At 38.7% G+C, this 72,089-nt stretch overlaps 1 protein-coding gene across 4 annotated transcripts; it reads left to right on the top strand.

Annotated features, from left to right (window-relative positions):
- Positions 1-7,423: 7,423 nt before the first annotated feature.
- MYSM1 (Myb like, SWIRM and MPN domains 1) lies at positions 7,424-55,740 on the top strand. 4 transcript variants are annotated; one of them, XM_070468105.1, is made up of 20 exons: positions 7,424-7,577; positions 16,172-16,247; positions 17,879-17,949; positions 19,922-19,999; positions 20,088-20,111; positions 21,221-21,299; positions 24,172-24,270; positions 26,579-27,345; positions 31,442-31,572; positions 32,887-32,990; positions 34,404-34,481; positions 36,092-36,180; positions 38,639-38,693; positions 39,034-39,084; positions 39,802-39,876; positions 40,671-40,859; positions 41,500-41,632; positions 49,474-49,579; positions 49,757-49,814; positions 50,805-55,740. In XM_070468105.1, exons 3-20 carry the CDS (start codon positions 17,933-17,935, stop codon positions 50,970-50,972), a joined length of 2,301 nt encoding a protein of 766 aa, XP_070324206.1. In that variant the 5' UTR covers positions 7,424-7,577; positions 16,172-16,247; positions 17,879-17,932; the 3' UTR covers positions 50,973-55,740. The 4 variants fall into 4 exon arrangements, with proteins under 4 accessions (XP_070324206.1, XP_020761311.2, XP_070324205.1 ...); XM_020905652.2 differs by lacking the exon at positions 7,424-7,577 and adding an exon at positions 11,098-11,202; XM_070468104.1 differs by lacking the exon at positions 7,424-7,577 and adding an exon at positions 11,098-11,202 and having other exon boundaries at positions 49,760-49,814.
- The last annotated feature ends 16,349 nt before the right edge of the window (positions 55,741-72,089 follow it).

Consider the following 72,089-nt stretch of genomic DNA (forward strand, 5'->3'; position numbering starts at 1 on the left):
CCTTTAGGATCAACGCATGTAAACTATATCCCTCAGTTTAATTATCTTCTGCCTCCCCTCATTTCCCCCTAAAAGTATAAACTATAAAATAAATAGTCAGGCAGTAGAACTTCGTGTGTTTCTCCCTCAGTAATGAAAAGGGACTTTGGGAATCTGTTTAGGTTTATAGTTTTCCCCGTCTCTACTGGGTCTTGTACTTTTGGTTAGAATCATAACTCAATTACTACATGTATTTCTCATTTAAAATATCCATTGATTATGTGTTCATAAAGTTTTTTGTTTCCAATTAAAACAAAACTCTGGCCTTATTCTTTCCACTTGATTCACCCATCCATTCAATGATTTTTAAGTGCCTACTATGTACAGGCATTGTGATAGATGTCAGGGAGAAGAAGACCAGAAGCATTTTCCCTTCCCTTAAGAAGACTTTAATAGCAGGACAGGCAAATGTGAAGCAAAGAGAAAGAACACTGAAGCTTCACATGTTGTGTGAGAGAAGGATTTAGGGCAATCATCATAGACTGCAGGTCAGATGTAGCCCACCCAAGTGTTTGTTTGCTTCAACAGTGTTGATTTTTTGTTCTGTTTTTAAAATAAATAAATAAATAAAATAAAACCTGAATTGCTTTTCACAAATTAATCTTGATTTCTGGCTGGTCTTAAAAGAAAAATCAGATCTGGCAATTCCAAGCCAGATCTTCAAAAGGGCAACGGAAGACCAGAGTTCAGAGAGGGCCAGCCCCTTCAGAGGGAGTGGTGAAGCGAGGGTGGGAGGGAGAGAGGCAGAGCGCCCTTGAGAATGTGGATGAGCTGGGAAAGGGGAAGAGATGCAGATTTAATATGCAGGTCATATTTTGTCTATGGTCCAGTGAACTACGTATAAACCTATGTGAACTCCAACACTGCCCATGACAATGTTTAATAAATGTCTCTGAGATGAGTAAGAACATGATCAAAGAATTTTATCCTATAAGAGATTATTTCATAGGTCATTTTACAAATGAAGAAGCAGGAGTCTGGAGAGGCTGAATCATTTGCCAGAGGCCGTGTTAACATGAGCCTGTAGTGGTTCACAGATTGTATCAAAGGTTGGAGGAAACAGAGGGGAAGTGCAACATGGAACGTACAGAGGGCATCTGCTGTTTTACCTATCCAGCATCCATTTCTCCTCTCTCTGGAAATGGGACCCTTATTTTGCTTGGGGAGCCACCATTTCTCCTATTCCATGTGATGCTGGTGGAACTGAGTCTCCCTGGCTTCTGGAATGGCACGTGAGTCAAGCCTGGCCAGCCACACTGGAGTTGCTGAGAAAAAGGCATGGTTCTTCCATAGGGAACTGCTGAGAAGAAAAGATGCAGTTCTGAAAGATGCCATTAGTACCCAATGTGAGATAGAAAATGAAGAAGAACTAAAGAGACTCTTGAGGAAAGTGAAAGAGGAGAGTGAAAAAGTTGGCTTAAAGCTCAACATTCAGAAAACTAAGATCATGGCGTGCAGATGGTGACTGCAGCCATGAAATTAAAAGACATTTACTCCTTGGAAGGAAAGTTATGACCAACCTAGATAGCATATTAAAAAGCAGAGACATTACTTTGTCAATAAAGGTCCGTCTAGTCAAGGCTATGGTTTTTCCAGTAGTCAGGTATAGATGTAAGAGTTGGACTATAAAGAAAACTGAGCGCCAAAGAATTGATGCTTTTGAACTGTGGTGTTGGAGAAGACTCTGAGAGTCCCTTGGGCTGCAAGGAGATCCAACCAGTCCATCCTAAAGGAGATCAGTCCTGGATGTCCATTGGAAGGACTGATGTTGAGGCAGAAACTCCAATACTTTGGCCACCTGATGGGAAGAGCTGACTCATTTGAAAAGACCCTGATGTTGGCAAAGATTGAAGGCAGGAGGAGAAGGGGATGACAGAGGATGAGATGGTTAGATGGCATCACCGACTCAGTGGACATGAGTTTGGGTGAATTCCGGGAGTTGATGATGGACAGGGAGGCCTGGCGTGCTGCAGTTCATAGGGTAGCAAAGAGTTGGACACGACTGAGTGACTGAACTGAACTGAACTGAGATAGCTTCCTTGGTGGCTCAGATGGTAAAGAATCTGCCTGCAATACAAGAGACCCGGGTTCGATCCCTGGGTCAGAAAGATCCCCTGGAGGAGGGAAAGGCAACCCACTCCAGTATCCTTCCCCGGGAAATCCCTTGGACAGAGAAGCATGATGGGCTTCAGTCCATGGGGTCGAAAAGAGTTGGACACGACTGAGCAACTAACATTTTGAGACAGCATGATACGATGAAAAGATGATAAGCTATATTTCCTGGATAAATCGCTTAACTATTCTGAACCTTAGTTACCACATCTGTACATGGAAATAACCATTTCCTTACCTCAAAGGGCTGTAAAGGAAGATGCATGTAAAATGCCTGGCACACAGTAGGAGCTCATTAGTGTTGGCATCTTTTCTTTTCCTTCCAAATAATGTCAGATGGATGTAACACTACTGTAATTAAAGTGGAAGAAGTGCATTGGCAGACTTTCCTTACAACATATTGGGAACAGCTTTTTCAGTAGCTATCTTATGTGATTTCAGGGAATTGGGGAGGGAAAATAAAATGCAGCCTGCTTTCCTGGAATAATTCAAGCCATATCTAATGCTTGCCAAGTGTAGCCTATAATTCTATGTCTGCATTCATCTATTATCTCACCTCTATTTAGATAAAATGGTTTTCCTCCCCACTAACTGCCCATTTTATTTTTAAAATGGGAGCTCTTTTGAATCCCTGGCAATCATTTAGCTGACAGTTTGGATCATAATGTAATAATAACATTAGTGAGCAGTTGTATGACACTTCCCGCTTTTAAAGCACTTTACAAATCTGAGCTAATTAGCATGGATATTAACATGCCAGCTTTTTTTATGGCTTAATATTACCATTATGCTCTGCTTTTTCAATAAAAAATGCAGTAATCTTTTTTCAGCAGAAATGAGGGAAAAGGAAATGAATAAGCTGCCTCTTCAATGGACTCAAACACAATGTAGTGGAGATATGAGACAGACAGTTAATTGACTGAAAGTTCAGGAGGATTTACAATTATGGTACCTCCTGCTAATTCTGTTTTAGGATCAACAAAGGGAATAGAGTGTATTAATGGGGGACAGAAAATTTGTAAACCCAAGACAAGTTTCCAGCCTTCAGAATACACTTTCTACTCATTTCTAGGCCTAAACACCTAAAAGAAGAACCTGATTGCGATTTATTCTTAAACCAAATGAGGAAAATATCAATTCACATAATATTGAAAAATACCCTATTCTTTCTGTTGTAAATGGGAATGTAACAAAGTAAGTGTAGAGTGAGAAAGACTTGGCTTGGAATCCCAGCTCTGGTACTCAGCTATGTAACTGCATCTGAATATTGGTTTCCTCATCTCTAAAATGAAAGTGATTGTACTTATTTTGCAGGATTCCTATGAGGTCTAAAAAAGATCCTGCCTTACTGACTCTTCGGGGATAATAGGTTGTCATGTTAGCTTTGATTCACTGTCTGTCTGTAACTCATCTTCCTCCCTTTCCCTATCTAAAATTACTTTGACATTCATTCAGTTTATAGGAAAGCAGAGAGTCATGATAAATTAAAATGTTCTTTCCTATATTCATGTTACGTATTTTTAAACAAATAATTAAAATTTAAAGGGACCAGGAATAAATGAGTTCATTTTGATGGGAAAAATCTAAACATGATTACTTGAAAGCTTTTCTTTTAACATACTATGAAAATGTAGAAATATCTCAGTTAAATTTGGTCATTTCATCCTGTGTTCTTTTCTCTCTCTTTCTCTCTCTCTCTCTCTTTTTTGGCCATGCTGCGAGGCCTCTGGGACATTAATTCCCTGACCAGGGATCAAACCTAGACCCTCCTCATTGAAAGAGCAGAGTCCTAACCACTGGATCACCAGGGCATTCCCCCAGAGTGTGTTCTTTGTATGAAATTAATAAAAAGTGATGCAAAGAGGTGCGAGAGTGGGAAGGCTGCTTGGGACAGTTTTACCTGTCAAAGCTTCCTTGAGCCCACTTCAATGTCTGGCTTATCTTCTCAATGTGCAGAGTGGTCAGGCCCGAGAAGCTTGCTCACACTACTAGGAAGGCTTGCAAGACTGATGTGGCCACCAGTCTGGGTAATTGTTCCTTCCGTTGAACAATTTATAGACTGTTGCACGTCTATAAATCTCACGTCAGCATAATCAATCCAATCTATTGTTTCTGTGGGAAGATCATTCACAAAAGCTGAAGGTTGCTATCTGAGAGGAGAGTTAAGTATGTTTTCAATGTAATGGTTTTGTACTATTAGTCATGGCCTTGTGTGACCATTTAGTCAACAGAAAATAAGTGCCTGTAAACCTTTTCCTTTTATTGCTTAAGAAAATGATACAAATAACAAATAGACAAATTTTCATTGTTAATGTTCAAACTTCATTTTGTTATTATAGTGATTATTTTAGGGTTTATGCTATACAACCTTAATATGTAACAATGACAGAATATTCAAGTGATATTATATCTTATAAAATAACTTCACAATAATATACAGACAGACTTCATTCTATTGCACTTCACAAGCATTGTATTTTTTACAAATTGAGGGTTTGTGTCAAGGCTGTGTCAAGCAAATCTATCTGTACCATTTTTCCAATAGCATTTGCTCACTTCATTTCTCTCTGTCACATTTTGATAATTCTCACAGTATTTCAAACTTTTCAGTATTATTATACATTTATTATAGTGATCAGTGATCTTTGATGTTACTATTGTAATAGTTTTTTGTTTTGTATTTTTTAAATTATGTATTTTTAGACATAAAGCTATCGCACACTTAATAGGCTACCATATGGTATAAGCATAACTTATGTGCACTGGAAAACCAAAAAATTTGTGTACTCGCTTCACGTAATATTCTCTTTATTGTGGTGGTCTGGTACAGAACATTCAGTATCTTTGAGGTATGCCTGCACTTGTATCTCTCCCTTTCGAGATTTTATATTATTGTTCTCATATATTTCACTCATATATATGCTATTAATCTCACATTACATTGTAATGACTTTTGTTTAAACAGTCAATTCTTTTTTAAAGAGATTTAAATACCGATAGGAACAGACTGAAAGGACAAAACAGGCAATTAAATAGTTAATCCCACTAGGAGATTATAAGTAGAAAAATACAGGAGATCCCTGTAAGTTAATAATTACTCAAGAAAGCAGATTTGCTTAACCACAAAACCAAGCAGGCTTGTGTAGCAACAAAACCTTGCAACAGAAGCACAGGACATGCCCCCAAACAATAAAACAATGGTCGCACGAGACCCACATACTGTCCAGTGAGCTCAGTACATTAGTGATGCCTAGAACATGCTCTCCACACACATAAAAAACAGTCATTTGTGGACCTAGCTTGACCACAAAGGGACAGGAAAACTCCCCTTCTCAACCTGGACGAGGAGCTGATGATGGAAACATTCAGTTCAGTACAGTTGCTCTGCTGCTGCTGCTAAGGCACGTCCGACTCTGTGCGACCCCGAAGGCGGCAGCCCACCAGGCTCCCGTCCCTGGGATTCTCCAGGCAAGAACACTGGAGTGGGCTGCCATTTCCTTCTCCAATGCATGAAAGGGAAAAGTGAAAGTGAAGTCGCTCAGTCGTGTGCAACTCTTCGCGACCCCATGGACTTTTGCACGCCAGGCCTCCCTGTCCATACCAACTCCCGGAGTTTGCTCAAACTCATGTCCGTTGAGTTGGTGATGCCATCCAATCATCTCATCCTCTGTCGTCCCCTTCTCCTCCCACCTTCAATCTTTCCTGCATCAGGGTCTTTTTCAATGAGTCAGTTCTTCACATCAGGTGGCAAAAGTATTGGAGTTTCAGCTTCAACATCATTCCTTCCAATGAATATTCTGGGTTGATCTCCTTTAGCATGGATTGGTTGAATCTCCTTGCAGCCCAAGGGACTCTCAAGAGTCTTCTCCAACACCAGAGTTCAAAAGCATCAATTCGACACTCAGCTTTCTTTATAGTCCAACTCTCACATCCATACATGACTACTGGAAAAACCATAGCCTTGACTAGACGAACCTTTGTTGGTAAAGTAATGTCTCTGCTTTTTAATATGCTGTCTAGGTTGGTCATAGCTTTTCTTCCAAGGAGTAAGCGTCTTTTAATTTCATGGCTGCAGTTGCCATATGCAATGATTTTGGAGCACCCCAAAAAAGAAAGATAAAGAAGGTCAAGAAAGACAAAGAAGGTCTTCTGCCTCTCTTTACTTTTTCTTTGATTGTAAAACTGTAGCCCAGTAAGTTCTCAGGGTGTGGCATTTCTAGCCACCCACATGTAAGCCTTACAAGCTTCCTGTTCTAGTAAATCACTTTTTATCTACCGCTTTGCTCTCACTGAATTCTTCTCTGCGCTGAGATATAAAGACTAGGGTATCAGAGCTCTTCAGAGACCCCTGAAATGACACTAATGGTTTTGATACTAAGAAAAAAATCTTATACATTTACCATGTCATTACCATTCACTGTACTCTTCCTTCTTTTACATGGATTCAGATTTCCAACTATCATTTCTTTCTGCCATATCACTTCACTTCTTTCTATCATGTCTTTCTTCAACATTTTTCATAGTAGATAGGTTGATGTGTTCTTTCAGATTTTGTATCTTGAAAAATTTCAGATTTTGTATCTTGTATCTTGAAAAGGCTTAACATTGCTTTAATTTTTAAAAGACATTTTTACTAGATATACAGTTCTCTAAGTTGCCTCTTTCAGTAATTTTAAAATGTTGGCTTACTGTCTTCCTGCTTTCATTGTTTCTGACAAGAAATTTATTGTCATTCTTATGTTTTTTCCTTCATAGGGAATGTGACTTTATTCTCTGAAGTTTGCTTTTCTATCACTTATTTTGAGGAATTTGATTACAGTGGGCCTTAGTATAGTTTCCTTATGTTTTCTAACACCTAGAATTCTTTGATTTTCTTGGATATGTGAGTTTATAGTTTTCCTGAAATTTGGAAAATTTTTCCTTTTTTTCCTTCAAATACTTTTCCTGATCCCTACCATCCATTTTTCAGAGCCTCCAACTGAGTGTGAAGTTATCCTACAGTTCACTGACTTTTCTGCTTATTTAAAAGTGCTTTCATTTCTCTGTATGCTTCATTTTGGATAGCTCTTTGATTATATGCTCAAGTTCAATAGTCCTTTATTTTGCAATGTCTAATTGTTAACCTGTTTGATATCTAGTACTGTGTGTATGCCAACCTCCTAATTTATCCCTTCCCAACCATTCTGATTTGGTAACCATAGTTTGTTTTCTGTGTTTGTCTTTTTCTGTTTTTTAAATAGGTTCATTTATATATTTTTTTTAAATTCCACATATAAGCGATATCATATGATATTTGTCTTTGTCTGGCTTACTTATTTTTGTATTCTTATAAGTACTCTTGAGCTTTTTTTGTCAGGGGAAAGGAAGATATAGTTAAATTTACCAGAAACAGTTTCATCATTTCAGATCCTGTCTTTAAGCTCTGTGTGAGTATCAATTTCTTTTAATTTTTTCCTATTGGTTCTTTCTCCACATTAGCACAGGGTCTTCTATTTTGTTGTCCCTAGAATCTAGAGCAATCCTTTCAAATTTTAACAAATCAATATCCTCAAAAATGTGGTATAGGACAGTATTTATTCTGGGATAAGTGCCACCCCCTGTGATCCTAGAAGGATGGAGAATGTATTAATAGAACTTGTTACACCATCTTGAAATTGCATGTTTGGTAAATTTTATGAGAGCAGTGAATGAGTCCATCTTGTTCAATGCCATTTCTCTAAAACTGAGTACAGTGGGAATATAAGTATTTGTGAATTCTGAATTTTTTATTCTATTTTCAAATGGGTGAGAAAATAGTTCTTTAAACGAGTTGCAGAGGTTTTTTTGTTTGCTTGTTTGTTTGCAGAACTCTAGAACAAGGAATTTTAAATAATAGACGGGGCCTCAGGAATCCACTGAGGTTATATGTGGGGTTATAGCTATATCTTTGTAGGTGCATGCATGAGTGCTAAGTTGCTTCAGTTGTGTCTGACTCTTTGCGACCCCATGGACTGTAGCCTACCAGTCTCCTCTTTGAGTGGGATTCTCTAGGCAAGAATACTGGAGTGGGTTGCCATGCCCTTCTCCAGGAGATCTTCTGGACACATGGATCAAACTCATGTCTCCTGAAGCTCCTGAATTGCAGGTGGCTTCTTTGGGGTTGGGCTAAAGCCTCACAGAGCCTGTTTCACATAAGTCAGCAAAGCAGGAGCACGGTGTGGGTTATGTGTGGGGAGGCTTCAGGCTAGTCCCCCTATTTAGGAGGCCTTTACATCTAGAGGCCTTGGGGCATATTTGCGTTCTGTGCAGGACTTCCTTTCCTTCTTTCCACATACATTTTAATGCCTACTGAGGGTGGCACTGGGCCAGAAAGCCTTCAGTTCCCTGTTGCAAGAGATGCTGTTCTCATGGTGTTCTGCGTCATGGTCTACGTCATTTGATATCATGGGTATCCAAGGTTCCCATCTGGCCTGCTATGTAAAGATGGATAAAAGCCATCTATATTCTTTTGATTATCTGGGTATGCCCATCTTTCTAACTTACCGTAAATCACATCCAACAAATACCTCAGAATGCCTATTCTGTTACAAGCATGCCAGCTACCACTAGAACTGGTCACTGGATAAGTCCTTTGACAACAGGTAAAGCATCCTTGCATGCAGATGACACCACCCTTATGGCAGAAAGTGAAGAGGAACTAAAGAACCTCTTGATGAAGGTGAAAGAGGAGAGTGGAAAAAACTGGCCTAAAACTCAGCATTCAAAAGAGAAGATCACGGCATCCGGTTCCATCACTTCATAGCAAATAGATGGGAAAATAATGGAAACAGTGACAGATTTTATTTTCTTGGGCTCCAAAATCACTGCAGATGGTGATGGCAGCCATGAAATTAAAAAACGCTTGCTCTTTGGAAGAAAAGCCATGACAAATCTACACAGCATATTAAAAAGCAGAGACATTACTTTGCTGACAAAGGTCCATCTAGTCAAAGCTGTGATTTTTCCAGTAGTCATGTATGGATGTGAGAGTTGGACATAAAGAAGACTGAGTGCCAAAAAATTGATGCTTTTGAATTGTGGTGTTGGAGAAGACTCTTGAGAGTCCCTTGGACTGCAAGGAGATCAAACCAGTCAATCCTAAAGGAAATCAACCCTGAATATTCATCGGAAGGACTGATGCTGAGCTGAAGCTCCAATACTTTGGCCACCTGAGGTGAAGAGTCAACTCATTAGAAAAGACCCTGATGCTGGGAAAGAGTGAAGGCAGGAGGAGAAGGGGACAACAGAGAACGAGATTGTTGGATGGCATCACTGACTCAATGAACATGAGTTCGTGCAAGCTCCAGGATGTAGTGAAGGACAGGGAAGCCCGGCATGCGAAAGTCCATGGGGTCACAAAGAGTTGGACATGTCTGAGCGACTAAACAACAAAAACAACAACAAAGCATCTGCAGGTTGACCTGAGGATGGGGCACTACACAGTTTCAGAGCACTGGACACCAGATCTTCCTCTTTGAAAAAATTTCCCTCCATCTTCTGTCATCACATTCATAATACAGCTCATCTATGGCTTGAGCATAAAGAAAAGTGAGATGGAAAAAACTCACGACAGTGTCGGAAGAGGATTCGTTCCATGAATTGATTGACTCATTCATCAGTATAATATTTATTGAGCATCTACTGTGTGTCAGATGCTTTGTTGAATGATGACAGGATAAGGACTAGTGCAAAGACTAGCAGATACAGTGCTATCCTTAGTGATTTCATCAACCAACAGTGGAGGCAGACAAGTAAATGAACAGCTACAATAATGGAAGTGATAGATGGTAAGGGAGAATAAAACATAAGGCCAATATCTAATTTCTTGCAAAACCATAAATTCATTGAGAGAAATGGCATTTGTCTTTCACAGTTCCCAACTAAATGATGTATAGAGGGTAAGCACTCAGGAAAGAGTCAAAAGGCCTAGATTCGGGTCCCAGCTGTCTTTGACCAGCTATCTATCCTTTCCATTAGTCACTTCAGTTTTCTGAGCCTCAGTTTCCTCATCTGTAGAACTGTGACTGACAATATCAGTCCTGATTAACTCACTGTGTAATTATGAAGATCAATGGTCATGAGAAGGATATTTTGATTAATTGTAAAGATCTCTACAAAATAAAATATGCAATCATAAGTTATATCCTTAATTTTTTTGATAAAACAGATGTTCAGCACTTTGATAAGTACTGAATAATTCCTTAAAAAAGAAGAAAAAAGAAAGGAAAGAAAACCAGCAGGTAAGGATCACTGTTGCCACCTTCACAGTTCAAAGTAGGTCTAATTTGATATTTTCAGCACTCTAGATAAAAATTTTAGGTCTTCCCTGGTGGCTCTGACGGTAAAGAAGATCCCCTGGAGGAGGGCATGGCAACCCACTCCAGTATTCTTGCCTGGAGAATCCCCACGGACTGTAGCCCACCAGGCTCCTCTGTCCATGGGGTCGCAAAAAGTCAGACATAACTGAGGGACTAAGCAGCAGCAGATTATTATTTTTACATTTTACAAATCAGAGAAGTGAGGCGCCAAAGAATTTATGCAAGAGCACAAACTCTTCAAAACCCAAGCCTGGGCTGCTTGCCAAAGCTTTTGTTGAAGCTTAGTCTTTAAGTTGTGCCTGACTATTTCCGGTAACCCCATGGACTGTAGCCTGCCAGTTTCATCTGCCTACGGGGTTTCTCAGAAAGAATACTGAAGTGGGTTGCCATTTCCTACTCCAGAGGATCCAAAGTAGGGATCGAACTGGCCTATCGCAACCGGTTTCTTTAGCACTGAGCTACTCCTCAACAAAAGCCAAAAGGATCGAACTCCAGAACTCTTTAGCATCTTTTCTCTGAAACCCCGCTTCCCCAGCGAGGAAAGAGCTGGCCTAGGCGTCGACTCCGCCCCATGACGTACATGGCCCCGCCTTCAGGCCCTCCACCTCTCGCGGGATCTCTCGGGAGGACGGCTGGGGTCAGGTCCCATCATGGCGGCTGAAGAGGCGGATGTGGATATCGAAGGGGACGTAGTGCCAGTGGCGGCACAGTCTGGGTGAGCGGTAGAGACTGGGCTTGCGGAGACCAGGAGGGGCACGGCTGTGAGGAGGTACCCTATAAAGGCCGCGGTTCCGGCAAGGGCCGGGGGAGTGGAAAACCATCCTCTGGGCCAGGGTCTCCTGCCGGCCAGAGAGGCGCGCCTCGCCCATTCCGTTTGTTGGCTCCTCTTGAACCCAGAGGGCGGGTACCGTAGACTAGCGTGGGACAGCCCTTTTAGCGGGATCCTGTGAGGGCGCTGACCGCGCCTGGCACATTGTATACTCTTAAGCAGTTAGATTGCTTCTTCCCTTACTGCCACCCCAGAACCCGCCCCCTTGCCACCGCCCAAAAAATAATTAGAACAAGGGCGGTCCCTGGACGGAATCGAGCTTAGGAATTCTTGTTCCGTCGCTTGCAGGCCGTGTGACCTTGGGCTTGTCGTTTTATCCCTACTAGCCTCTGGTTTCCTCATTTACGTAGGGATGGTTGTGAAAAACTTCCCGACAGGCAGCGTGATCTAAAAGAAAGGAGTGGGACTTAAGAGTTGGACAGCTGTGTATTGACCCTGCTAGTTACTAGCAGTGTGACTTTGGGCCTCAGACAACTCATGTGTAAGCTGACTATCACGTTATGTACCTCATACGGTTATTGTGAAGATTAAATGAAATAATTTGGGGATGTGCTCTAGTGTAAGAGGTGCTCTGTAAGTGTTGTGTTCTTTACCGTCCCACCCACGGATGGTATTTTGAGGACCCAGTGCGAGGTCACCATTTAGTACCAGTTCCTGCAGAGCAGGCCAGTGTGATTTTTAGAAAGCAGCCTCCAGCTTGAGACATCTAGCTGTTTGACTCCTTGCTTGCAGAGAAAGAAATCGATACATGCGGTTTTAAAGATGTGCTTTCAGAATTCTCTTTTAGTAATAGAAGAGGCCTACATTGGTCAGGATCAGAAGACCTCAGTTCTCAACTCAGCCAGCTATGTTGCTTATAGCTATGAATAAATTCATTAGAAGTCTCTACATTGAGCCAGGTAAAACTGTGAGGCTTAGACCGTTTTTGACCTATAAAATAACAATTTCACATGATCCAACCTAATAATAGCACCTTTGTAAATTGTGAAGAAGAGCACCAACTCTGCCCATGAGGGACTGAAATAGAGCCCTTTAAAGTTTTCCTGAACTTAAAACACTATAAAAATGAGAAGTAACGAAGTCTCCTTCAAATGTTAGGCAAAACAGTACAAGTCTATACAAATGAACAGAAAGCCTTTGATAACAATCTTTGACATTTGTGTAGATCAGGTTAATCTTGACCAAGTGCTTTTGCATGCATGGTTTGGTTTACTTTCCACAATAAGTGTATAAAATAAGTGTGAGGGATTCTTACCTGAAGTTCAAGAGAGATGAGCTGCCCTTGGAAACACTAAAGATTATCTGAGAGCACTGACTCTTCCCCTTTTTCCAAGGGTTTTTCTTTATTTTTATGATTGTGTTCTTTTTCTTTTTTCTTTCCTTTCTCTTTTTATTCTGTCTGAGCCCAAAGTCTGCTGGTGGCACTTATAGTCACATTAGTCTCATGAAACCAGTAACCAGTTGTTGGTTCCTGATGGTCATCGTCATTGTCTCACACAATTCTTTAGAGCATCGTGAACATTACAGTCTAGTGACAGTTGCTTCCTAGTGTCGGTACTCTAATCATGTGGAATTTGGTGTGACTAAACACTTAGATGCCCCTCTGAATTGTTCAGTTATAGCTGATCATGAAATCTTGAAGATTAATTGAAAGCACACTTTTAAGTCCTTGGTAAGTGCTGGCTACCAAGTTTAGAAGATGCATTGAAATGTTTTGTTTCCCTTCTACCATTCTTTCTTACCCTCTCTTTCTTCTGCTTGTTCTTTAAATCATAGTATTCCAAGGAATGTTTGTCATAAGACTCCTACTAACCACACAATCCATCTCTCAAGACTTAAATTTCTATCTGTTAAGTTGGACCATATGAAATTTTCCCAATGCTCCACCAATTTTGACCCCCACAAATGACAGTTAATCTTAAATTCCACCTAATAGCAGGCTGATGTTGCCCAAATCTGTCACCAACTCAAGTGTCTCTCCTGATCTTTAGATCCATTTATCCATTTTCCTGAATCTTTTTTCCCTTGGGTGATCCACGAGCTCCTCAATCTCACTTTATACAAACTTTCCTTACCCAGCCTGCCTCTTCAAGTTCCCTAGTTCAATAAATGGCACCATCCACCCAGTCATGCAGGGGAGAGACCTAGATTTTAACCTTTTTCCTTACCTCTCTCCTATCAGAGAGTCTGTTGATTCTGACTATCCTCAGATGTGTTCACTTCTTTCTATTCACACTGCTTGTGTTTTAGGTCTAAGTTACTGTCACTTCTCTAGTATCTATGTAATCACTCCCTCTTAACTGCTTCTTGTCTCTTTCACCCTCTTCTAGTCTTTTCTGAGGTCTTTTCTTATATCCAGATCTGGTGATGGTACTCTCAACTCCCTAGAGACCTGTGTGATCCATACCCCACCTACCTTTTCATTCAATCATTCAACAAATATTGATGATCGTTTGTATGCCTAGCTCTGGATTTATAGCACTCATCCAAACTAAGTCCTTGCTCTTATGGAACTCACATTCTTATTGGATGAAACAGACAATAAACTTTATATTATAGCAGTTTCTAAGAGGTATAGCAGTTTGTAAAAAAGTATAGACTGGGAAAAGTCACTAACTAGGAAACTTTTATAACTTCAAAACATACAGAAGCAAATTTTAAATTTAATTATATCACAGATTGGGCCTCCTCAAACTTAACTATACATATGAAGTGAACAGTGTGACTTTCAGTTCAGTTCAGTTGCTCAGTCATGTCTGACTCTTTGCGGCCCCATGGACTGTAGCATGCCAGGATTCCCTGTCCGTCACCAACTCCCGGAGCTTGCTCAAACTCAAGTCCATCGAGTCAGTGATGCCATCCAACCATCTCATCCCCTGTCATCCCCTTCTCCTCCCACCTTCAGTCTTTCCCAGCAACAGGGTCTCTTCCAATGAGTCAGGTCTTTGCATCAGGTGGCCAAAGTATTGGAGTTTCAGCTTCAGCATCAGTCCTTCCAATGAATATTCAGGACTGATTTCCTTTAGGATTGACTGGTTGGATCTCCTTGCAGTCCAAGGGACTCTCAAGAGTTTTCTCCGATACCACAGTTTAAAAGCATCAGTTCTTCAGTGCTCCGCTTTCTTCATAGTCCAACTCTCACATCCATACATGACTGCTGCAAAAATCATAGCTTTGACTAGATGGACCTTTGTTGACAAAGTAATGTCTCTGCTTTTTAATATGTTGTCTAGATTGGTCATAGCCTTTCTTCCAAGGAGCAAGGGTCTTTTAATTTCATGGCTGCGGTCACAATCTGCAGTGATTTTGGAGCCCCCCAAACTTAAGTCTCTCACTGATTCCATTGTTTCCTCATCTAAATGGTGGAAGTAACTGACTCTCTTTAAGTGTGACTTTAGAGAGTTCTAATTAGTTAAAAGGCTGAGAATTAACAAAGTTGAGTCCCTCATGGACATAGAAAAGCCCCCAGATAACTCAAGTTAATTTTTGTTATGTGAGTTAAAACATCGGATTTCTTAGCTCTCTTCACTGTACTGTCCTCCTTCAAGTATTTTCTTTTGTTTCTTCTATTTCACCTTGCTTTTTCTTCCATTTTGAGAGTGGTACTATTAATGGGTGGCTCTCATGCTTTCAGTTCAGTTCAGTTCAGTCGCTCAGTCGTATCCGACTCTTTGCAACCCCATGAATCGCAGCACACCAGGATTCCCTGTCCATCACTAGCTCCCAGAGTTTACTCAAACTCATGTCCATCGAGTCAGTGATGCCATCCAGTCATCTTATTCTCTGTCATCCCCTTCTCCTCCTGCCCCCAATCCCTCCCAGCAACAGGGTCTCTTCCAATGAGTCAGGTCTTTGCATCAGGTGGCCAAAGTATTGGAGTTTCAGCTTCAGCATCAGTCCTTCCAATGAACACCCAGGACTGATCTCCTTTAGGATGGACTGGTTGGATCTCCTTGCAGTCCAAGGGACTCTCAAGAGTCTTCTCCAACACCACAGTTCAAAAGCATCAATTTTTCAGTGCTCAGCTTTCTTCACAGTCCAACTCTCACATCCATACATGACCACTGGAAAAACCATAGCCTTTACTAGATGGATCTTTGTTGGCAAAGTAATGCCTCTGCTTTATAATATGCTATCTAGGTTGGTCATAACTTTCCTTCCAAGGAGTAAGCGTCTTTTAATTTCATGGCTGCAGTCACCATCTGCAGTGATTTTGGAGCCCCCCAAAATAAAGTCTGACACTGCTTCCACTGTTTCCCCATCTATTTCCCTTGAAGTGATGTGACCTGATGCCATGATCTTAGTTTTCTGAATTTTGAGAGCTTTAAGTCAACTTTTTCACTCTCCTCTTTCACTTTTATCAAGAGGCTTTTTAGTTCCTCTTCACTTTCTGCCATAAGGGTGGTGTCATCTGCATATCTGAGGTTATTGATATTTCTCCCGGCAATCTTGATTCCAGCTTGTGCTTCTTCCAGCCCAGCATTTCTCATGATGTACTCTGCATATAAGTTAAATAAGCAGGATGACAATATACAGCCTTGACATAACCAAAAGAGTCAGAAAGTTGAATTCCTGTATAGATGTGCATATTCATCAAAAGAAATCTGAAGTGTTGGTTCATAGCCACAGAATGTGTTGTTTCTGGTTGCTGTTTGGAGGTAGTTTTTTCCTTATGGAGTTGTTTATTCTTGAGAAACAGAAGTAAACAAACTTGATATTTAGCAATTGAAATAGGATGGAGAAAGGAACTAAATATTTGTTTAACATATGAAAGCTGTCAGTCACTGTGCTGTGTAAATTATATTCATTAACTGGTATAATTTCACTTTCATACTTATTTTCTCAATTATTACAGAAGTGATGAAAATACAGCATCTGTTTTACAAGATCATTATCTTGATTCATCATGGAGAACTGAGAATGGTCTTATTGTAAGTATTTTATGGAAATATCAGGTATATTAAGCTGTTACTCAGTGCCCAGAGTATCTCTCTCTTTTTTTTTTTTTTAACTTGGTGCTAGTTCTCAGTGGTCACAGAGGTAATATAGTGAAACCTTTTTCTTAACTTAAAAATAGAAGGGATTTATTCTTTTTTCTTTTGACTGAGAAAATGGCCTTCTGGGAAACAACTTTGGAGCCAGCTAGATTTCGGTACAAATTGGTGCTCTACCACTTTTCAGATTTGTGAACCTCAGTTTTTTCATCTAAAATACGGGGATTGTTGCCTGCTTCGTTTCTTCATTTAACAGTTATTTATCGAGTACTTGGACCTCCCTGGTAACTCGGTAAAGAACCCCCTGCCATTGTAGGAGATGCGGGTTTGATCCCTGGGCAGGAAGATCCCCTGGAGGAGGAAATGGCAACCCACTCCAGTATTCTTGCCTGGGAAAGCCCATGGACAGAGGAGCTTGGTGGGCTACAGTCCATGGGTTCACAAGGGTCAGACATGACTTAGTGACTGAACAACTATTGAGTACTTACTATATGCCAGACACCAAGCCAGGTTTTGGGGAATACGATAATCGAGATAGACATGGTGAGGGAAACTGAAAAGGTGACATTTAAGTTGAAAATAGGAGTAGGAATGTGAAGAGTAGAGGAAAAATACTACATGCAGAAAGAACAGCAGCACAAAGGCTGTTGTTGAAACCCAGTATCTAGAATATAGTAGGAAAGGGGGAGAGGTGACAGCTGTGACAAAGTTGGGGAGGCAAATGATGGTCCTGTCATACTAGTAGGAAGCAGGAAGAAAATAAAAAAGACTAGTTAGGAAACATTTCTGGGGATCTAAGCAAGATTTGTTGATGGCATGGCCTCAGGTTGTGGCAGAAGTTGACAGATTTGAATTACCTTTTGGTGGTAGAAATTCTTGTTATATTAGGTTTGGGGATTGAGGGAAAAGGAAAGAATCCAGGATGATTCCTGGGTTTCAGGCTGGAATAGCTTGGTGACTAGTCATGCTGCTTACAGAATTGGGAGGGCAGGAAAGAAGTTGGTGAAAGTTATGTTTTGGTAAATTTTGTTTTGACTGTGAAGTTTAAGCAGCCTGTTAGGTATCCAAGTGGAAATTTTGAGTGGGTAGTTAGTTATAACAGTCTAAATAGAGCTTGGAAAAGAGACTTTGCTGGAAATGTTTACTTTTTAAGAGTTAAAAAGAAGTATGGAGAGATTGTGGCTTAAGGGGAAAAAAGGAATTGTGGTGAGTTTTGGAAATATTAATAGGTGAGGTATCTAGCAAAATCTTAATAGTATTTTAATAGTTCCTCATACTGGATAGCCATTATTACTTTATCATGAGTAGGAGCCAGAGCCTAGGAATCTTAAGTTCAAGTCTCTTCTTTCCCGCTTGAAACGTTAGTGAGTGCTTCTATCAATGCATCTGTGAAATAGTGATGCCTATCTCATATCAAGTATCATGGGAGTCCAAAGATATGTCTGCGTGCTCAGTAAATGGTAGCTTTATTATTTGTAATCATATTATTGTATATTTTCATTTAACAAAACAGAAGTTGGTTTCAAAAAGCAGTAAATAAAAAAAATTATTCTTCCTTTTTTTAATAGCCTTGGACTCTGGATAGCACCATCAGTGAAGAGAACAGAGCTGTCATTGAGAAAATGTTGTTGGAAGAAGAGTATCCTTTATTGATTATGAGGAAAGTGAAGATTTCAGTGTTAAAAATCCATTAATGCAAAACTTGTCTAGCACTGTTAGTTGCTAGATACAATGCTAGTATATAATGTTACACCTACCTATTCTGTTTTACCACTAAGTCTGAGATCTGACCCAATACTTTTGAGTTTCTGTTGTCAACCAACTCTTTTTATTACCTTAATATTGAACAGATATTACAGAGTTTTGTTGTTGTTGTTGTTTTGTTTTTATTTTTTATCTTTTTGCCATGCCACATGACTTGTGGGATCTTAGTTCCCAGACCAGGGACTGAATCCATTCCCTCTTTAAGAGAGGTGTGGAGTCCTAACCGTGGAGCATCAGGGAGTTCCCATAGAGTGTTTTAAATCAGCTAGAATCCTTAGTTGGAGTCCAGATTTTCTAGTCCAGACCTCCCATTTTCAGTTATATGATATACTAATTCATCCAAAGACTCAGAATTAGAATATGTAAAAGTTATCACTTCTTATTCTACCAATTTATAGGTGTTATTGGGAGCAATCTAAGTAAAAAGCACAAAACTATAGAATGAAGATTTTTTTTCTCCTAGAAGTTGTCGGTCATTATTCACAGTTCAGCCACTGGCTTCTTGCCCTGTTTCTTTCATCTATTTGTGATATTTACAACTTAAATTTTGGGGAACTCATATATTTTTTACATGTAAAATAAAAGGATTGAATAAAAAGTTTTCTGATTTCCTGATTTATAAAGGTTATTAATACAACTCTAATGAGTGGTTTGTTTTCAACTCATCTGTGTTTCATAGATTTTTATCTCCTTTTTAAGCCAGAATTTCTGTTCCTTTTACTCCCAGTTATTGCTGTGTTGTTTTCAGGGTGTCTCTGAACCTTTAATTATCATAGGTAAACCCCTTTTAGGCTTTCTTACTCTCCAACTCTCCCCAATCATTACAGCTATAGCCTGGATCATTGCTTTTCGGTAGAAAAATAGTGCAAGTCACATATGTCATTTACAGTTTTCTAGTAGCCATGTTTAAAATGGGAAATTAATTATAATAACATTTTATTTGACCCAGTATATTTAAAATATGTTTCAACATTTAATATGTAAACATTGAGATGTTTTGCATTCTTTGTTTTATACTCTTTGAAACCCAGCGTGCATTTTATATACTTAGAGTACATCTCAGTTTGTGCTAACCACATTTCAGGTATTCAGTAGCTACACATGTGGCTGTTGGCCATGTGTTGAACAGTGTCATTCTAGATTAATGAATATTTAGGTAGTCAGTGGTTCACTTCCAGACTTGGGAACAAAATAATGATAGTAAAAGCTATGTGAGCTCTTGGATAAACAAGGGTAATGTTTTCTTCTATCCTTCAGCACCTAGTATCTACCATGGTGCCTCATGTACATGATACACAGTCAATATTTGTTAAGTGAAGAATCTAAAAGTACAACAGTATAGGCTAGGTTTAATGAGTCTGAGGTAGATTTGACCCAAACATTCATTTTATTTGTGAGGGTAGAGAACAACCCTAAACTCTTCTCTAATACCTTCAGAAAATGAAAGCAGATACTCCTGAATTATCCTGGATGACCAATCAGATTCATCTGTTAATTCTCCATATGTGGTAGGAAAAAAAGATTTAAATCAAACACTGAGGATGTATCTTTTCTTAGCCACTTCTAATAGGGAAGAAAGAGAAACTAGCATTTAGGTAGTACACATTTTGTGCAGGTACTGTGTATGTGTGACTTCACATGTAGTATTTAATCCAGATAAAAACCATATAAGATATAAACATTTTTGTTACAATTATTACATACCTGGAAAATTTTTTTGAGAAGAATTGGTTTCACTTGAATTTAAGTGTGACTTTCAGGATATGTGAGTGCCTGCTTTATACAAATTGCATAAGAATTTATAGGACTTTATTATTGTTTTAAAAGTTTCTTTAATAATTATACAGATATTACTTATCCAATAAGTCACTTCCAGGAAAATTCTGGCTTGATCAAAAGGAAGATGATAAAAAATACTTGAAGAGGTAAAATCAATTTATAATACTTTTAAGTCTGAATTGTATTTGTAAAAACTTCACAAGCTTCCTTATTTTCTTTTTTCATGTGGTGCAGTCTGCAGAAAACAGCAAAAATCATGTATGTACTTATGTTTTATACTTTAAAATCTTCTTGATTAGTTAAAAATGGGAAAAGTAAACAAGAAGTTATAGTTGGCCTGTGGAAAAATCCTCTTGACCTTGGATTTACAAAAATATAAAATCAAAATTTCTTCTACAAATGTTGGAATGTTACAAGATAATTTTGTTATATTATTTTTTTTGTCAGAATCTTTATGGCCCTACACAGGCAATTTTATTGAACTAAAGGTGGTTTTCTCAGGATTTCTTCTTTAAGCTGCCCTCTCATAAATTACTAATTGACTTGACTTCTGTTGCCCTGTCAGTTAATTTTCAGTTGTTTCAAATAAAACTTTAATTTGAATTTGTAGTTTTTAAAAATTATCTAGAGAAATTAAGTATTAACTGTTTTATAAATATCCCTTCCCTATAATTGAAGAAGGTTTGATGTTATTCAGTGTTTCTAAGCTTGTATGTTTATAATCCCTTAGAGGGTGGACTTGTAATTACTAGAGTTTGAGCACTGAACAGACTTTGGCTTTTGCATTTTGCTCAACAAGCAACAACAACTAAAAACTGAAGTTAAAGAAAAGATTAATGGTTCACGTCAATTAAATTAGTTGGCTTCATCTCAGTTTTATTTTTAATTTCTTAATGTCCTACATTTCAAAAGCAATAATTATAGTGTAATAGTACTTTTACCTCTTTTCCGGCTTGATGTTTACATAGATTTACATAGAAGAATCAGATGATATTTCTGGAGCCAGCTCTATCTCTGACAAGCCTCTCAGGTTTTGGAGATGTATTAACATTTGCTGCTTTGTGTCCAGTCTAAAGAAGCCTATCTGTTATCACATTGACTTCCTTTGATGTCTTTTAGTGTTATCTTCACTCAGAGCCAAGGATTATGTCTTTGGGGGCTCCTGTCCTGAGCTAGAGAAGTAATATAAGACAGGGTAAATCTGGTCCCCCAGGTGGAGGCTGCGGCCTGCTTTTTCTTCTCTTCTCTTTAATTCTTAGACTCAAAAAGTATTAAGTTTAGCCCATGGCTATCTATAACCTTTAGCTGCATAAATATGGAATGTTCCATTTCAGAAATTTTTTTGCAATTCCTCTTTTTCCCCTCAGGGTACACTCTCCTACAAAACCAGCCAGTTACTCAGTAAAGTGGACGATAGAAGAAAAAGAGCTGTTTGAACAAGGGCTGGTAAATAGAGCAATTTTTAATTTATAGTGAAATAATTCTAGAAGCAAATATTGATAGAATTATAAGGTTAAATTAATTTATAGAGACCGAAAATTTCATTTTAATTACAGTAATCACGTTTATAGTTTTTCTGTAGTTAAATGATATAGTTAGAATGATTATGTTTGTAGTATAGTATGAGAGAATTCCTTTTAACTCATACTTAAGTTACTAAAATATTAAAATATTGATAGACTTGACTCAATATTTTAGATAGTTTTTCACCCCTTTTTTGGTACTAATAAAACCCAAGAAATTGTACTGTATCTTTATACGTTTTACCAACCACCTGGATTGAAAGGCAAACTTATTTAATTACCTGATCTTTTCTCTTGGGGAAAAAACTTGTGTATTTGGAACAGTCTGGGTGATCAGCTGATTTTTTTTCAATTCCAATTTTGGCATTTGTGCACACAATCTAAATATTTTAGTGGATATAGTTAAAGACCAGAAACATTCCTTTTGCATGAATGTTTCACTGAGATCTATTTAAATGTCCACAGTTGCATAATGGAAAAAAAAAGGTACACAAGTTTCTAATTATGAGAAAGTGCCTTAATATAATGAAACTTAACAAAATATGCAGGAATTTTTTAAACTGTCTTTAGTAGATTATATTTTTTTCTTTAAGGTACATATTACCCAATATTAATTAATTTTGAAATTATATATATTTATATATTATATATGTAGAATATTTATGTAATATTATGTAGTATTCATGGATGCAAATTGAAACATAGTTTAAAAACTACAGAAACTATTTTGAGGGTTAAATCTCCTGAGATTTTTCTCCTTTACTTTTGATGCTTTCTATACTGATATTTTAGTCTGTCATGTGATTATCATTTATATAATCTAATAAACCAGTCATATGTTTAAGATTGCTGACAACTTTGGTGTTTGGTCCATTACCAAAGATCAGAATGTACACACAAATGGATTGTGAATTTTGGGGTTGTTATTGTTGACATTGGTGGTAGTTATAGAGGCTTAGCTCCATGGTTCAAAACTCAAATGGCACCTAAAGTTGTAGGCTGTTAAGTCTCCTTCTGACTCCTATTTCACCTTTAGTTTTCTTTGCCTATCACCTGTTCTTGTGAATCCTTCCACAAATAATTTGTCCCTATAAAAGCAAGTGTCTTTATTTAGGTACATATGTAGATATCTATATCTATCTGTGTATATATAAAGAGATATTTTTAACCTAAAATATTTTCCCACAAAAATACATGGAACCATTGGTTGTATTCTCAGCCTTGGTAACCCATTAGTATCATTTGCTTGTAATCTGAATTCTCTCAGGCTTGAGAGTAGGAAATTATGTGGTACTGAATGATGGAAGATTTTTTCTTTCTTGTCCCTTTGCTCTATTTTTAAATTGGTGAATGTTTTCTTTGCTTCTCTTGTTAGTGTCCCCTCTCCAATTTTCATAGTGCCCAAGCCCCTAGAATCCTACCTAGTCACATATTATCCAGATCTTTCCTGTTTCCAAAAGTGCTTCATGCTACCAAATTACATGTTTGCCTTCATTACACAGTGTGTGCTCAGTCACTCAGCTGTGTCCGACTCTCTGCGACCCAATGGACTGTAGCCCACCAGGCTGCTCTGTCCATGGGATTTTTCAGGCAACAGTACTGGAGCAGGTTGCCGCTTCCTTCCCAGGAGATCTTCCTGACCCAGGGATCAAATCCGCTTCTCTTGTACCTCCTGCATTGGAAAACAGATTGTTTACCACTGCGCCACCTTGGGAAGCCCTTAGCACATAATACAGATGACTAATTCTCCAGGAGTTGATCTCAGGTGTTAGTTAAGAACTATCATAAGTTATTAATTTATACTTACTGATTTTCTCAGAAGTACTTTCAGTTTTAAGAAATTGTCCATACGTCAGATTTTCTGTTGAATACCAGAAATAAGTATGTAGGTTAAGGTTTATCATTTAGGTCAGGATAATTTATTGCCATTAGTCATGACACTCTGGCATGTAAATCTGGCCCTGAGATCAACTTCTCTGAGTTGTTATATTTTTGTTTTTGTTTTTTTTTCTTTAGACAGTTTTAGGAAATCTCAAAAAAGATTGTTGAGCTTCTTTGGGAAATGGAGAGTATCTTGTGTTAGAGATAATGTAAAGGAGATTTATGTATCAAATGATAGCCTTGATAATTAAAATACTGTCTAGCTTTAAAATTACACTGCATTCCTGTCTGTATTTGAAAACACACCAGAGCTCCCTCAGATTCTCAGTTTTTCCCTTCACAGCTTCGATGTTAGTAGGTACACCGCCTTTGAAAGTGAAGGGGTGTAGGGAGGTATTGGTTGAAGATCACTTTATTCGTGATTCAATCTTTTAAGTCAGTTTACCGTGATATCTGAACAGTGTAAAAGTTAGAATATGTAATAGATACTTTAATATGGAATCTGAGTAAGAAAATTTTTTTGAAATTAGTGTTGGAACATAGTCAATTGATTCTATACTTGGAAAATAGAAAATACAACCCATCTCCCTTTCAGTGCACTTTTTTGTTGAGTTATCCTTAATTTTGGAACATCATAATGTATAATACTGATACATACTGTAGGAGTACTTAGAAGTGATGGATCTTCATTTAGGTAGCTATAAAAAGAAATTTCTAAATCATCTGGCTTTTAGAAGACAAGATTCAAAGAGAAGATTGTGGGCTTTGATTTTAAGAGTCTTAACTATATATGAGACTTGTGTGCTTTAGAAAACAAAAATAGATCATTTTAGATTTTTTTTTTAATATGGCAGTAATTTGGAATGTTAATTAAGCTAATCAAAAGCAATTTCTTTTCCATTTTGATAACATAGGCTAAATTTGGCCGAAGGTGGACCAAAATTGCAAAGCTAATTGGAAGTCGCACTGTTTTACAAGTGAAGAGTTATGCCAGACAGTACTTTAAAAATAAGGTAAGCAGGATATAAATATCCTAGTGATCATATTTAAAATAAAATTAATAAGCATAAATAGTTCTTTAATTCAGGCATACTTGCGTATATGCTAAGTCACTTCAGTCATGTCCAACTCTTTGTGACCCTATAAACTGTAGTCCACCAGGCTCTTCTGTCTGTGGGGAGTCTCCAGGCAAGAATGCTGGAGTGGGTTCCTCCAGGGGATCTTCCCAACCCAGGGACTGAACCCATGTCTCATATCTCCTGCATTGGCAGGCGAGTTCTTTTCCACTGGTGCCACCTGGCATTAAAGTCTTAATGTTCAGAGTATTTATAGTGAAAATATTTTATACCCATAAAGTACCCTATAAATGTTCGTCTTCAAAAATCTCAAAACATATCTTCAATGTATTGAGGATTCCTGTTAAATTGGTATTATTATGTTATTCCACTTAATTTCATGCAGTTAAGTAGGACAAATTTTAGTTGCTCAAAAACATCCTACAAAGCAAATAGTATTCCAAAGAGAACACCTTAAGAGGTCATTGCTTCCTGGAAAATTTTTTTCCTTTTTAAATATTTGCATTAAACTTTTAAGAATTATTAGAACTTAGGGGCCAAAAATACTAACATGATTATCTTTTTAATAGCAATGAAACTTGTACAATTATTATGAAGAACTGTCTGAAAACTAATAAACTGCAGTGTTCGAAAATGTACAGTTACGGTCTAGTTCCTTAGTCTTGAAAGTAATTTGTGCTGTATTCAACCATGTACTTCTGATGTTTAGAATTTCTCTAATATGTTCTGCTTGAGTACTGAAAGCATAATTATATAGAATTTGAAAGTGTCTTAAGTGAAATTTGGCACTTTCTTTTCATGTAAATTGGGTTGAGTCTTGAATAAAACAGGCTTGAACTGAGCTGATCCACTTATATGTGGATTTTTTTCAATAGTCAGTAATACAGCACTGCACAATCCACTGAGGTGGAATTGCAGATGTGGAACTGCAGATACTAAGGAACCGCAAAAAGTGCAGGCCAACTTTAAGTTATATGCAGATCTTCAACTGTATGGAGGGTTGGTGCCCCTAACCCTCTGTTATTCAAGGGTCAGCTGTATTGGGTTTTACCTTGTATACAAGACTTATCTAATTTAGTGTCATTTGGTCATAGGAAATAAGTAATGGAATTAATTCATTGTAAATCAATCAGTCTGCTCCCTCTTTTAATCAGCAAAAGCATTTTCCAGACAGTCTACTAAGGTCAAGGTATTATGAGACAGAATAAGCCCAATTTAGTTACTCTTACCCATGCTTCTCAGGCTGGTATGTGCAGGACTTCTTGCAGTGTCAGTTTTACTCCGAGGCTTGAGATGAAAGGGTACATTTTAATATTAAAAGAAATATTAATATAAAATGAAATAACAATGAAAAATTTTGTCTGAAATTTTAAGCTAAAAACAAGAGACTTCAAATAAATAGCCAGGTTGTTAAAGGCTATTTCAGGCTAAATGTCCAAATTTCCTTTTCCTCTACATAGTAAGCCAGTTAACTACAAATACAGTATCCTCGGAATCTGTTGTGATAAAGGATCTATACATAATCTCTTTTCAGGAGCTGTTATATTTTGGGTGTGTTAGTCATTTGCATGGTTTTTCAAAATTACATGTAACAAAGATTTTATTTCAAATCATATGTACTCGTTAGCATTCATTTTCTTTTCCTTATTGCATTACAACATATTTATGTTTATAATAGCAGATATGATAGTTTCATGTCTTAAATTATAAGCTCTGTAATATTAGAGCTATGTTAAATGAACATGCAAAAGCCAGTTTGTTTCTATTTGTATTTAAATGAAAGATGATTTTAATTTACTCAGTAAATATATGTGAGTTTAACTAAAAGGAGTTTTTAGCATTATAAAAAATGATCTGCTGAGGTATCAGATATTCTGAGAAATAAGCCTTCGCAATATCTTAAAAATACCTTGTATGATGGTTTTTGGTTAATTCTCTATGGTTGATCTGAGCCAGATTCCCATTTTAAACTTCATACTGAAAATTAAGTATTAATAGTAGGTCATAATTATTTGATTAATCAAAGTCACCAGACCATGAGTGAGTCAAGTATATTTATGGAAATCTGAAGTGATGATCTTTTACATTTAAAATGTAGTTGTAACCCCTTCAGAAAAAGCACAGTAAAGATATACCATTGACATGTACTCAGTTTAATAACTTTGTATCTTATTTTTTGTGTGTGCCAGTGATGACATTTTAAAAATGTTAATATTATGGAGATTTTATCTTGATTTTTAATAAGGTAAAATTAGATGGTCCAGAAAAGGAAACACCAAATCAGAAGAATAGCAGTGGCTTCCAGATGAAAAATGAAGATGAAGGCACAAAGGCGTGGACACCATCAGGTTTAAGGGGACGTGCTGATCCCAACTTGAATGCTGTAAAAATTGAAAAGTTATCCGATGATGAAGAAGTAGACATCACAGATGAGACTGATGAGTTGACTTCACAAGGTCCCCAAAAGGATCTTAGCAGTGATCTCTTGTTAGACATCTCTAATAATAAAAGATCTGAAACCAGTAAAGGACTGGTTTCTGACAGCCAAGAAAATCCCATTTCTAAATCTTCCAAGGAGTATCTTCAGAATATAAAGCAAGGTGAGATGGAAACACTTTCAAGCTCAGGAATTAGACTTTGGGCTGAAAATTACAACACCAGTGACCAAAAATTAGCTGAATTAAATGATGAGAAATGTGATAAGCTGATGAAGAACTGTGATAAACATGATGGGAATGGAATACTAGATGATGCCAGACAGTTGCCTTCTCCAGAGCCTTGTGAAATTCAGAAAGACGTGAGTGATAATGAATTGCTTTTTCATTCTTCCTGCCAAATGGAGGAGGAGAGCCAAGAGGAAGAAGAGCTTAAGCCACCAGAACAAGAAATAGAAGTTGATAGAAATATCATTCAAGAAGAAGAAAAACAAGCAATTCCTGAGTTTTTTGATGGGCGCCAAGCTAAAACACCAGAACGCTATTTGAAAATTAGGAATTATATTTTGGATCAGTGGTAAGGAAAAATTGTATTTTAGATGCTATTTTAAAGCTTATGATACTCTAAAGTATGTACATGTGCCTATTGCAGAATTTAGTATTTTACAGTCCTAGTGTTCCAGAGAGCTTTAACATATTAATACATTTCAGTAGGCAAGACTTGGTTTCTTATAGTGAAACCGTTTGAAAGTTTTGGGAAATGTTGTCATCTATAGCTGTCTTAACCCATCTGTTACTTCATTAGAGTCAGTGGTCCTAAAGAAAAGGGATAAATCATTACCTTAAAAAGCAGTTTCGTAGGACAATGTTAGGAAGATATAGAAAACACTACTGAACTGGAAGAGGGGAAGAATGTCTATCTTAGTTTATGGTTTACTTTGAAGTACAAAGAGAAAACTTTGGTGTCAAGGATAGTATCATTTAATGTGGCTTGATTTCAGAAACTATTCTAAAAATCTGCCTTAAATGCTTTTGACTTTGAACTTGTGACATAATGTGTTGATAATTCCTTTATCAGAATATAGGAATTTTTTTATATATTCAGTGTACCCTCTAAATTGTCAGTACCTTTTATTTGAGTTACTTAGTGAGGGATGGGGAACAAGCCAAAAAACTTCCCACCTTATTGGCTTAAGTGCTCTGAAAGTGATTTGCATTTTTTGTAATAGTTTAATTAAGACATCATCAAGCATTCATGATTGTTACTGCTTCAGGAGCTATAAAATTGTGTAGAGCCATCTTTACAGAGGGCTTCTGTTCTGACCTAGGAAGATTACCAAAGGAAAAAACAGTAACTTTCATTTTACCCACATAATATTAAGCATTTTGACATCTAAAGAAAACCCTATTCTAAAAGAAAAAAAAAAAGTTTTTTTCTCACTCTTAACTCTTGGTTATTTTGCAAATGATTGAGGTTGGGAAAATGCTAAGTGAGGGTGGTATCAAAGTAAAAGAATACCTATAAGGAACCACTCCTGACATTAACACAGTGTTTTATAGTTTACAGAGAGCTTTTCTGTATCTGAGTGCTCACAACAATCCTGTAAACTAGGCAGGTGCTGTTTTCTCTCTTAATAGAATGAACTTGAGATCAGGAGAGGTTTAGGGACGGCCTTGGATTATACAGACCGGTTGTTGACAAAAGAAGGACTTCAACACAAGTCTCGACTCTGTAAATCACTCTTTCCGTTATTCTACATTACCTAGTTCACACTTAAAACAGACAAATTAAATTAAATCTCCCCTGGTATCTAATTTTGTTTTTGGAAATAAGAGCATGAATGGCCAAAATTGAAGTACTTGAAAATAATGACTAAATCAAAAGTGTCTATGTAAATTATCAAAGACAATTTAATGTTACTTTAATCAAATTTCATTTGTTACTTTGAATTTTGGATTTACAAGACAGAATAATTTATATGGGTAGCATAAATTATATGGCAATAGTTTCCTAATGTCATTGCCTTAGTTATGAAACCAGTTAAATATTGCTGTTTCAGTACAATGATTTAGCTGAACAGTATAAAAGCAAAAAGAAATGTTTTGAACAGGAACTCAAACCTATTCTCTTCAGAAATAGAACAGAGTATTTAGAGACTGGAGGCGGTGTTAAAAAAAAAAAAAATTGAAGTGTTCAAGTTTTAAAGATAAAAAAAACCTTGCTAGATTTGTTTGTAGCTAGAAGATCCTTTCCATAAAAGCACATGCAATTGACTCCCTGTTTAGGGGGCTATTTTATTAAAATAGTAACCGGTATCATTGAATACTTACTAAATGCCCGACATTGTATTTATCTCTAGTCCTTTTTGACAGCCTTGTTCTCATGTTACAGATGAGAGAAATGAAGTTGAGAGAGGGAACAGAGCTTGTTCCAGGTCACATTAGGTGGAGGTGATTCCAGAGAACGCAGTTTTGACCCATTATTTTCACACTTACCACTCTGGGCCTTGACTGACTTTTCACGCTGCCTGGAATGCTTTTCCCCACCGGATTTTGGTGAATCTCACTTCTTCTCTTTCAGTTCTGCTCAAGGGAGATTAGACGCCGCCTTTCTCTACCCTGTGTCTACAGTAGCTCACATATCTCCTCCCTCTCATTCTCTTACCCTGTATTTTATTTATCTTATAGAACTTTCTTACCACTGAAAATATTATATTTTTATTTGTGTTTTGTCTGGCCTCTCCCCACCCCCCATGATAAATGTAGGCTCCATGTTCATTGTTAATTGTTTTGTCCCTCCTGCTTAGAACAATGCTTGGAATACAGAGATAGACTGAAAGAATGAATCATCATTATATCATAAACAGATATTTCTAGAGGCCTTACCATTTGTTCAGTGCTGTACTAATACTAAGCTCTTTGTTGAAAGCCTTTTGATTTGTGTAATATTAATTAGACCAGTATAGTTTATAGATTCATGGTTTTTTGTTAGCTAGTATACCCTGCCCATTCCAGCTTTCCTGCCTTCACTTGTGTAGTGTGTTTACTTTTCATTCAAGGCACACTGAAGTCCCACCTTATTAATGGAACTTCTGATACCCTCCCACATCCCAGGTTATCAGTACTTTTACCCTCACTGACTTTCAGAGTTTATGATTTTAAACTTGGTTTCTGCTTAGGTCTTTTCCTGACCACCCTATCTAAAATAGTCTGTACCTCTCTGCCCTACTGTATCCTCTTATCCTTCTTCTTCTGTCTTGCTAGCACTATTGCTACCTGACAATACAGTATATGTTATTCATTCATTTATTGACTTACTAGAATGTAAGGTCTGAAACTTCAGAAACTTCAGATTCATCTCTGTATCTGTGCCTGGAACAGTGCCTGATATGTAGGACACAAAATATGTATTTGTAGCATAAAGATTGATTGAGGAATTCTATGTTATGTAGTATATCTGAACACTCAGTTTATAAAGTCTGTGTTTGAATCCTGTCACTTCCTTAACAAAGTGCTTTAATTTCTGTTACCTTCTTATTTCTTCATCTCAAAAGTGAGAATAATACAATCTACTTTGTAGAGTTGTATATAACCCTGAGTCTGGCATCTGTTTTAAGTACTCAGTAATTGTTTGCTACTCTTACTAAGTTCCATTACTAAGACTTTATGTTGTACCATCTAGCGTGGTGATTTAGTTGTTATTCAGTCGCTCAGTCGTGTCCAACTCTTTGCAACCCCATGGACTGCAGCATGCCAGGCTTCCCTGTCCTTCACCATCTCCTGGAGCTTGCTCAGACTCATGTCCATTGAGTCGGTGATGCCATCCAACCATCTTGTCCTTTGACCCCTTCTACTGCCTTCAGTCTTTCCCAGCCTCAGTGAGGAATGTGAAAGTGAAAGTCACTCAGTTGAATCCAACTCTTTGTGACCCCTTGGACTGTGTACTGTATACAAGCCAGAATACTGGAGTGGATAGCCTTTCTCTTCTCCAGCGGATCTTCCCGACCCAGGAATCAAACTGGGGTCTCATGCATTGCAGGCGGATTCTTTCCCAACTGAGCTATCTGGGAAGCCCTCCCAGCATCAGGGTCTTTTCTAATAAGTCTCCTCTTCATATCAGGTGACCAAAATATTTAGTAATTGTTTTATTATGTAAGCCTCTTCTTTCTTTCAGTCTTGGGGCGTTTCTTGATTCTTTAGCATGGAATATCGTATCTTTTCCACTGAGAGCACTTAACATTACTGGCATAATGATTAAAACTAATATATAACTTTTAAGCATTTATAATGTAGCTTGTAATTAAAAGATGCTGTCCAGCAGAGTTAAAGTAGATGAGCCTAAGCAATGTATTAAAAATTGGAATGTCTAATACTAAGCATTTTCAACATGTTATAAATGTGCCCTTTTTATTCAAAGATTGAGGCTTGCATTTGGAGTTTAATGTTGGGGAAGAAATGATACTTGTGAAAGTCATACTGTACTTGTTAATGAGTGTATCATTGAAAAGTATTTTATTTCAAAAAGAAGTACACGAGTATTATGTATTAGCGTTGTATTTACTACACATTTACATATTGAGAAGGGGGTACATTTTTTAAGTATTAAAAGTTTCCCCCAGAAATCTTCTTCTATGTTTTTATTTATCCAAAATAATTGTACTTCCATCTCTTAGGGAGATATGCAAACCGAAATACTTAAATAAGACCTCAGTACGTCCTGGCCTGAAGAACTGTGGGGATGTTAATTGTATTGGACGGATTCATACATACCTCGAGTTGATAGGAGCAATCAATTTTGGATGTGGTAAAAATAAAAACCCAACAACATCTTTTTACTCAACGTTTTTTATCCTTACAGCACCCATTAATTTCTTTGATAGTCAGTATTCAAGTAGATTTAGTATTGATAGAGAGTACAGAAAGGTGCTATAGAATAAATGTGTTTTTATACACATTTATAGAATAAATGTGTTTTTATACACATTTATAGAATAAATGTGTTTTTATACACATTTATAGAATAAATGTGTTTTTATACACATTTATAGAATAAATGTGTTTTTATACACATTTATAGAATAAATGTGTTTTTATACACATTTATAGAATAAATGTGTATAAAGGTATTATAGAACAAATGTATTGAGATTTTGTTTTAAAACAGATTTCTGTTGATAAACTATATTTCCTTTTAACCTGCAGTCAAAATTGGTGATTTTAAAGGAAAAATATTAAGTTTAAGTAGTAGAAATGATTTATGGATGCACTTCTTTGTCAGGTAAAGAAAATTTTATGAAAAGTCCAATAAAAGCCTATTTAATTTGGAAATACTGTATTAATGCTAGACATATTGTCTAGTGTTATTTAAATAAAATAATTTATGTGCCTTTTTACTTAAATGTAATAAAAGTGCCAAAATATTTTTTGTGGTAGAAAGTTTCTTTCACCCTAGTTTTTCTCAAATGTAAAATCATGCATATTTTTAATGTATTCTGCCCTTTTATTGAATTAACATGACATAATTTTGAAGAAAGATAATAGTTACAATAGTTGGAAAGTGATAAGTTAATTAGAATGTTGTAATCCATGGTTTGAGTGGAGTATATTCTGTATTCTCTGTCTATGAAAAGACAACCAGAAAACTTCCTACCAGAGATTATTTCATTTCATGTAGAGATAGATAGATTTTACAGTCTGCCCTGGGATCTGTTCTTCATTTCAGTGTCTTTTCTAGACAAAAGCAAGGTACCAGGAATGGCTTTATAGGAAAACTAAGATGTCATAGCTTCCCTAGCCACGAAAAGAAAAGTGAAATCATGTTTACTGTATTAGAATACCAAAATTAGCAAAGTGGGCTTAGCACTCATTTAAGCAGAAATTAAACAAATGACCCATTTCCTGAATGTTTCATTTTATTGATATTTCCTTGTGAAATCAGCATTACTTTCATGTGAGAACTACCAAGAAGCACATCAGATGTGTATTGTAGAATAAGATAGAAACACAGATACTTAAAAAAAACTTAGAAATTGGCTTATAATTGTAGATGTGTCTTCCCATTGGACAAATAATTCTATAAAATAATGGATTATTGTGTTTTTTTTCTGGATTCCAATAGAACAGGCTGTGTATAACAGGCCACAACCAGTTGACAAAGTACGAATCAGAGACAGAAAAGACACTGTAGAAGCATACCAACTTGCCCAGCGTCTGCAGTCTATGGTAAGCAGTCCCGTGTCTCACTAAATGATGGTTGAGTAAGGTGTGCCTGCTTCTCTTCACCTTTTAACAAATGGCCATCTAGTAGAAGAAGAGGTTTTCTTTCACGCAGGCCATTCATTTTTCTGTTTTCATTCAGTTTCATGTTAATTTGTAGGCAAAAAACAAACCCCCCAAATCTAAAAATCATTCACAAACTTTACACAGAAGTATGATGTTTTGCTTAAAGTGGTCTTAGACTGCTTCATTTTGATATCTGTATCTAACATATCTTTTAAAACCATACATTTAAGCTCTTTTTTTATAAGCTCTTTTTTTCTTTCCATTTTCTTTTTGTTTGCTTAAAATTCTTGCCATAAGATTTAGCTTTTTGGAAGAGCTGTTCAAAATATTTTAGTCTTTTTTAATTCTTGAGGTTAATGAGTTTTACAGGCTTCCATGGTGGTTCAGTGGTAAAGAATCCACCTGCCAATGCAGGAGCCGCGGATTCAATGCCTGGGCCAGGAAGATCCCCTGGAGAAGGAAATGGCAACCCACTTCAGCATTCTTGCCTGGGAAAGTCCATGGACAGAATCCTGGTGGGCTGCAGTCTGTGAGGTCACAGAAAAGTCAGACATGACTGAGCAGCTAAACGGCAATGAGCTTTACAGTGTTGTAAAATGCATGCATCTTATTTTAAAAATCGGTGATCCAATAGGTCTCCCCAAAGGCAGAGTCATGCTGTGGTCTTGTTGGCTTTTCCTAATTGCTGCTGCTCTTTCGTTGTTAAGTCGTGCCTGACTCTTCTCCAGCCCTGTGGACTCTCACCCAGAGTTAGAGGCTCCTCTGTGGGATTTCCCAGGCAGGAATACTGGAGTGGGTTGCCATTTCCTTCTCCAGGGCTTTACTAATAAAACAGGTGAAATTGGCCATAGGTAAGGTAAATAGAAAAGAATAGAAGATGAAAGAGCAGGTTTCTTTTCTCAAAGAAAGAAGGTTTTCATGTACAGTTGCTGGAGTTGGTGCTAGTCATACATATTCCTAGGTCTGAGATACAATTATTTTGCTTCTAGTTTTCATTATTATACCTCTGGCTGTGTGCTCTTGCTAGTTTTCTACTATGAAGTCATTTTTGTGGTGATTCTTCTTGGCCCTAAAAGATATTCTTTTCCTATAGTGTAACTCCAATATGGTGAAAGGAAATGAAAATTAAAGGAGAAATCAGAATAAAATTTCAAAAATCATCACTTATTTTTGAGCAGAATGCTAACGTTGAACATAATAAAATATAGTCAGGCATTGCTGATCAGGGATTACAATAATTTAATGGAGAAATTGATGTTTAGAAAATTATCATTTTGGTTTTATATATTAATGTGCTGTGATTTCTCCAAGCTAATCTTGTTACCTTTTGCTTTATTTTTAATTTCATAACAGCGCACAAGGAGACGCAGAGTCCGAGACCCTTGGGGAAATTGGTGTGATGCAAAAGACTTGGAAGGACAGACGTTTGAGGTAACTTTGATCCCTTCAGATGACTCAGAAGTAAACATTGTTTTGTCAGTATACATTTGTGTATCTTTAACATCACATATTGCACTTGTTTTATATGTCTCCATGTATAGGTCTCTTTCCCATGTTAATTTGTTTGTCTAAAAGTCATCAATAAACAACAAAGAAAAAGATATTGAGGATGCAGTTAACTAGAAGTTTGATTTTCAGAACTGTCATTATCTGTCCCAATATTCTGGTCTTTAGCTCCAGAATATCTGTCAACATGCCAGGGAGTTGTGCCCTGTTTATTTCAGTGAACAGTTCTTGAATGATGTTCTGATATACCAATTAAAATGTTGTTCCGAGCATTAGACATAAATTGAATTACAAATATTGAAGTATTATATCTACTAACAAAACTTATGGTTCTATAAAGAAACATAGGCAGTGAATTATGTATATACATGCGTGCACACACACACCTTCTATGACTATATAATCTGTTTGTGAACAGCCAGTGCACATTAAATGGGAAGAATGTATGAATGTGTACTACTGGCTTTGTTATATTGGGTAACTGTATTGAATCTCAGGGTTTCATTTATAATCCCCTCAAAGGTTGAATTAAATGAAATAAAATGTATGAAGGTCCTAATACTCAGTATCAGTAAGTCTTACATATACCAGGTATTCAATAAATGTTAGCTCTCTTCTTTCTCTCTTCCCCATTCCCTGCCCGCAGCCTCACACCTGAGCATTATTCTAGGCACAGCAATTAGTCACACATGGTCCCTGCCTTGAAGGAATTTACATTTCTAGTAGGAAAGATAAAACCTTTGGTGAGTTCCAACAAATTGCTTCCAAGAAATAAAAATTGACTTAACAGGTATGATCAGGGTAGGTTTCACAGAAGAAGTGATGTTTCATCTGTTACTTAGGGAATGAGCAAGAGAATCTCAAAATGTGTAAATGTAGATGAGGGACTCTCGGCTGAAAGAGACATCTAAGTAAAGGTATAGACATGTACCAGACATGGGAAAATACCAGGTATAGTCTGGAAAAGGTATGTAGTTCACATGGGCTGGAGTATAAGACTGATACATGAGTGTGTGCTTAGTCGCTTCAGTCGTGTCCGACTTTGCGACCCCATGGACTCTAGCCTACCAGGCTCTTCTGTCCATGGGTTGCTATGACCTCCAGGAGATCTTCCCAACCCAGGGATCAAACCCATGACTCTCGTCTCTTGCACTGGCGGGCAGGTTCTGTATCACTAGTGCCACCTAGGAAACGCAATAAGACTGGTAGTGGATATGAAATGAGTTATTTTATTTTATATTTTTGTAGGATTTACTATGTTAGACACTACTGTCAGTGTTTCACAAACATTAATTCATTTAGTCTTCACAGTAACATCATAGTGTTATTATTATTATTCCCATTTTAAAGATGAGGAAAACAAACACAGAAAGTTTCAGTAACTTGACCAGAGTCACCCAGCTAGTGTGAGGCAGAGCCAGGCATTGTCTCTGCAGAATCTGTGCACATTAGCTTTATGCTGTGATGTCTCTCTATTTATTCTCCCTTCAGTGGTTGATGGATGCTTTGATCAAATGGTGGGGTTTTTTTTTTAGCATCTCTCTGCTGAGGAGTTGGCAAGAAGAAGAGAAGAGGAAAAATGCAAGCCTGGTAAACCTTCAAAAGTACCAAGACCAACAAAAAGGTATAATGTGACAATATGCAAGTGTGATTTTGTTAATAATCATAAATGGTTAGAAAACATATGGAAGGACTATCTGATGTTGCAGCATTATTTTGTTCACTTATTAAGTTTAAAAATACTGCTGAAATTTAAGAATTTTTTTTATTTCACTGATTGTTAATTTGGGAGACCATAAGCAAAAGTTTTAATTTGTTCGTGTTCAATAAATATAGGATCCAACATATGTTGTGAGGGCCTTGTTTATGACAGGTGGTTATTTAACTCCTTAGACATTATAAACCAGTAACCTCATGAAGTAACTAGTTCCCTCTTTGGTTGGTGCTGAATGTTAGTGAGGGTCTTTTTTTTTTTAATATTAAAATATGTAGCTTGTAACATTAAGGGTCGCTATATAAATTAAATGCCTTGATTTTCTAGACCCTCACTTCCTGCAGATGACCCATGAAACAGACTGTAGTTTTGTCAGTGTCCCTTTTAAAACAAGATATCCAGGAACACCTCTTGGTTATTTTCAGTGGAAAAAGCCCTAATACTCAGCAGTTAGATGTTCCTGGGTAAGTTACATAATGGCTTTATAAGCCTAAGGTCCTCGTTTATAAAATAATAACTTTAACAATTAGCACTGTTAGCTATGTTTTAAGCATATCATATATATTAACTCATTTAATCCTCATAACAACCCTATGAAGTAGTTAATATAATCATTCCCATTTTATAAATGAGGAAACTGAGAGGCCACAGAGGTTATATAACTTGCCCATGCTTGTTAATGGTGGTGGTGTGATTTAACCCAGGCATTAAGGCTTAAGAATCTGTGCTTCTAGCCATTACATTATATATCACCTCTCTAAAATTAAAGTCAAACTTTAGAATTGTTGTGAGAATAAATTAAATGAGATAAGCTACAGTCATCCATAAACTAGGACTCCTCATCTCGTGTCCAGACACTTGATTTTCTGAATCTAAATGTGAAACATACTTACTGTAATTTTCAAGTCATTCTTCCAGTTAGGATCTTTTTGAATCCAGATCCACTTTTTTCATATTAGTCTTTGTAGCTTTGAATCATCAACATTTCAGTAAGCTTGCCTTTTCCACCACTGATCACTGATTAAAATGTTTAACTGAAATAATGCGAACTTCAGACATTGTTGAATCAGCTATATATTACCACTTAACCCAATTAACTCATTCTTCATCTTATGCAGAAGAATAATCATAGCAGATGTCTTGCTTACATTTAATAACTGAGTCTTTATGAGTCTTCTAGTTTCTAGCATATCATTGCTATCAAAAGTGAAATTTACGTGTATCTATCATGACTTATATTTTCATGAACCCATTATTCTTAGTCACCTCTTCACTTGCTAAAGGCTTGCAAAGCAGTTGTTAAATAACCTTTTCTAGAATTTTCCTCTGCTGCTTTTTTGGTGTTTTGGAAACAGGCCCAGTAATTGCCTATTCCTGGTCCTCCAGTAATTTTCCATTCTCTGCAGTGCCTCAAAAAGGGTTGATGGTGGTTTCAGACGATGGTTCTTCAAAGTGCTCTGGGATGTAAATGCTTTGTTTATATTTTCCTAACTCTCTCAACCTTTTTTTTTTCTCCTCATTTTATTTGCGTTGATTAAGCACTTTCTAATTTGAATATCTTCCTCATTCAGCGAACACTTTTTAAATGCCTACTGTTCTCAGTATTTGGAATACAGTATTCAGCAAAACAAAGTATCTCATCTAGCACTAAGTCTCTGGTAGAATAGGAACTAAATAGTTCTGCTCTTTTCCGGTTGTTAACATGAACATATTCCTTGTTTATTTGCTTTCTCTGGGTGTAGCCTAAGAGTTTTTATTTTTCTCAAACCTCAGTTCTTTATTGGTCAAAGCCTTTCTAATATTTCTCTCATATTTACACATTTTTGTATCTAGCTTTGGTTAGGTAGCCCTTTTTCCATCTTTTATACTTCATTTTAAAAGATGAGTTTACCACAGAACTTTGTATAGACATTAATTTCTTTAACAGAATTGTTTGTCATTTATTCATTCAGCAAAGATTTACTGAGCGCTTCTTTTATCCTGAACACATTGTACTGACAGAAATGTTTCTGAGAAACGTCTGTCTTTGAACTTCCTTTCCTATCTTATGTCAGATCAGGTTTTCATTGAAACCTGCTTTCTGGCCATTTATAATGTTCTCTTTGGGTGTTAAAAGAAATTAAGACAACAAAATTACTTTCTCAAAGGTCCTGTTTTTTCTCAAGTTTTTAGTCAAGTCCAAAAGAACCATGCTTCTTTCCAAAGGGTTATATCATAAATTCTCCTAGTTTATTATTTTTCCACTTGGACAGAATTTAGGTTTAGATTATTGGTATACATTTTCAAATTTGTAAATAAATTATGTTATTGAAATGTAAATAAATTATGTTATATTAGGAATGATTTTCGTTTCTTTTTCCTTTTCCAGCTCATTTGATCCCTTCCAACTGATACCTTGTCATTTTTTCAGTGAAGAAAAGCAGGTACTATTCATTCATTACAGAATGACCATAAATAATACCCTCCTCTCTGACATGAAGTATTCTTTTTCTGTGTGTGCAAGGCATGTGTATATGAAAGGTTGGCTAAGGCAGGGTACACTAAGGGTCAGATGAGTGATACAGGTGGAAAATGAGAAAGAATTTCTCCATGCTAGGGCTTTGAATTATACATATATTTCTTTAAAAGTCTGATTTGTGCTGAGCCTTGGTTGGTAGTGAGAACTTGGTGTGATAGATAAAGGAGAAAAGGATGGACATTCCAGTTGGAAAGAATAAAATCTCTATTTTTATGCTCCACCATTTTTTTTTTCTTATATTTCAGGAGCCATTTCAGGTGAAAGTAGCTTCAGAAGCACTTTTAATAATGGATTTGGTAAGGATATTACATTGTGTTTACTTAGTTATTCTGATTTCCATTCTTGTGTATTTTTATTGCAGGCATAAGAGAGAGTATGGAAGACGTGTATTTTGGATCTTAACTATCCTCTTTTACAAGGAATCTAAAAATAAGTCTTTTCTTTTGGAGAAAAGCCAAACAATTGCATGTTTCCATATTTTAGAGAAAATAAATTAATGTGAGTTTTTGCAGACTGTTTCTCATCATTAACCCTATTTTAATTTCCTAGTATCCTTGTCTGCTGCCTTCTAGATAACTGCAACAAAGCACAACTCTTATAATTTGGAGGCTCCTTGTTTTGCACTAAACTACTGAGATCTCCAATAGTTGTGTTTGTGTTCATGGTATTTTTCTATAGGAGGACCCAGAGTAGTTTTACTTTGTATCCTTATGATACCTTTCTTGTGTAGGGAGAGCAAAACAGTATCTTCATTGTGTAAATGTAAAAAATGGCATCTTGGAGTGTTTGAATGTTTGGTTCAGTTTCTCAGCCAGCAGTAAAGATAGGTCTTAAATCCTAAGTCTGTGTATGCTGAGCCTAGCATCTGGTTCCTCTACTGTGTTAATTCATTTTAGAAAAGTATAATTATCATACTTGTAAATGACTCTCCTATAAGTGAGATTTATTCTGGTATTTTGTCAGATGGATTTAGTTTGTATGTTTGGACTAAGTCTATCTTGTATTTCTTTTAGCATGCTCATGTTTCTATGGCAGAAGTGATTGGTCTGTTAGGAGGAAGATATTCAGAAGCTGATAAAATAATTGAGGTAAGTTTTCTCTTAAAATTTTAAAAATTATTTAGTCTTGCTGCTATACCAAGTGTTTATATAGATTTCAGTGGATATAATTAACATATAAACTTTGTGATATAAATGAGAATATGCAAATGTAGAAAGTTATTTCTTCCCTGGGACTTCCCTGGTGACCCAGTGGTTAAGAATCTGCCTTGCAATGCAAGGGATGCAAGTTCGATCCCTGGCCTGGAAGCTGAGATCCGCATGCCGCAGGGCAGCTAAGCCTATGCGCTGCGCCACGCACAGCCACGAAAGAGCCTGCGTGCCACAGCTAAGACCTGATGCAGCCAAATAAGTAAATATTTTTTTTTAAGGAGAAAGAAAGTTATGTGTCCCTGGAGGTGACTGAACATTCCATGTATTGAGCACCTGTTTCCCTTTTCCACCGAGAAGGAGGGAACATTGCCAGGCCTTGATTCCATATTACCTTCGCCAGTAAAAGCTTCAGCTCCTAAGAGGCCGCCTTATAATTGAAACTCGGTATACATCATTTACTAGAAATTACCATAAATAATAGGGGTCATTGAATGACTTTTTACAAACATTAATATGAGCTGACCAACACTTCACTTGTCTGAGTAGAAAAATGGATTTTGAATTCCTAGCATACAGTCACACTTTTGGAGAGTAATTCATTTGCAAGTAAAGGCTGCCTATGATAGAGACAAATACAAGACTTGGCTTAAAAAGTTTCTGTTCCTGTGTATGAATTCTGTGTAGAATTAACAGGATTTCAGTATAATCATTTAAGGATTAATCCTTTATAGGTCTGTGCAGCAGAACCATGTAACAGTCTGAGTACAGGACTGCAGTGTGAGATGGATCCTGTCTCACAAACACAAGCCTCGGAAACCTTGGCTGTCAGGGGCTATAGTGTTATCGGATGGTATCATTCTCACCCTGCCTTTGACCCTAATCCTTCCTTACGAGATATTGACACTCAAGCCAAATACCAGGTGTGTTTATAGGTCTTTGTGTGTATAGTCTGTAAATAATTGCACATTCTCTCCCCTCTCGTTGTTTTCTATTAATTAAATACGCTTTTAACATTTCTAGCAAAGTAATTACAAGAGTAATATATGTATTTTGTTTAATACAAACAAACCATCACAGTAATGGTGTTAATTCTTCCCAGAGCCTTTAAAAATGATGGGGCTGACTAGAACAGAGACTGGATACAACTGAAATAATTGGAAATATCATGTATTTTGCATCTCTGGAAAAAAGTTTTGTTTTATTCTGCAGTTTTGTTTGCTATCTGGATGTTTTTGCTGTTGGCAACTGATTGTAACTCGTTACCATTTTGGTAAAGATTACAGCTGAAGGGTAGTGAATATAATTTGTAAATGTATTCATGGAAAATGTAGATTATGTAAGCAAGGTGATCTTTTCGGGTTGGGTTGGACATGTTTTGGCCTGCAAAGTTAAGGGTATGGAATAAACTTCATCTAGTTGCTGTTTGGAAGTGAAGTTTCTAACACACTTTTGCATTCCCTTGTCCTCTATTGGGTGTGTAAAATGTTGGTATGGATAAATACTGACTTTTAAGTTAATGTAGTTGAAACTAATTATACTTTTTTTTTTTTTTAATTGTAGAGTTACTTCTCCAGAGGCGGTGCAAAGTTCATTGGGATGATTGTTAGTCCTTATAATCGAAATAATCCTTTACCTTATTCTCAGATTACCTGCCTGGTTATAAGTGATGAAATTAGCCCAGATGGCTCTTATCGTAAGTTTTCAACAAAAACAGTTCTACTTGTACTTTCATTTTTTTGAATCTTACAAATCACAGAATTTATACCTAGGCAGAGCAATTTGATGGAAAAATTTGTGTCCTCAGCTAGGGAATCACTGTTCACATACCATGTAGAACAGCCACCCTCTTTCCTTTTATGATTTCCTTCTACAGTAAAGTCCCCACTGTGTTACCGTGGCCACTGGGCAAAAACATTACAATGTAAAGATAACTTATGGCCAAGTAGTGTGTATATGAGGTCCTGGAGACATTGCAGTAAGCAAAACAGACAAAATCTCTTCTGTTTTCGTGAACATTTTTTGATAAATACACTTTCATTCTCTGCAGTGGCATTCAAATGAATAAAAAGATAAAAAGAACAGTGACCACCCTACCACAAGTTCTCCATGACCTCCCAGTTTAGGCTCAACAGTGCTTATTTTTATATCTATCTCAAGAAAGAATTTGGTTGGTTTAGCCCATCATGACTTGGTTCCTCTGGGGCTTATGTCCACTGCTCTTCCAATCAGTTCTGGCTGGATAGGGAATTAGACCAAGAAAGTAGGAATGTTTAAGATGGGAATGCAGATAGAAGTGAAAGATTAGAGGAAACAATTAACTTTTAGAGCATATTCTCTTTTCATCCTGATACCACTGCTCTAGTTGACTATACTCTATGGATGCTGTCGCTCTACATTGTTTTCTTTCCCATTAGCTCATGAGCCCCTTGAAGATAGATACTATATATGTATATTTTTTTTAGACGAAAGCCGTTTAATTGACAGTATACAACTTTCCAAAATATATTTTTGTAAGAAAATGGCAATAAGTAATAATTTTTACAAACAGGTTTCTTAGTAAATTCCAGTGTACTTTAGACTCCTGTCCACTAAGACACAGCTCCCCCAGTCTCCTGAGCAAACTCTTTTAACATTCACTAATTTTTTAAAAAAGACGTGGAGCAAATAGTAATCCCCTCCTGTGACTCCGGGTAGGGTTTTCACCAAACTTGAGTTAATCAGCTAATGACAATGATGAAAACCATTGCTTTACTTTTGCCCCCTCTGCCGTCCCATCTTGTTCCCTTTGATCCTTAGCCCTCTATGTAGAAACTATTCAAAACTATTCTTGGCAGAACACAATTATTCATTTAAGTCTTAGACCTAAATAAGCCACAGACCAGTAAGGTTCCTGTTTTTGTCTTCATGCTCTCCCTACCCTTGCTGCAGATCTGTCCTTGGTATCTCTCTGCTGTCTGCCCTTAATTAGCAGGCCTTAAGTTGTTGGTTTCTTCCTGAGATACACAGCACTGGACAGTTTTCCAGTCCAGGTTTTAAGCCTGTTTTCTGTCACTAAATATGTGAGTTTCACCAGGTCACTTTATCTTTCTGGGCTTCAGACTCTTCTTCTGTTAAAAAAATAAAGATTGGACTGGGTTCTAAAACCCCTCTTCCCAACCAGGTTGCATATTGACTACAACCCTTATTGTAACATGCTGGGACTTTACAGGGAGGGGATGAGGACCATATTTAAAAATAAAAATGCCCACTCTGCAAGACAAATACTTCATCATCAGCCTATCTCATATTTCGTTTTTCATTAAAGAAAAACAAAAGCTTGTTATTTCTAGTAAAATAGACATTTATATTCCTGTTTAGAGGGGAAAAAGCCTTCTCTCTTAACAAAGGTTTTTTCGAAGTATATTCACTCAAAGCAGTGCAGGGTGGATTGACATGTGGCTGTTGTATTTACATTATCAAAAAATACGTATGTGTGTATCAGCTGGAACTGGTTTTTCAAAGTTTCTCCAGTATATTGTCAAAAAGATAAAAGCTCAAGAAGTGATTTAAATAAACTTTCTGCTAGCTTTCCTTATCAAGAAGGGAAAGAACAGTCTTGCATCTAGACTAAACCCGTATCTTGCCCTATGACGCAAAAGAATATTCTGTGCCCCCTTCATAAGCATTGCTGCGTCTGTCCCCCCTGACATGAGAGTGTGCTTCCCCCTGGATCTCGTCCAGTCATCGGATTCATGGTTTCTGAACCAGTGTGCCACCGAAATAAAAGAGTTTATAATCTCTGGCACAACTTGTTTCAAGTCAATGCTGAATTCTCGGCTTTCTTCTTTCTTCTCAGCCCCAGAATCTGAATTAACCACATAGCATCAGAGACCAGCAGAGATGTGGGAAGAAGGTGACCACTACAGATGCATGGCAATGTGGTCTTTGACATAGGTGGCAAGAACAAGCCAGGCCAAGTTGCCCAGAAGGCTAGAACAATACAGTTCAGATGCACGCAAAGAAGGAGCCTCTGAGCCAGCCCAGAGCTTGTCAAGGCTGACTCTGGACAGAGCCACAGTCATTCCTCTTGACCAAGCCTCATTTTTACTCTCTGGTCCTTGCCAGTCACCTTCTCGCTCCCCAAGAGGCCTGTGGGTTATGGCCTTTGATTGGTTTCCAGAATGTATTTGCTGTCTCTGTCTAAACCTGGCTGGTGAAATGAGACCCAGAATCAGCAAAGGAGTAATCCAGGCTGGCCTGTCCCACGGTGGCCATGATAGAAACCCACTGGGTGGAAAGAACCAAATGTTGGGTAGGAAAGAAGCAAACAGATCTTTTCCCAGTGAGACAGCATTTTCCTCTGCTGCTGCTGCTGCTAAGTCACTTCAGTCGTGTCCGACTCCGTGTGATCCCATAGACGGCAGCCCACCAGGCTCCCCCGTCCCTGGGATTCTCCAGGCAAGAACACCGGAGTGGGTTGCCATTTCCTTCTCCGATAGATACTGTATTGTACTCATTTTCTACTCTCAGTTTCTAGCCCAGCACCTGGCGTAATGTAGATTTAACAAATTAATTTCTTCATTCTTAATGATGTCACTCAGATGCCCTCTCTCTGGTAAAGACCCCAGCACCACTACCCTCTATCTCATTTACTATTAGTTTCTGTTCTTTATGCACCTGCAACACTTGTTTCCTGCCTTCATGGTTATTTTCATCTTTTATTATAATTTATTTAGCCTGTCTCATTAAACTGTGAGCCCCAAAGAGGAGGAACTACATCTTTTTGTCTCCTGTAACACCTAATCACTTGCCTTACATGTAAGGAGTGGTCAATGCTCTATATAGTTTTATTGAATGAATAATACAATAACTTTTTCCAAAATGCCCGTTTTGAACATAGCACATGTGTGCACACACACACACACACACACACACACACACACACACACACACACACACACATATATATCATTCTTTACCCCAGCATAATTCTACAAAAAGTTATAAAAGGAAGAATCACAGTAAAATTGTTCTCAGTTTAAATCATGTCTTAATTTCATATACCACTAGATTTGGGGAGTGAGTCTCTACTGTGCTGTCTGATATATTCACCTGTGGCCTACATGTGATGGCTTAAATCAATTAAATTAATAGAGTTAAATGCAATTTAAAATTTAGTCCTAGAATCCTACTTCTGGGCAAAATGAAGTAACAAGGACCTGTCCGATACAACTGAAAAATTGGACAAAATATAGAAAACAATGGTATTTATAATATCAAGCAGTGAAGGTTATGATTGCTGAGAGATGGGAAGCATAAAAGTGAGGCCAAGTTACCCTGGCTTATTAACTTAACTTCCAGGTGTGGCACAAGGAGGAGAAACCCAGCCAGAGTCTAGCTGACTCTTGAGTTGACATGATTGAGATAAGACTAAGGAGACCAGGGCAACTAAATTTGTAGGACAGAGTACCAGAGAGTAGAATGCCACCTGGAGAAACTCCAGAGATGTGTAGAAGGTTCAAATTTAGTATTTAGCAAGATAAAGACCAATGCATGTGTGTGAAGAAACTACCCCAAATGAGAAGGAATCACCCAAAAGGTTAGCAGGCCCAGTGCTGGAGGCTCACATAAGCTACTGTCAGACAGCACACAAGTGTCCATGTAAACATCACTGCAAGAAGTTCTCTTGAGTAGAGCCGCCTCTTCCACTGTTAACACTGCTTATTAGGTCTTAATCCTTGGTCCCTTGCTCCTCTTTGAAACTTTCTGGTTCAAGAGTTAATTAAAATTTCTCACAAGCCATGGGATACCTGTATTACATTACTTTGAACTGGGTGCTTGACATATTTATTTGTTTATTCATTTATTCATTAATTTATGTCTAATGGCTAATCATTTTCTCTACTTGTAATAGGCAGGAAATATACTAAGTGATTAGTTTTATTCTGACACTTAAGTGGATAAAAATAATCAGTGCATATATGTGTAATTGGATCATTTTGCTGTATACTTGAAAATAGCACATTATAAATTAATTATACCTCAATTTTAAAAGATAATAAGCCTATCAAAAGTAATCAGTACAAAAGGAAATTTTTACTGGTTTAGTGCCTTTTTTTAACTTATAAAATACTCATTACCAAATAGAGATGTATAATGTGTGTATGTGTGTGTGTGTATTTTCTTTTTTATGAGCACAGACTGAAAATGCATTTATTTATTTGCCTTTATTTTAGTCTCATTTTTTACTTCCATTAAGAATAAGAGTTGCTTACCTGGATTCAGATCCCAGCTCTGATATGTTTTTGTTATTTTATCTAGGACAGGTTACTTAATATTGCTCGTTCTCCTTTGCCACATCTCTAAAATGAGAAAAAATTATTACCTTGCTTACGGGGCATTGTAGAGACTGTCAGTAATGCATGTAAGTGCTTAGTAAATAATAGGTCTAAAGTAGGTAGTTAAAATTATTGCTGTAGCCTGTGCTTACTAGGTAATGAAAACATATCAAGTAAATGATTGTTATCACAAAAGGAGTTTGGGTAGTAGCTTATGTACTATAAAGTGTCACTCTTCTTAAGTTCTTGGAGGGGGGAAATGAAATGGAAGAGAATTGAGAAATGAAAAAAATCAGCTGTCATCATGCTGTTCCCTTCTCTCCTTCCATACACCTGGGAAAAAAAAATGGGGAGAAAAAGCCATTTTAGAGCATACTGACAAATTATGTTTACATTGTATGGAAGTATAGTTATGATTTTTTTCCCTAGTACCTTCTGATCTGCTGGCATTTTATTTACTTGAAAAGCTTTATGATGGCAAAAATGCAAGTTGAGAGGCAGTATGATGTAAAGGTTAAGAACATAAGCTTGAGCCAAACTGCCTGACTTCAAATCCTGGCTCTCTCTCTTGCTAGTTATGTATTAATAAGTCCAAGAACAGATTATTTAATAGCCTCTCTGTGGCTCAGTGTCATCAAAAAAAAAAGGGACCAATACTGGTAGCTAGTTCATGTGGTGTTGGTATTAGTCGCTCATTCATGTCCGACTCTGCAATCCCATGGACTGTATCCTGCCAGGCTCCTCTGTCCGTGGATTCTCCAGGCAAGAATACTGGAGTGGGTTGCCATTCCCTTCTCCAAGCTAGTTCATGTAAGTGGCCTTTATTGTTGTTATTCAGTCGCTAAGTCAAGTCTGGCTCTTTGTGACCAGGTTCCGCTGTTCTCCATTGTCTCTCAGAGTGCTCAAATTCCTGTCCATTGAGTCAGTAATGCTATCTAACCTTCTCATACTCTGCCACCCCCTTCTCCTATTGCCTTCAGTCTTTCCCAACATCATGGTCTTTTTCCATTGAGTCAGTTCTTTGCATCAGCTGGCCAAAGTATTGGAGCTTCAACTTCAGCTCAGTCCTTCCAATGAATATTCAGGACTTATTTCCTTTACAATTGACTGGTTGGATCTCCTTGCAGTCCAAGGGACTCTCAAGAGTCTCCTCCAGGACCACAGTTGGAAAGCATCAGTTCTTTGGTGCTCAACCTTCTTTATGGTCCAGCTCTCATTTCCATACATGACTACTGGAAAAACCATGGCTTTGACTAGACTGACCTTTGTTGACAAAGTGATGTCTCTGCTTTTGAATATGCTGTCTAGGTTTGTCATAGCTTTCCTTCCAAGGAGCAGGCATCGTCTGATTTCATGGCTGCAGTCACCATTTGCAGTGATTTGGGAGCCCAAGAAAAGGAAATTTGTTACTGTTTTCACTTTTTCCCCTTCTATTTGCCATAAAGAAATAGGACCAGATGCCATGATTTTAATTTGAATGTCGAGTTTCAAGCCAGTCTTTTCACTCTCTTTCACCTTCATCAAGAGGCTCTTTAGTTCCTCTTCACTTTCTGCCTAGTATGGTATCATCTGCATATCTGAGGTTGTTGAAATTTCTCCCAGCTGTCTTGATTCCAGCTTGTGATTTATCCTGCCCAGCATTTTGCACGGTATACTCTGCATATAAGTAAAATAAGCAGGGTGACAGTATTTAGCCTTGTCATACTCCTTTTCCAGTTTGGAACCAGTCCATTGTTCCATGTCCAGTTTTAACTGTTCCTTCTTGACCCACATGAAAGTTTCTCTGGAGGAAGGTAGGGTTTTCTGGTTCTCCCATCTCTTTAAGAATTTTCCACAATTTGTTGTGATCCACATAGTCAAAGACTTTAGTGTAGTCAATGAAGCAGTAGATATTTTCCTGGAACTCGCTTGCTTTCTCCATGATCCTATGCATGTTGGCAATTTGATCTTTCATTCTCTGCCTCTTTGAAACCCAGTTTATACATCTGGAAGTTCTTGGTTTGTGTACTACTGAAATCTAGCTTGAAGGATTTTGAGCATAACCTTGCTAGCTTGTGAAATGGGCACAGTTGTACAGTAGCTTAAACATTCTTTGGCATTGCCTTTCTTAGGGATTGGAATGAAAACTTTTCTAGTCCTGTAGCCACTGTTGTGTAAGTAGCCTTACATCCATACAAAAATGTACCTCTAGGGACTTTTCTGGTGGTCCAGTGGCTAGAACTCCATGCTCCCAATGCAGGGGGCCCAGTTCCAATCCCTTGTCAGGGAACTGTATCCTGCATGCCATAGCTAAGACCCAGTACAGCCAAATTAATTAATTAATTAATTATAATACCTTTATATAAAGCCTGGCACATAGTAAGCATTATACTAGTGTTACTGTTATTGTATTGGCCTTTGGTAATGAATCACCTGAGCTTTTTAAATATACCACAAATATAACTACATGGGAATTTTGAAGGATATATGAGAAATTTCTAGGTAGGCTCATCTCTTGGTATTTTTTCCTTTCTAACTCATGTAAGTGATATCTACCCTTTGGACTTGTTTCCTCCAGAGTTTATTGTGACTCGAGTGTAGTTATTGCCTCTCCAGAATTAAATCTAGTCCCTCCCTGCCTAGTCTTAGGTCAGCACACAGAGGGAGGTGGAATGAATGTAGGCTCAGAAGTCAGGCAAGAATGCTGGAGGTTGAAATCCAAGCTCTTTGCTGTACTTGCAGAAACAGCTTGTTCAACCCATCTCAGCCTCAGTTTTATGTGTTAAATAATGCTACCTATCTTATAGCACTGTGTTGATAACCTGTGTTTTAAAAAAAGTCAGTGGGATGGAACATAGCTTGATTTGCCTAGGTCAATTCCTGTTTAAGCCTGTGGTTCTGGCACAAGTGTATATAAGTGCCTGCTTTCCCTCCAGAAGCCTCTTGGTTTGGATGATGATTTATATGATCATCTTACCTGTCACAGTTCCTTGCATAGAATTGTCATGCAAATGGCACTGTTACTTTTCTTTATTAATTGCTTGGCATTAATAGGGTTTATGGACCAAGTTCAGCCAGGCAGTGCATAATTAATGAATGCCTCTTATGTTTAAAGTGCTGCTTAGCTGGTATGCCAAATTGCGGTTGTGAAAACACTGATGGGAATTGTAAGTAATTAAAAGGAGATTGGAGATTCAAGGAATAGTTGGTAAAAATATGCTTCTTTATGCTTTTCTAGGTTTACCTTATAAATTTGAAGTACAACAGATGTTAGAAGAACCTCGGTGGGAGTTAGTGTTTGAAAAGACAAGATGGATAATAGAAAAATACAGGCTATCCCGGAGGTATGTGCTGTGGTTTGAGAGGGTTGCACATCTGCAGTGTTCTCATTAAATTATGTTTTAGGGAAAGCCCAAGTTAAGTATAAAACTGTGATATATGGCATCAGTGATAGTTTATTACAAAACTAATGTGTTTATAGTATTTGTTTCATTGGTTTGTTTTCATATTTCTTCCAACAGCAGTGTCCCCATGGATAAAATCTTTCGCCGAGATTCTGACCTGACTTGTTTGCAGAAAGTAAGCTTCCTTGAGTTTAATTGGTTTCATTGTTCATAGACTCTAAAGCTATTCATCTTGATGTGTTTTCCCATGATGCCTGATGCTTTGTGGATACATTTTCTGTGTGTTTCGTTTATTGCTTTTTCCTTTCTAAAGTTAATTTCTAGGAGATAATTAGTAATGTGTTTTGTTGCCCACGCTTGCATATAGAAATAATATTGTTTTAGAACAAAATTTGTCAATGTTGGCTGATTATTATTATACACAATGGAGAGCATTTTTCTTATTTTATTAAATTCAAAAGCACCGTGTTTCCATTTAGCTTTAACAATTGATCATTTTTAAAAGTGGTAGTGTAAATCTAACAAATTTAAATGGTCATTTTACTTAACTTCTGGTAGAAAATAAGTCTTGAATTATTTTATTTCACTTCTAGTTTTGTTTCTATGAGTGTATTGAGAGATTGGCAAGATTGGTCTTTCTTTTTTTTCTTTTGGTAACAATTTGGAAATAGAAAATTTTAACTTATTAAGTTTCTTCTTTAATATTTTTTACCCCCTCCTATTGTAGTTACTTTCTCTTTGTTCTATCGGAAGATTAATATACACATTTCCCAGGAATTAGACTCTAGCATCCTGTTTTTGAAATGGTAGAATCTTGTATTTTAATGTACATAGATTTTTATCCCATAGGATTCTTTGCTTTGTAAATAAAACTACTTTAAAAAGCAAAACCACAAGTTTTTAGAAAGCATGATACATACAGGCTCAAGTTTATCTCCTTTTATAAAATCAGAAGGAACTAACCTAAGCATTCCTCAACAATGGTTTCCTACACTTCAGCTGTATGATTATTAAACACAAATTTATCCTCAGCCTCTTTTAAGGGGGATGTTTCTAATTTAAGCACTATAAAATAGGAGATTTGGAAATGGATAAAATGATAGTAATGCAAACCCTCTTCTTGTACTTCTGTGTATTTAAATATAAAACTTTTCTTTTCAACTAGCTTTTGGAGTGTCTGAGGAAAACTCTGAGCAAAGTGACTAATTGCTTCATTGCTGAAGAATTCTTGACTCGAATAGAAAATTTATTCCTTTCCAGTTACCAAAGCAAGCCAGAGAATGGAGTGGCTGAAGAGAACTGTACTGTGGGGCAAAAGGAATTGTTAATGTAATTATCTTAAAGTAAGATATTTTAGTCTTGACATAGTAGATCCTACTTTCAGAGTTATAACCTTGAAATTATTGTTTAACCGTGGTACAATTTGGTTTTTTTTTTTGCTAGTTCATGAAATCCAAACTTGGCCACATACACCATGTGGCAAGAGAGAGAGCTAGACTTGTTTTCATGTGTGGTGCTCAGAGTGTTGTGTGAGGTGGGGTCGGCCAGCACACTCAGTCCTCCACGGCCAGTCGGGGCCTGAGCTGGAGGCCGCCTCCCTGCTGTTTGCAGGTTGAGAAATGGATTGTGTCTCAAATTTTTGCTTCCCCTGAACTAGTCGTTCCAGTTTTGCTGTCTCACGTCTCACTAGGAGCAGTTCCATTCTCTTCATGTGTTTTGTGAGGCTTGTTTATGGTTGCAGATGAGATACGGGTGGGTGGTCACTGAAGTAATGAACATGGTTGAGAACTGCTGGTTTAATGAATCTAACAACATGCTGCGCAAGGCCAGGGGAGGCCTGGGGAAGGGACCTAAAGGAGAGAATCAAATTACCAGATTTTTAATTACAGATATTTGCTTCCATTTTACTTTATAACCGCACTGCTATAGGATATGCCATTTTATCAGCTGTAACATTTTGTCAGGCTTTCAGATACATAATATAATTAGCTTCAAATATAGGTGCCACTTATACTAGTGTTTGTGATAAAACTCAGTTAACTAGAACACAGATAATCATAATCCTTAAACTAGATTTTTTATATTTCCTCTTACTACCTGCTATGAGGAGAAAGAGGCAAATTACAATAAAACTTAAATAAATCAGATTTGATTTTAAAATCAAAAAATCCTTCCAGGACATATTATGTATTCAGCCCAGTTTTGTATACTTGCTGAATCCAGAACAGGGGTCAGTGGACCTTTTATGTAAAGGGGCAGTTAATAACAGGCTTGGCAGACTACATACCATCTCTGTTGGTCATTCTTCTTTATATTTTTTAACAACTCTTTCAAAATGTAAAACCATTTTTAATTCACGAGCCTCACAAAAGACAGGTTGCTGGCTGTTGTCTTTCCAAACCCTGCTCCAGAGGATTGCAGATACTTAGAATTTAAAGTGCATGAGCCTGAGCCACTGAAAGGTCTTGTGTCATCTTCATCAGTTTTATCATCTAATCTGGGTATGATTCTGTAATTTGGCCTTTTTTTGGTTTAATGAATATCCAAGGAAAATAAGTCAGTATTGGAAGGAGCAGTGAGCCAGTTTTAGATGATCTGGGTCTTGACTCAGTCTTGTGAATTGGGGGAATATAGTCTGCCTTCTCTGGGCCTAAATTCATGTGTAACTGAGGTCTAAATTATCTTCCTTGCATCCTCCCAGGTCTAAAATCTTGTGATTCATTCTAATTGTGGGACTTACAAACCTGGAGCTTATATTTTGAGGTGGTACAGTTCCAAAATTAATTTTAGATGTTTTTTTAAAGAAAGTGGTAGTATTTTCCGTTTTTCTTTATGCGTTTAGGATAATCAGTGAAACAACTTACAAAGCAGTTACTTTGGGGACCAGGGATATTAGAACTGTAGACCAGAAATAGGAAACCTGAATTCTTACCTGATTTTCTTACCAGCTTTGTTGTGCGACAATCACATAAGCTTCTGGACCTCAGGCTCCTCACCTGTAGTTCAGGGGCAGAAAGTGCGCTTCTGTAACAGGTAGTGGTTCATTCCTTCTGACGTGTTTTCTTCATTATACCTCGGGGACAGGTCCTAGAAAGTGGTATTAATTAGCTTTCTTAATTGACATTTCCCTGTTATATTGATGAATTGGGGTTGGAAAATAGTGAAAATTAAGAATCTGTTCTCAGTCTGGGTCCTCTGCATGCTTGTGGGTTACTGCATTTAGTAACCTAAGCCATGCTATGAGGAACTCAAACATGGTACTGTTCAGAGTTTAATGCTTTGAGAGCACTGTTTTTTTAAGTAATACTTACTGTTTTTTCTGATGATAGAGTACATTTATCTTTTTAGAAGATAATTTTTAAAAAACAGAAACCATAGTTAACATTGTGGTATAAACCTTTCATTTTTTTTTAACATCATGTAATTTTGATTATAGTCTGTGATATTTTCCTCCCCTCCTCCCTCATTCATTCCTTTACATTTTTCTTATGATAGTCTTAAAACGTTTTTGCAGCTCTCGATGCCCACATTCCTATCACTGCCGACCTTGGCCTGCTGAGGGCAGTAGGAGTCCAGCCTTGAGAAGCACAGGAAGGCTCAGACTGAGTGGCAGTGTGGAAGTTTAACAGGCAGGGTCTCAGAGGGAAACCTACCTCTGGCAGTGTTTACAGAGTGGAGATAGGACTTGAAAACATCAAGAGTCTATTCATCCTGATTTGGTCCTTTTGTGCAAAGACAAGAAAATGATGAGCTTAGTTTTGTTTTGTTTTGTTTTTTTCTTTTTCCAGCTTGCCTACTGGAAATTGACATTACTATTACTTCTGTCTTACAGTTTCATCCCAAAGTAATATTCAGAAAAAGAAAAATCAGTGAAATAAGATCCACAAGATCAGAGGCTGTCCCCTTTGTAATTTCAACTTTGGGCCATTGGCCCTCAGTGCTGTATTATAACTTTCGTGGGCCTTAGACACTTTTGCCTTTTTGACCCTCTTCTTCCACAAAAAAACTACTAAAAATTAATGTTACAACTGCATTTGTATAAAATGAATTTAATATTGTATATGCATACATCCTTCCATCTGAAAGTGTTTTTTGTGTTATAAATTTAAAAGAAATTAAAACATTTGGGAAGGCCTCTAAATGTATTATAAACATGAGACCTGGTGCCTAATAGCTCAGTTGACCCTGCCTATGTTCTGTTACCCCTCCCCTATAAACCGACCTCACAAACCCTAGCAGAGCTTTGCCACACAGCCAAAAACACTGCAGTTCCTGTGGCTTTAGATCCACAGACATGAACTTTGGTCTTTACTGACTCCATCAACGTTCAGGACTTAGTTGGAACCATTCATCCCCCAAAGAAAGATGGGCTGCAATGGCTAATTTTAGGTTTCAGGTGGCTATTTTGTTCTGATTCTTAATACTTAATAAGAGCCACAGCTCCTGCCACCTTTTTGTTCTTCCTGCATTTCCCTCAAGCTCTTTTTTTTCCATCCCCACTCCCTCACTGTCACCTGTTGGTGTGTAGGTATGAGATCCTTCATTGTCATGTGTTGAAAGCAAGGTCTGAAGAATCGAGTTGAACAGAAGCATTCTTGTTTCCCAGCAGCTGACTAGTGCTGCCCCACCTTCTCTCCGTAACTTTCCTCCCCCACAGGAGTGGGGCAGGGGCTGTGACATGCAGATTGTTTGGGCAGCGAGGAGACCGTGGCCTCGGCCTGCCACCCTGAGTGGGCCTCTTGTGCCTCAGTTTACCTTCTTCCTGTTTGTCTTGCTGGGCCCTCCTGAACTGAGCTGGAGGACCTGGAGAAACCAATCCCAGGAGGCCCTGGGACTGATGCTCTCTCTGCCCTTACACCACCTGGAAGCCAGCTCCCATCTCAGGACACACACAGTTGGTGTTACTATACTCTTCTCTACCCAGAGCTAGAGGCTAAATCTAGAGTCACACATTATGACGTTTAGGAAAACTTATTTCACACAAGCACAAAGATAAAAAGACATACATTTGTGTCATCATCTGTTCCATCAGAGTTAATACAGCATTTAACAAAGAAATTTGATCCTTTCCAGTTTACAGTAGTTTAATAGCTTTCTTACAAATTAATATCATAGTTTGCAGTATTTCCAGAAAACCACTGTGGAGAATAATGTAATATGCTTTAGCTTAAATCCTTACCTTTTCTTAAATGGTTTTAAGCATGCTGTTCCCCCAAACTCTGTTTTTTCATTTAACCTATAATTTGGGCTTTCTGGTATTTTCTAAATCTTTTCTTTTAAGCTTCCTTAAATCTTTTCTAGAGCAAGGCAAAGAGTAAGTATGTTATCCCAGCTAAGTCAGGAGAAAGTCAAATATCCCAGAGAAGCTGTGATTATGCCAGGGGCTCTATACCAAACCAAATTTGAGAAGGTAAAATTAATTCATGATATGTGGGTTGTTTTATTCCTTTGACTGTATTTATGAATATATTCATAAGAACTCCTAATTTCTGCCAAAAAAAAGAAGCCAAATCTGCCATCTTTGAGGTTTCCTGGAGTACTGTCTTAGGAATTAAGAAGTATGTTAACTATGATCTTATAGTTTGTATTCCTGTTTCATAGGTTACCACAGAATATTTGTTTCATATGAATTATAAAATAATATTTAGATTCTAGCATGATTTAAATAGATGGGTCACATATATCTTTAAATTTATGGATTTGATGTGTAAATTGTGTATTATGTATAAGTTTACTATGATTATTGATAACCCTGTTGCTGTTGTTTTCCCCAAATGTTATTAATATCAGTGTTTATGGAATTTCTTTTATTAGTTTGAATCTTGGAATGTTCTGTACTAAAATATAATTTAAACCATTTTGTACATTTAAATATGATGCCATGTTGTGTATATCTGTATTAAAGAATATTGTAAATATTAATGTTTGTACAATTATGAAAGCTTTTCCTCAAAATAAGTGAATTCTCCACCTTGTACTTAAATTGTGACATAAAATATCTGGTTTTAAACTTTGGGGTTTTATCTTATAAAAATTTAAGGGAAACATTGTAAAGATTCTATATAAGTAAAATTTTGAAAATAAAGTGGTGAATCGTTTGGTCTCTGTCTAAATTATTAGCAGCATGCATGCTGATTACAAACAATGCCCCCATTAATTCAGCAAATATTTGTTGAGCCTTTTAGGGACACAAAGATGAATAAGGTCTTGGTTCCTTTCCACAAGAATCCTACTACCTAATCCTACTACCTGAAAAATGAGAAACATAGAACCTGACATAAGTAGGTACGACACTAAGATAAAAACTGGAACTGATTATAAATGCCTATAAGATTTCAAGGAAGGGTAAGAGGTGTGTAGATAAATGAGAATTCTTTAGAATATAAGCAGTGAGATTGATTGCCTGGAAGAGATCACCTTTAAACCTTAATGATATTTGGGGAAGATGTTCCAGGGAGAAGATGTTTCGGAGATAAGTGACCTTGGAGCATAGACATGGAGGTAAAGAATGAGAGAGTTAGAGAATGTTGAGTCTTGGGTTTAAGAGAAAAGTCTCACTGCGGAATTAGCTCATTAACTAGTTCTTAACTTCCCAGTTCTTACTTTCTGCAAAACCTATCAATTTGAAAAACGGAACAACAAGGTCAGACTTGTGTATTCAGTACATACATATCTTCAATGTCTGTCCTTTTATTGAGGACTTCCTTCCATCTCAGCACATACACATCTACTCATTCTTTGCAAGCAGTGCATAGCACTCTATGTACAAGTTTGCCGTTATCAGCTTTGAACTGATAAAATGTTCCCATTTTTCTATGAAAAGTTATCTAAAACTTCTCTGAATAGATTCCTAGATACTTCACTGCTAGATGAAGATCTGTGTACCCTTTATATTTTGTTAGTAATAGAAAATTTTCAATTTCTACCAGTGAATTTTTCTCATAGTAGAACAGTTCATTATCTTGTTTACAAAACAAATTTGAATTCAGGCTCCTAAATAAAAATAATTTAGGTGGCGAAGTATAATCTTAGGAGTTCTAATTCCATGAGGCATTTATTTCATCAGACGTTCATTCCTATGTACAGCTGTTATGGGTGCCTGCTAATCAAGCATTTGCTATAGTTTTGATTGGCCAGCATCATAGTCTGTGTATGGCTCCAGACCAGGATTGTCCACAGACCTATTTGTACTGTGATAATGGTTTTTCTAACTGTTGCTGATGTGTTTCTACATCACTGATTCCCAATTATTTTTCCATAGAATGCTAGCTTAAAAGAAAATAGTATTTGCAGCTGCTGCTGCGAAGTCACTTCAGATGTCGTGTCCGAGTCTGTGCGACCCCATAGACGGCAGCCCACCAGGCTCCCCCATCCCTGGGATTCTCCAGGCAAGAACACGAGTGGGTTGCCATTTCCTTATCCAGTGCATGAAAGTGAAAAGCGAAAGTAAGTTGCTCAGTTGTGTCTGGCTCGTAGCGACCCCATGGACTGCAGCCTACCAGGCTCCTCCATCCATGGGATTTTCCAGGCAAGAGTACTGGAGTGGGTTGCCATTGCCTTCTAGTATTTGCAGAGTTATAACTAAATAAAAAAAAAAAACCAGCTTTTGTCTTCTGTATTTTTTCTGCTATCAAAAATAAGCTCTATCAGTTAATAACTCTGATACCTGTTACCAGGTATAATCAAGGATTCCTCGCCCACCTTCCTCCATTAACAAGTTAACCTCAAAATGTACAATTGGATAGATCTGAAAGCAAGTTAGCTGCTTAGATTATTTTACCCAGATTAGTGATTACTGAACTTTCTTGTGTTCCAAAACACCTGTTAGCTAGAACTCAGTAGTGATTATGGTATTTTTAACCATCAATAGACTTCCCTGGTGGCTCAGATGGTAAAGAATCTGCCTGCAATGAGGGAGACTGGGGTTCGATCCCTGGGTTGAGAAGATCCCCTGGAGAAGGAAATGGCAACCCACTCTAGTCTTCTTGCCTGGAGAATTCTATGGACAGAGGCTTCAGTCCATGGGGTCGCAAAGACTGAGCTTAGAACCATCGATCAATAGGAGATTGTCCACATCAGGCTCCCTTTGTGTAACAAAGTAGTTTAAAGGAAATCTTGATAAGATGGTTTTCTAGAACAGAATTATCTTCCCAATCACAAAAAATGAGTGGACTAATCTTCCCTGCCTCTCCTCAAACATGCACCCTACCCTAGAGATAGTTTCCTTTTGTGCAAAATCTAATTAGATTGCAACACAATAGAGCTGGAGGGTATGTTAGGAAAATTAAAACTAGCTGTTGTAACATCCTCCCCCCTAATTTTCAATGTCTTAACACAGTAGGTTTATTTCTCACACTGCAGGTTCTCTGCGTGGCTCCCCTGGGCAGCTCCCCTCCCATGGGTAATTCAGGTACCCAGATTCTTTCACATGTGGCTCTGTCCTGTTACTGTAAGTAGCCCAGGTGTCTTCCATTTGGGGACAAGTGGATAAGAAAGAGAGTCACACACGATAATTTACCTTGGCTTGGAGTATCCACATCCTTTTTGCTTTCAGTTTTTTTATAAGAACTAGTCATATGGTTAGGTAGCTCAGACGGTAAAGCGTCTGCCTACAATGCGGGAGACCCGGGTTCGATCCCTGGGTTGGGAAGATACCCTGGAGAAGGAAATGGCAACCCACTCCAGTAGTCTTGCCTGGAAAATCCCATGGACTGAGGATTCTGGTAGGCTACAGTCCATGGGGTCACAAAGAGTTAGACACAACTGAACAACTTCACTTTATTAACTTTAGTCATGTGGTCCCACCCTGACACCAAGAGGGGCTGCTCAGTAGAGTCCTGACTGCCGCTGCTTCACAAAATTCTACACTGTGGAAGGAGAACACAAAGCTTTGTTAGTGACTAGCCATTTCTGTCACACATGGCTAGGGTTGGTTTTTTCAAAAATTATGAATCCATCTTCAAATGGGCTCTAAATTACCATGCCAGAACCCTAATATTAAAGTAGAGGGCATTACCTGGTGGTCCAATGGTTAGGGTTCTGGGCTTCCACTGCAGGGACAGCGGGTTTGATCCCGTCAGGCAACTGTGATCCCACAGTGTGACATGGCCAAAAAATAGAGAGGGAGGGAGGGAGGAAGGAGGAAAAGAAATGGATGACTTACCCACCTCAAATCAAAGTTCTTAAAAGTTATAAAGGACCTTGGAAATGTTTGGGCTTAGATTCCCACTTCTAATATGAATAAACCCAAGTTCACAGAAATGAAGCAACCCGTCCAGTCACATTGGTCAAGTTTGTAGCAAGGTTATTTCTAGAAAAACTCCAGTTTTGCTATTGCACCATCCTTTTGAGTGATTCCAAATTATTTTTAATTTCACAGCATAAAGTATTATTCTAACGATTTTACGTGCAATTCAAATGTTCAATATAATTTATGTTTTAATTTAAAATATAATTTTCTTTTAGAACTGCAAGTTCTAATAAATGCCCAGAATGTGAATTTTATGGAAAATTTGACTAAAGAATTACTATTAGAAGTGATATAATTAATGACACTTTATTGGCTTTATGTAAGATTAGCTTTATTAACTTTATCTAAGATGAAAGAACACCAAATCTTTGCTGTTTGCTTATAATCCACAAAGCTACGTTTGTTCCATCATTTTAATGAAAATGTTAAACCACTAGAGGGCGCTCCATCACAGTCTATGAACTCGACTATCTCGGTCCTGTAGTGTTGATTGGCTTTGCAAAGTCAGGGAAAGTTGCACATCTGGCTAAACTTACAGACACGGTAAAACATTCACTTGTCTAGTACCTTGATCCTGTGTGATCTTGGGATGAGTGTCCTTGTTTCATGGTATCTCCAAGTAGACATTTTCATTTTTGAAGTTTTGATTTTGAAGGTATTACAGTAATAGCTTGCATCCTTCTAAATGCTGTACCTATAATATCACATTTATTCCCCACAACATCCCTGCAAGAAGTTTTATTATTCCCACTTCAAACTTAACTTTAGGAAATTCCCTGGCGGTCCAGTGGTTAGATGAAGAAGGAAATGGCAACCCACTCCAATATTCCTGCCTGGAAAATCCCATGAACAGAAGAGCCTGGTGGGCTACAGTCTATGGGGTCACAAAGAGTCAGACACGACTGAGCACACACATGCCAGTGGTTATGACTTGGCGCTTTCATGGTCAAAGGCCTGAGTTCAATCCCTAGGCAGGGAACTAAAATCCCACAAGTTGCATAGCACAGCCAAAAATAAATAAATAATAAACTTAGATTTAGAATGTTTAGGTAACTTATGCAAGGTCTTGCAATGAGAAGTAGCAAAAACAGAATTCAAACTGTTCAAAATCAGCTCACCAAACTATCATGTTACTGGTTTCAGAGCTGCAAGAAACCTAAGAAACAATTTAGTTCTTAATGAAGAATTAAATTTAGTTCTTTAGTTTTAGATGAGAGAAATAATACCCAAAGATGAAGAGTGACTTGTTCAAGTCACAGATTCAGTCAAGGCCAGATTGAGAAATCAAGGTCTTCCCATTGTCAGGGTTCCTGGATCACATCATATGGGAATCCCTGCCTTCTCTAGGGCAGTCAAAGAAATCCTGTGCTCACAGACGCTGCACGGTGCTGCACCCTAACATGGCAGATGAAGTCATTGGATTAAACATACAATTGTCTGTTGCCTAGACAATAGGGCTTCCCAGGTAGCTAAAGAATCCACCTGCAATTCAGGAGACTCGGGTTTGATCCCTGGGTTGAGAAGCTCCCCTGGAGAAGGAAAAAGCAACCCCCTCCAGTATTCTTGCCTAGAGAATCCTATGTACAGAGGAGCCTGGCAGGCTACGGTCCATGGGGTTGCAAAAGAGTCAGACATGACTTAGTAACTAAACAACAACCTAGACAAAAGAAATGGACCTTATGGATAGAAATTTGCTCTAGATGGTTCCCTGTCTTTCCTATTACAGCCAAGTCTGGAAGAAGCAAATTCATAAAAACACCTTGCATTTTCAAAAGTAATTAATCTCTCTGCCTCCAATAGGTCTCCCTACCTCCTCCGCACCCCAGAAGGATTTTCTTTTTCATGAAGCATGAATCTGAAGCATGTCTTTTCTCTGCTGAAAATTCCCCAGTGGCTCACCAAGCTTTCTACACGAAGTCCAGCTCAGAAGACCCTTATCCATCTTACCTCTTACCAGTCCTCCTGCCCTTCCAGTCTAACACACAGACACAGACACACAGACACACACATAGACACACACACACTCGCACTCTTTGCTCTAGTCATACTGAAGTGAAGTGAAGTGAAGTGAAGTCGCTCAGTCGTATCTGACTCTTCACGACCCCGTGGACTGTAGCCTACCAGGCTCCTCAGTCCATGGGATTCTCCAGGCAAGAGTACTGGAGTGGGTTGCCATTTCCTTCTCCAAGTCATACTGAACTATTGGATAAATCCATACATGCGCCAGCTCCCCCTGCCGCCTGTCCATGCCGTTTCCCCTATGTGGGACACCTGCCCCTGGTCCCACTGTTGTCTTACTTCTGTGAAAACTTCAGACTCAGACGCCACTCCTGCCTAGACACCTGTTCTTCACTCTTCTACTCTTCCCTCCAGACTGGGCTGATCCTGTCCCCTGAGCCCCTCTGACATCCTGTCCTTACCCAGGCACGCTGGATCTCTCTTGTCTCTGTACTTTGCTGCCACCTTCGCTGGCCTGTGAGCTTCTGAATAGCATGGGCTTACCTTTTAAAACATTTTATCCCCAGTGCCTATTACGATACGTAACATGGATTAGCAAGGCACTGAGTGGCTGTCTGATGGGTGAATAAATGAGTGAATGAATGAAAGAAAACCAAAAGCAAAAAAGGAAGGCAGATCTCTTGTTTGGGGGTGGAGGGGGACATCAGTTCTTTAACACTCAGATACCAGGTGTTTTTGTTTCCTGCTATAAGGAGGGGGAAAGAACAGGCAAGACTGTTCTGAAAAATGAGCCCCAGAATGGAGTTGGGGTTGGGGGAGGGGGGAGGAGCTGAGTGCCTGGGAGAAGCAGCATGTCTTCATTAGCCTAAGTGGCGCTGAGAGCTTCTGGAGACAAGAATCAACTGATTAGCCAGGGCCGCTTGCTCCAGAAGATGTATCCTCCTGCAGTTTTCTCAGAAACACAAAGACAGATGAGATTATAACGCTATAAACATAATTTCATTTTCTAATCAAAAGTGCACCAGAACTCGGGTAATTATGAGCCTTCAGTAACTTAACCATTTTACATTCTGGGTATTTTCATCACTGAAAGCTGCTGGAGTGGGGCGGGGGGGAGGTGGGATGGTGCTCAGGCATTTTGATCCATTGCTTTGTGTTCTTTTCTGCGGCATCTCCATGGAGGAAACAACTCACAGGGGAAGAGCCAGCAACGAGGTAGCAACCATTTCAAGATGACAAAAGCACCTGGGTAACTCGAGGCCAAGCGGTGAAGTGGGTTCCATGTTCTGGGGGCAACTGGTGTTTCTCTGTTGGGCAAATGGGGGCCATGAGGGCATCATCTCAGGCCGTATGAGTGGAGCAGGAGCGGCAGTGCCGGCTAACATCCAAGCCCTTTCTCCGCCTTGACGGAAGCCCTTTAACTGCACTATCTTCCCATCCAGTGACTCAGCACAGCGCTGGCAACAAATGGAGGGTGGAGTGTGCTCTGGGCAGACCCAGAATGGACTGATCTCTCCTCCGCTGGAGAGAGAAGAGCAACGACAAAAACCAGAAAAACCAAAACACAAAACAGGCCTTTGTGGGCCTGGAAGCCTCTTTTGATGGCTGTAGAAGGGAAAAGAAAAGCATCCTGCTGAACTTTGCTGGTGGTCCAGTCGTTAAGACTCCATGCTGCCACTTCAGGGGGCATCAGTTTGATCCCTGGTCCGTAGGGCAACTAAGAGTCCATGTGCTGTGGGGTGTGGCCAAAAGATTTTTTATAAAGAAGAAGAAAGGATCCTGCCAAGCCCAACTTCTCTTCCCAACGTTTAGGTATGCAACAGCACTTCCTCCTGGCCCTCAGACACAGGACCCAACTGTAAGTCTTGCAAGGCTCCGCATAGCAGGCATTTTTTTGGTTTTGCAGAGAGGCAGGGCCACATGGAGGGAGCCCTGGAATTCCAATGAGATTTCTCTGTAAAACGGAGCACAGTGAGAGAAAGCCATTCTGGGCAGAAGGTGCTGGGGCAGCAGTGATATGGTGATAAAGAAGACAGTGCCATGTGGGGTGATGTGATGGTTCCATGCAGTTAGTACACACAGTGTGTAGGGCCATGACCCAAGATGTGGAAATGGTTAGTACACACAGTGTGTAGGGCCATGACCCAAGATGTGGAAACGGGGTCATGTCTTGAGGTTGTCAGGTGCCATCCTAGAGAGAGGTGTATCTGTGATCCTCGTGAGAAAAGATTCAGGCCGTCAACAGTCACCATCTTCAAATCCCAAAATGAAAGGGTTCTGCTAAGTCAGTAGTGTTCAGGCATTTTTTTTTTAGGTGGAGATGTTAAAATTTTCAGGCTTTCCAGGTGACTCAGTGGTAAAGAATCCACCTGCTAATGCAGGAGATGCAGGTTCGATCCCCAGGTCAGGAAGATCCTCTGGAGAATGAAATGGCAACCCACTCCAGTATTCTTGCCTGGAGAATTCCATGGAGAGAGGAGCCTGTCGGGCTACAGTCCAAGGGGTCACAAAGTTGGACATGACTGAGGCAGTGAGCACACACACATTTGAAGGCTTACATAAAAACCAAGCTCTTGTGACAGATGATAAAATAAGTATTATATGTGAAACAGATAATAGCTCAAAAGTAGAAATAATCAATTGGCCATCCACTGGAAAGTGGATAAACAAAATGTGGTCAATCCATACAATGAAATGATATTTAGCTATATAAAGGAACAAGATACCAGTAGACAGTACAACAGAGATAAGCCTTGAGAACATTGTGTTCAGTGAAAGAAGCCCATCACATTCATGCATATGAAATGTCCAGGAAAGGTCAATAACAGAAAGAGAAAGTCGATAGATGGCTGCTAGGGGCTCCAGGGAGGAAGGAATGGGGAATGGCTGTAATGGACACAGGGTTTCTTTCTGGAGTAATGAAAATGTTCTGGAATTAGATGGTGATGATGATGATGATGGTTGAACAACCTTGTGAATTTACTAAGAACCACTGAATGTACTAAATCCCGTACTTTAAAATGGTGAATTGTATGGTATGTGATTTTTTTTCTCAAAACCAAAACAAAACAAAAACCAGATAAAGCAGGACTGATGTGGGGGGAGGAGGACGGCCTGTAGCCTTCACAGCTGCTTTGACCATTTTGTGTCTCTGCCCATCTCCCATCTAGAGCTTTCAAGCCTGGCTTTCAGCGCCCTGGGGAGCAAAGTAGGGGGAAAAGTGGGACTTGTAAAATTGAGAAAGGAAACTTTCACTTAATTTTTCTGTTTTCCTCCAATCCAAAGAAGTTCTGGTTACCTAGTCTGTTTTCTCCAGATGCCAAACAGGCAGTGACCTAGTAGGGCTGTGGAGGGTCAGTTGCCTACTGAGGAGGGAGCAGGAAGGCACCAACGGGTAACTCTTCTTAAATGGCTTCTTCTTTTTATTTTTTTTTAAAGCTGGAGTGGATTCCCATTTCCTCCTCCAGGGGATCTTCCTGACCCAGGGAATGAATCCCTGTCTCCTGCATCTTCTGCATTGGCAGGCAGATTCTTCACCACTGAGCTGCCTGGGAAGCCCCCTTAAACTGCTTCTTGAACTTCTCTGGTACTTCCTCCCTTCTCTTCTTAGCAGCCCTCCCACTTTTAGCTCCATCTCCATCCCCAATTCCAGGTGCGCTGGGTGCTGTAAATTCCTGACCCTTGAGGGGTTAGAGAAGTTCTCCAGGTAAATGGGTTACTTCTTGCCTTTCTCTGACTTTCCCTGGTCTGCTAAGTCAGGCTTCTCCTATTTATCTTCTACATCACACCTGTCGGTACAAACGAACCGCCACCACTTTGCTGTGCTTTCCTAATGTTCCGGGGGAGATCAGAGATTAACTGTGCAGTCACTCTTTCATCTTTAACCCAGAGTTAAAGCCATGGCTTTCCATATTTCTTAAGTCCCTTCAATTAGCACACAATTTTATAGTTGAAAAAAAGAGAGAGGAGAAAGGTGAACATTTTGGAGGTCAATTTGAAAACACTTGGAAACTGCAAACAGATTTGAGAGTGAGGCAGGAGTCCAGAGAGACAGGAAGGCAGAGGTACCATTAGCAGAGATGTGGAGTTAGATTCCAGAAACAGGTTTGATGTGATGAATCAGAGTTATGTTTCCCTGATCTTAAGGGAGGGATCCATTTTTGAGCTTTGACCACAGGACACATGGGGAAAGACCAGTTTTCCAGAAAAAGCACTTGGGTGTGCAGTGTCACCAGGGTCTGACCCAATGCCCCAGCTACCTCTGACCTTGGAAGCTGGAGCCATGTGACACCCTATAACCTTGAACCCAGGCTCGTCCCTTCCCTGTATGCTGGAACTAGTTCTAAGTCTAGTGGGGGTGGGTGAGATACAGGCCATCCTGGACTCTGGAACATTTAGCATCCAGGAAGCCCAGCCACAAATTCCCCTCTGAAAGTGAAGTCACTCAGTCATGTCCGACTCTTTGCGACCCCATGGACTATAGCCTACCAGGTTCTTCCATCCAAGGGATTTTCCAGGCAAGAATACTGGAGTGGGTTGCCATTTCCTTCTCCACCTCCAACTCAAACCTCAACTCTAATAACCATCCAGTGGAAAAGGCCCCAGCTCACAGCCCAGTTCTAGCACCAGCCTACCCAAACATATTTCCAAATCTATATTATCTGGGCCTGCTACCAAGGCCTAAAATCAAAGCCAGAACACACACCCTGCAGCTAGATCCTTGTTAACCTGCGGTCAATAGTCTCTGATACGCCCTTTGACGATTCTCAAGACCTCCTACCCAGCTCCCATCCAGAACCAAATGCTGCTTCACCCAGGCACGCTCATGATCAGTAAGGCAATTAAAGTAGCCAACATCATCTTCACCCCTGAAACCTTGAGGTCAAGACTCAGGAGTAAGAGAAAGAAGCAAGTCTTATCTCAGTCAGCTGCTCCAGGCTTACCCTCAAGTGGATTTCAACCCCTGGGCTAAGTCCAGACCTAGCCGGTCTTTCCAGAGCTTTCTGGAGCACTTAAAAGCTTCATGATGAAAAGAAGCTCATTATTAGAGAAATACAAATCAAAACAACAGTGAAGTATCACCTCAAACCAGTCAGAATGGTCATCAGCAAAAAATCTACAAACAATAAATGCTAGACAGGGTGTGGAGAAAAGGGAACCCTCCTACACTGTTGGTGGAAATGCAAATTGATACAACTCTGGAGAACAGTGTGGAGGTTCCTTAAAAACTAAAAATAAAACTACCATAAGACACAGCAATCCCACTGCTGATCACATACCCTGAGAAAACCATCATTCAAAAAGCACATGTATCCCCAGTATCCATTGCATCACTATTTACAATAGCCAGGACATGGAAGCAATGTAGATGTCCACTGACAGATGAATGAATGAATGAAGAAGTTGTGATACATATATAGAATGGAATATTACTCCACTGTAAGAAAGAATGAATTTGAGTCAGTTCTAGTGAGGTAGGTCAACCTAGAGCCTGTTATACAGAGCGAAGTAAGTCAGAAAGAGAAAAACAAATATCATATATTAATGCATATATATATGGGATCTAGAAAACTGGTACTGCTGAACCTGTTTGCAGGGCAGGAAGAGAGGTGCAGATGTAGAGAATGGACTTGAGGACACAGAAGGGGAAAGAGAGGGTGGGCTGAATTGAGAGAGTAACAGTGACATCTATATACTACCACGTGTAAGATAGATAGCCAGTGGGAAGCTGCTGTAAGGCACAGGAAGCTTAGCTTAGTGCTCTGTGATGGGGGGTGGGGGCATCTGAGGAAGGCTCAAGAGGTGGGGACTTGGGTACATAGGGCTGATTCACAGCGCAGCACAGCAACAACTGACACAACATAGTAAAGCAATTATATTCCAATTAAAAAAAAAGATTCAATAGATTTAAAAAAGAAAAAAAAGCTTCATGATTTCTTCCCAATGACAATAGATATATTTTCTTGTTGCCCAGTTTAGACCTGGGAAGGTCCCATCTAGAGCTTGCTCAGCCAGTTTTGCAATGTAAATTCAGAGGAAAGACTACACAGGAACCATAATACTAAGATTGCATTTTCTATTATAATCAGATCTTACTGGTTCTCCACTAGTAATTACAATAAGTGCTTTTTAAATGGTTAAAGCCAGTGATGGGTCAGGGAGTCCTGGGATCAAGTGGAAGAAACAGACAAGATATCTAAGAAAGACATCTTCCTGGCTATTGTCATTTTTAAGGCAGTGCACAGGTTTAAATCCATGCTATCACTCACTACGCGTGTGACCCTGGGCAATCATTCTGCATCTCAGTCACCTATACTGCCTGACTCATGTGGTTGTTGCAAGGAAGAAATGAGTTAATACATGCAAAACACTTAGAACAATTCCTAGGATGAGGCAGGAGCACCATAAATATTAGTGATCATCATTATTGATTTTATCATTCATATTATGATTATAAATGATGTTGGTATTATTCAAATACAATTATTTCTTTATTGTGTGTGCTAAGTCACTTCAGTCACATCTGTCTCTTTGCAACCCCATGGACTGTAGCCCACCTAGCTCCTCTGTCCATGGGATTCTCCAGGCAAGAATACTGGAGTGGGTTCCCATGCCCTCCTCCAGGGGATCCTCTTGACCCAGGGATCAAACTTGCCTCTTGTATGTCTCCTGCAGTGGCCTCTTTATCACTAGTGCCATTCCTATTATTCAAATCACTCAAGTTTCAGTGTGGGAAACAGAAACCACTGTAGGTGTTTTATGCAAGAGGGGATTTAACACAGGAAATTAGATGCTTACAAAACTACTGGGAAAGAGCTGAAGGTGTAGGCGACAGCCAAGGCCTCCAGGAATGACCACCAGGTGATTGGTCAAGGTTGCTGGAACCTCTGAGGCTGCTATTGGAGCCTGCTGGAATTAGAATCCCACCACTGCTGCTTCCGCTGTCTCTGAGTGCTGGGAGGTCTTGTCAGTCACCACCCAGAGGATAGGACGCTGGTGAAGGAGCCCTCGTCAGCAGCTGATGGACAGACAGATGGCAGATGCACAGAAAACTCTCATCTCTACACTTGCAGCGAAAATATCCCAAAGATGCAGGAAGATGGCTTTCCCCTCACGTCTACCTACCAGGTCTCCTGAAAGAACGTCCAAATGACAGGACCTGATTAGCCTGTGGAACTCTAAGGGTCTGGAAGTGAGGTTGTTTGTTTTCCAATTGTTCCAATGAGAAGGAACAGGAACAGAGGTAGGGAGAGACATCCAGGCAGGCAGGCAAATGAGAAGAATGCCCTAAGCAGAAGGCACCCCTCTGTCCAGAAAGTGGGCCTCACCTGAAGGGGGAGGCCATTCCTAGCATTGGTGCATCAAGCCAGATGAGGAGGGAGTCCTTCAACAGTCCAGTGGTTAAGACTCCCCACTTCCACTGTAGGGGGGACGGGTTCGATCCCTGGTTGGGGAACTGAGATTCTAAATGCCATGCAGCATGGCCAAAATTTAAAAAAAATTTAAAAGGGAACCCTCTTACACTGTTGGTAGGAATGCAAACTAGTACAGCTTCTATGGAGAACAGTGTGGAGATTCCTTAAAAAACTGGAAATAGAACTGCCATACGACCCAGCAATCCCAGTGCTGGGCATACACACGGAGGAAACCAGATCTGAAAGAGACACGTGCACCCCAATGTTCATCGCAGCTCTGTTTATAATAGCCAGGACATGGAAGCAACCTAGATGTACATTGGCAGATAAATGGATAAGAAAGCTGTGGTACATATACACAATGGAATATTACTGAGCTATTAAAAAGAATGCATTTGAATCAGTTCTAAGGAGGTGGATGAAATTGGAGCCTATTATACAGAGTGAAGTAAGTCAGAAAGGAAAACACCAATACAGTATATTAATGCATATATATGGAATTTAGAAAGATGGTAACGACGACCCTATATGCAAGACAGCAAAAGAAACACAGATGTAAAGAACAGACCTTTGGACTCTGTGGGCGAAGGTGAGGGTGGGATGATTTGAGAGAATAGCATTGAAACATGTATATTACCATATGTGAAATAGATCGCCAGTCCAGGTTCCATGCATGAGACAGGGCGCTCAGGGCCGGAGCACTGGGATGACCCTGAGGGATGGGATGGGGAGGGAGGTGGGAGGGGGGTTCAGGATCCAGAACACATGTACACCCATGGCTGATTCATGTCAGTGTATGGCAAAAACCACAATATTGTAATTAGCCTCCAGTTAAAATAACTAAATTAATTTTTAAAAAGACACCTACAGATGAGGATAGAGAAAGCATGTAGGTATGAACAGAGGGGGTCTCAGTCTCCTGGCCTTTACCATGAAGTTGGATCCATCATGAGTAGAAATATTATCACCCAAGAAAATACAGGAGAATGTTCTTGGAACACTTGCCTTTCAGACAAAGCACAAAATTCAGAAGCCACAAGAAAAAAGACTGACCTATTCAACCAAAGAAAAAACCTAAAATAGAAAGACAAGTGAAAGTTTGAGGGGAAGTATTTACAATTAAAATAAACAGTTAATATCCACACTATATCAAGAGCTCCCATAAGACAATAGGATTCAAAATTTGACTGGAGCAGGTCACCGAAAAGCATTTCATAGGTTGGTGGGTTGTGTAGGCTGTGTCCTCTGTCAAGGGTACCTTTTCCCCCTATCCACCTGGAAAAATCTCTATTACTATTCAGACACTAATAATATCCCCTCTCCTTGACTTATTACCTGACTTGCCCTCTATAGCGGATACCATGGTGCACAGCCAGATTCCCTTCAGAATGGAGGCATCGTTGTCCTCAGCTACAGGGTAGCTGAGTCTTATACAGGAACTGCTCTTGGCAAAAAGAAGTTGCCCTCCCAAGTCCACATCACTGGCCTGGGGGCAGCCTATATCCAAGATACATCCATATATCCAGAGCCCTCGGACCACTAAGGCAAGCAGTAGAACCGTGTGAGCTCCAGAGATGCCCAGAGGGAAAACTAAGGCTTCTGTTCCTATTTCTTGTGTCCAGCCAACTCTGCCTCACTCACCCCTCACAAGTACTGGTCCAGAGAGCACTTCCCAATAAACCTCTCACACACAAATCTAAGAGAATTGGGGTCTGTTTTCCTGGGAATCTGATCTCTGACAATCTCCTATTGATGGCTTATGGATGTTTCCATAGTGATATGTGTTGATTTGCTTTAATCCATCTTAATAGCATTTGATTGTCCAAACATACCACAATTTAGTTATTCTTCTCTTTTATGGATATGTAGTTCATTTCCATTTTTTTGCCATTACAAGCAGTGCTTCTATTAATATCTTTTTATGTATCTCCATGATCACTTGCAAGTGTCTCTGGGATGCACGCTGGAGAGGTGGAGCTGTAGAATCAGAAATACATGAAGTTTCAAGTTTAGAGATATCACCAAGTTCTCTGCAAAGTTGTTAATATCCACTGACACTCCTACCAGCCTTGCATCAGAGCTCCTACTTCTCCACACCTACCCAGGTGTTGTCAGACGTTTACATGTTTGCCAGTCAAATGGGAGGGAAAGGGCATTTCATTGTTGCTTGAATTATAATTTCCTTGTGACTAGTGAGCTGGAGCATCTTTTTGTGGAGGGTGGTGGCATAGTCCTCTCTAGGAATTATTTGTTCATACCTTTGACCTGTTTTCATATGAAGTTGTTTGGTTTTCTTACTGATTTTTTAAGAGTTCTTGAATACATAGGCTAAATAGGGACCATTTGTTGGTCAAAGGCGTGACAAAGTTACCTCCTTCTCTAGATTCTCCATTAGTTTCTTAGACCTATTCACATATATAATTTTTTCCAGTCCAAACTGCTATTCTGCACTCCAGGCCCTGTTCCAGACACTTGGCATGACCCATAAGCCTTCCAAATATCCTGTCTCCAGAAAGGAACTCAGTGAGCTCCCATTCCCCATTGATCCAAATCAGAACCTGCTCATCCTCCAGAACTGCCCATCTCAGTTCACAGCACCACCACCTACCTAGTCAGCGAGGCAGAAACTTGCATGACAGGCTGCACTCCTCTCCCTCCTTCCCACAAACCTTTTGTCTATGTAGTTTCCTTGCAATGCCATATCTCTCAGATCCTCTTCTCCAAACCTCTTCTTGCTGTGTTAAATCAGGCCTTCATCACAGTCCTGGGCTAGTGTGTTAACATGGATGCTATTTCGACCTCCTGTCTTCTCAATCACACTCCTACCCTGTCCCAGCTATAGTTCTCCTCCCTTCTAGACTACACATTGGTCTCTATAAACACCAATTTAATGGTATCCCTGTTCTCCTTTAAACCATTCAATGTCTCATTATTATAAGGACAAATTCCAAATTCCTTTAGCTTATCTTGACTCCTGTTTTCAACTCAGCTCTCCTAACTTGCAGGCTTGATCCCAATCTTACTCAGCTATTCATGGCTCACTAATGTGCCCCATCTCTCAAGAGTCCATCCTTATTGCCATTTTGTTATTTATGCCTGAAATTTTGTTCCTGCTCTTTCTACCTGACTGATTTGGCATCATCTTCTCCACCAAGTTTCACCTGTTTTCCCTGGTCCCAACACAGGACTAAGACCTATAGCACGTTTGACTGAGTTCCAGTGCTTACTGCTTGGATGTGAATTGTTGCTTTGTCTCTTTTCCACTAGAGGGTTTGTCCTTGGTGACTGAAATTGCTCACCCCCATCTCTAGGGTCTAGTAGAGTGGCTGGGTAGATGGGTGGATGGAAGGATGAATAGGTCCCCTGTTCAAGATGGCATAGTCAGCAGATAGAATGATAAAGCCCCAAACCAAATCTTTTCATATTCTTACTTCTGTACTGCCTATCTTTAAAACCTGTTCATCAACTTTCCAGTTTTCCCAAATTACACCTTCCATTGCAGGCTGCTGCAAACGACGATGACATGCCCTAAGAACTCCAGTTGTTCAGACGAAGGGCTCTGTGCCCAGTGAGTACAAGGTGGTAATTTGTCCAATGAGCTTCTGATGTACTGGACTGAATGTTGAAGAACCAGCTAATGAAACCTACATTGTAATTAGGCAAAATATTCCTGCAGCAGGTTGGAGAGATAATTACTGCCTAATTGTATTTTCCCCCAGTATTTTAGCCCAATGGTCTAGAAAAAATAATTTAGAATCATGATTTTTATAATTATCTTTTTTGAGAGGTCTGTCCAGAATTGTAATTAGTTTCTAACAGGTTTGAG

This window comes from Odocoileus virginianus, chromosome 5, assembly GCF_023699985.2.
Source record: "Odocoileus virginianus isolate 20LAN1187 ecotype Illinois chromosome 5, Ovbor_1.2, whole genome shotgun sequence".
NCBI lineage: Eukaryota > Metazoa > Chordata > Mammalia > Artiodactyla > Cervidae > Odocoileus > Odocoileus virginianus.

Excerpts from the sequence above, each read along its gene's own strand:
- MYSM1 (XM_020905652.2), top strand. The coding sequence starts at position 11,138 with ATGGCGGCTGAAGAGGCGGATGTGGATATCGAAGGGGACGTAGTGCCA. Across the intron at positions 11,203-16,171 it reads CCAGTGGCGGCACAGTCTGG|AAGTGATGAAAATACAGCAT; the intron begins GTGAGCGGTAGA and ends CAATTATTACAG. Across the intron at positions 20,112-21,220 it reads CAGAAAACAGCAAAAATCAT|GGTACACTCTCCTACAAAAC; the intron begins GTATGTACTTAT and ends TTTTCCCCTCAG.